Raw genomic sequence first — 72,089 nt, forward strand, 5'->3', positions numbered from 1 at the left:
GTACAACTTGGACGGAGGGATTGCTGAAACAGACACTGATATGACTTCTCATGTCACTGCCAGCTGTCAAGAGAAGTCTTGAGGCTATTAAAGAACTAAAACTGAATAGTTTGTGGCTCTATTTTTGTGGCCAGTACAAGGAATTGAAAAATATGATAACCAAAATATTTTGCAAATTTTGGAGAGGGAGCCGTTCAATGTTTTGTGAAGTGACAGTCATGTATTCCTTAGTGAAAATGCCACATGACAGTAGCACTGAGATTCCTGGTACACTAACAGTACGATTTCCTTCAGGTAAGGCAGCTGCAATGTTTCAAGACTGGAAACTGGCAGATGTTTAGCATTTCTTATTGAGGGCACAGATACCTGCTGTTTCATGTAAGGCATTAGAAAAACTATCAGCATGGCTTGAACTGGAGTTGCTGTAGGATAAATAGTCACAACGGTTGAACTCTCCTGATTTCCTATTGTTTTATTTGACCTAGACTGCATAGCACTATTTTAAAGTGACACACCTCAGCGATTCACAGCAGACTCCCCTTAGTCCAGCATGACTGGTACAACATTTGGTTTGCTAGAAAAAGTGTTTTTCAAAGCCATTATTTTAAATTTCCTAGGATAGTGCACATTAATGTTATTTAAAAGCCAAGGAATGGCACTGCATAAGATCTACTCTAATAGACTAGCAACCACTTTTTATTTTGCTACATAATGGAAATAGGTTTTAGCCTACCAGATAGTATCATTCATCTCTCAAGAATTTGATATATGACCCTCATCAGAGCTGCTCTAGAGAAAACCAATCTCTTAATTCCCATGTAAACTCTAGGAAAAAAGTAGCAAAGAGCTTCCTGAAAAGAAGGTTTCCTGATTTTTATATATATATATATACACTTTTTTTTTAAATGTACACTATTTTACTGTTGCTAAAAGTACTATTTTCCATGTTACACGGCTTATTTCAGTGACCTCCTTGTACTCTAAATTCATAACTTGTACCTCCTTTTTCTTAGAATCTACAAGTTGCAATGTCTGCAATTTGTAGTCCCTGCAAGCATAGGATATCTGTGCTGATTGAAACTCTACAGGATAATGAACTATGATTTCTTCAGGCAGAGTACCAATCCTGATATCTCAATAATCTGTTTCCAAGAGTGATCAAAAGAGGGTGCTTCAGGGAAACTGCAGGCATTACCAAAGCAGGGAAATAATGAGCAGTACATGCATTGGAAAGTTTCTTTGTTTAGTAGTAATCTTATGGCTTGAAGTGAGAGATTTTTATTTTCTTTTCAAATTTATTTTCCTCCTGCCTAATTGTCGTGGTTTAACCCCAGCCAGCAACTAAGCACCACGCAGCCGCTCACTCATTCCCCCCTCCCCGCCCTCAGTAGGATAGGGGAGAGGATCGGAAAAAAAAAAGTAAAACTCGTGGGTTGAGATAAGAACAGTTTAATAGAACAGAAAAGAAGAAACCAATAATGATAATACTAATAAAATGACAATAGAAATAATAAAAGGATTGGAATATATAAGTGATGTACAATGCAATTACTCACCACCCACCGACTGATGCCCAGTGAGTCCCCCGAGCAGCAATCCCCCCCACTCCCCCCAGTTCCTATACTAGACGTGACATCACATGGTATGGAATACCCCGTTGGGCACTTTGGGTCAGTTGCCCTGACTGTGTCCCCTCCCAACTTCTTGTGCCCCTCCAGCATTCTTTCTGGCTGGGCATGAGAAGCTGAAAAATCCTTGACTTTAGACTAAACATTACTCAGCAACAACTGAAAACATCAGTGTTATCAACATTCTTCTCATACCAAACTCAAAAACATAGCACTATACCAGCTACTAGGAAGACAATTAACTCTATCCCAGCTGAAACCAGGACACTAATATAATTGGAATGGTGAGTTCCACAGCTGTTTTTTTGTGATGTGCTATATGTATTCTTTTTAAAAATCGGGTTTCAACTTCTTGACTTTCCTCTCCATTGAATGATGTGCCCCTTTTCTACAAACAAGTAACTACACTGAAAATAGACAATTGGTATTTTTATTCTGTTAAAAATTCTGACATTTCAAAAATGTTATAATTCAGTATTTCATTTTGTACAAGTTGTGTGCCCCCTGCCTCCTTGTCATCTTTGTGAAATCAGAGCAGTTCACTATCTCAGTTCTTAGGAATTTTATGATGCCACTATGCCTGTGTTCCCCTGAATTTTGCAAGGGTAGCTCTCCACAGGCTGGTGTCAGAGAACTGGGAAATTGTAAAAATTTCTTGGATTTGAGGATAAAGTAGGGAGTTCTCCAGATTAGGGGTAGAAAGTCGTAATTGTGCATATTAGAGTGCTCTGGGGAAAACACGCATTCCCAAGCACTCCCAAAGGAAATTTTTTTCCTACAAACCTTTGCCATCAGGACAGTGGTCCTCATGAGGGTATGCTACTGTGTCTTTTTGCCTGCCCCACAGAGGTGATGATTGCACATCACTGTCCCTATGACCATCACCCTCAATGAAGTGTGAATTCTGTTCCTCCTCATCCATTTCCAGCTTTCTTATACATGACATTGCAGTGCCTGCTGCCTGAATAGCTGCAGACCACTGCAAAGGCCCAGTGAAGAGTGAGGGAATGGACAGGCTTACTCACACAGCTGCAGCATACCTCTGAGAGGACACCTTGATGGCCTGCTCCTAACCCCCACAGATCAGGAAGATGGGTTAATAACAGCCTCAGAGTCTCTGCAGTTGCTCTGCCCCTTGTTGATCAGTGATTGTGTCTGGAGATGAGGCAACTTCCAGCTTGAGGGACAACTTTGTCCTCAGGACAGGTGATGACCAGCAATGGATGCTGGAAGACCTTTGGATGTGGAGGGGCACAGTGGAAGCCTGCCAAGAACTAGCACCATGACTTTGTCATTGCTCAGCAGCATTTCAGGAGCGACAGTTCAAGATGGTGGCTATCACCCTGCATAGCTTTATTACACCCAACCTGGCTACTCAGCAGCTCTCCATTTTGAGGAAGCTAAATGCAAATGAAGACAGCAAAAGCTATCATCAAGGTATCTGTAGCCATTCTCCAACCTTATTCTTATGGATAGTGTTAATGGGAAGCATGAATGAGATCATCCAAACCTTTTCTCACTGGGAATGCCTGAACTATTTGGATTCTGCAGATATCATGCACTCCCAGTACAGCACCTAAGCCACAGGAGCAGACCTAAACTGAGGTCTACCACTAAGTTGCTCTTTGGGCTTTGAAGGACTATTGGTGCAGATTCACTGTTGTCTTAGAAGGCCTCTTGGGAAAGACACAGTGTCTGCACCCTATGGTTCACCTTGGATTCAGGTCTGTGTGTGCCTACTCATTGTCTTTATGAAGAGGAGTATGCTAAATGAACAGTGAAGAATGGTATGTTCTCAAGCCATACTTGTGAAATCCTGAGAGACCCAGCTTGGGGGTATTTAAGATTTCCTACCTTTCTATGAGCACAATGCTATTGGATCCAAAGCTCCCAGAGCACCGGAAATTTTGAGTTTCAAATTCTTGGTTGTCCCTAGAGTGGCTTTGCCCTGGAGTTTTGAACTTAAATAATCTCTTGTCCTGTGTCTGAGGAGGCCCATGATACAGATGTGCCACAGAAAGCTGGGTTCCCAGATAGCCTGCTTGGAGGAAATAAGGCATGTTTCAATGGGAGAAAAGTCCTTGACAGGCAGAAACTTTGGCTGTGATTCCTTTGAAATATTTTTTTTAAATGATACATTCCCACAAAATACTTCTGTTTTGACAAATTCACATTTTCTACTGGAACTAGGCAGTTATAAAATTCCCAGCTCTCCCTAAGTTCAATTTAGTGGATGTATTATTCATGGAACCCTAAATAGTACCTCTCAAAGCTGAACTGTCCCAGTCATTTCATCCTCCACATAATCGTTGTTTTCCCAGGCCTCTCTTCATTTTTGTTGTCTGTCTGTAAACTTTCTGCCACATCCTTTTTTGATGAAGTGATGAGCACAGAACAGTAGTTCACAGGAAGCTCTCTCATTGATTTATAGGGTGGCGTTCGCTTTCAATATAATTTTCAACATCACTCTGTTTGCATCCTAACATTGTTTGCTCTTTTGATTGATGCTGTGTATTGCGCAGAGACTGTTATTGAGTTTTTCACAGAACTGAGTGCTTTTTTCCCATCTGTGGTTGCAGGTAATTTAGAGCCCTGTAAAGTACATTAGTAGGTCAGATTATTCTTCCCAATGTCTATCATTATCTTTTCTTTCTGAGCTGTGCGAGGCAGGCAGGCAGTGGTACTGCAATCAGGCTTCCCCCGAAGGAGCACTGTTATAGACGCTCGTGACAAATTGGAGCAGCCAATTTGTATTAAATGACAAGATCGAATTTATTAGCAAGCGATAAGAGAGTAAAACAGCGCTGGGTGGCCGGGGAGACAGTGTTCCGCCAAAGGCTCGCACCGAAAATGGGGAAGAGTCCCTTTATTTATACAGTTTCTAGTTTCTGTCTACGTGAGGGCTGGTATCTTCTGCATTGTGTGTGCGTTTGTGCCGTCAGTTGCTAGGTGGTCGTAATCTGCCTTCAGGTGGCGGCTGGTATCTTCTGCATTGTGTGTGCGTTTGCGCCGTTTGCGCCGTCATTTGTTTGTTAGGTGGAACGTCTTTCGTTAATCATCGGTACTTAACTGGATACTGTGGTTTTAGATAAGCGAGGAATGTCTCTATCCCCGCATGCGATTTCATGAACAAAGTTAACCAGTTCATTACAAGTACAGCTTGAAATTTGGTCTGGGACTCTGTGAGCACACCACACCAGCAGCCATCTGGGAGAGGCACGGAAGTAATGTCTTCCCCACAGAGAGCTGTCCTCTTCGTCGTCAGTGTCCCCCCCCTTGCTCTCACAATTACACACTGCAGCTGCAAGTTACCAGAGGAGCAAATACTAAGGAGAAGCTGACACGTCCTTAGGTTCCCAAAGAATTATGCCTCAGAAGCCTAGGTTTTACTGCAGACTGTATGATGTATGAAGAAATTATTTCCTAGTATTACCTTAAAAATACTGAGGGGCCTGGAGCACAAGTCTTATGAGGAGCAGCTGAGGGATCTGGGGCTGTTTAGTCTGGAGAAGAGGAGGCTGAGGGGAGACCTTATCGCTCTCTACAACTACCTGAAAGGAGGTTGTAGTGAGGTGGGTGTTGGTCTCTTCTGTCAGGTGGCTGGAGATAGGACAAGAGGAAATGGTCTCAAGTTGCAGCAAGGGAGGTTTAGATTGGATATTAGGAAAAATTTCTTTACTGAAAGGGTTGTCAGGCATTGGAACAGGCTGCCCAGGGAAGTGGTTGAGTCACCATCCCCGGAGGTATTCAAAAAGCGCATTGACAAGGCACTTCAGGACATGGTTTAGTGGGCTTGGTTGGCAGTTGGACCCAATGATCTTAAAGGTCTTTTCCAACATAAATGATTCTAAATCATCTGATACATAACTGGTCAGCACTATGGCCTAGAACGAGAACTGGCAAGATAATTTCCTTCATTTTAATTGCTAATCCCAGTCCTATAAAACTGACTGTGGTCTTTGCTTAAATGTTCTGTTTTTAAGGGACCTGAATGCTTCCTGAAAAACTAACCTTGTGGCTGCTGTGGAAATGCTCAATGTTTTGGGCTTTTGTTATTTTTTTTATTGTGCTTTTAATTAGCCTTTCTACCACCTGTCTGCAGACTGTGCTGTGAGTTGAGCACACCAACAAAACAAGACAGGCTGTCTCCTACACACAAATACAAAGAGCAAATAACACACAGGGGAAAAAAATTACAAAATACATTGTAACATGGGAAATTTTTTTTTAAAGTTTTTTACCACAAAAAAAGTTTAATATTAGAGTGGTCAACATGGAAAGACATTTAAATGGATAAATGATCTAGATTTCATGGATGAAGATTTTTGACATCTAGTAGGCAACTGCTGAGAGATCAGTTTAGCCTCTTGGGCTTTTGCAGCATAACAGTTTGCTGCTTGTGAAACAAATAACATGGATTAAACTAGATTAATTTTTCTGGCAGATTAAGCAGCTGTCTTCTGTCAGGTTCCCTGCTTGATCCTTCTTGCCAGTGCTCACTCATAAAAGAAATTTGTCAGCTACTAAAGCATTGAAGTAGGAATGATTCTTTGCATACATTTATAGATCAATAGCAACACAAGTTATATTTCCAATTTACCTTTCAATTACTTCCTGGAGGAGTATTGTCCAGGAGAGAGCCTGCTCATCGTAACTTGCTCAGGCATGTCCTGGAAGTATGATTAAAACCAAATGTCAGAAGAAACTCTTCTTCCTAACAGAGGGGCATTACACATCCTACTGAATATTGCTCTTGCAAAGGGATGTAAATACAGTATAACTGTGTGTTACCTCTGAATAATCTCCTAATATTAACAGTCGACCCACTAAAAAAACCCCAAACCTCCCAGTTTTATGAGCTGCTGTTGAAAATATTTTGATAAAGAAATTAAAATCTAATTATATATATATAAGAGTTTGGTTTGATTAAGAAGTAGAAAATTGTGAAGCATAGGTATGGGAGTGTTAAGTTTGAAATGTAGTCATAGGAACTTAGAAACTTTAGGAACTGTGTTATGTGTGACTATAGGAACCTTAGTATTGTTAAGTTTGAAATAAGCAAACCATAGAAACCTCACCAGGAAGATACTGGCCTTTCTATGTTTTGTTTCAAAAACTAAGGAAACCGTCATGGACACCAGTTTGCTGCTTGGAAACCCCCTTACCCTTCCCATCTCGTAGAGTTAAGTGAAATTGACCAATGATTGTTTTAACATAGGAATATTAATAAGGTGGTATGATTAAAAGACCAATCATTGAAAAGGAATTAACATTTTGTTTGGAAATCTAGTGAATATGTATAACAGGTGTGTATTTAACTGTATTGTTAGACAAGACGGGTGCACACGATAGGTGGAGCGATCCCCCGTGTGCCCAGCGCTGCAATAAAGGAGTGCCTGCTTCTTAACTTCTCATTGCTGTTAAGGAGTTTTATTCCGGATTTCGGCAACAGTTTTGGCGACCCAGATGGGACCTTGCGAGTGAGACTGGACGAGATCGAGTGGTGATCAAACTCCAGCCGGCACCGAGGGATTCTCGGGGGGGAACCATCGCTCTCGACTCACAAAGCTCCTCGCAACGTTCCCTGGAGAAAGGGTAAGGCACATCTTCTTTGGAATTTGTTTGGATAGCCTGCCCATAAGGCGCGGTGAAAGCTTCGCAGGGTTGGGGCTCAGAGGGTACCCGTCTGTGGAGAAGCCTAGGCGTCTGCCCGTAAGTCATAAGCGAAAGCTATTGCTGGGTTGGACATCTGTGTATCTGGGACAATTGTCATTTGTATTTATTTGATATTTGATATTTGGTATTTGGTATTTGATATTTGGTATTTGATACTCGATATTTGATATTTGGCATTTGATATTTGGTTATTAATATTTGGAACTTTGATATTTGATATTTGGTGCATTTGGTATTTGATATATAAGTATAATGGCATTAGCCAAATTATTTAAGAGTAAGAGTATGGGAAATATAACCACTGATGAAAAGATACCGAAAACATCACCATTGGGATGTTTATTGGCACATTGGAGTGAATTACATGATGATTTACGTAAAAGTCAAATGACTGAATATTATAATCATTGGTGACCTTTGTATGTTTTGGAAGATCAGGAAAAATGGCCAACAAATGGAACTTTAAGTTATAATACTATATTACAGTTAATGTTATTTTGTAGGAGAGAGGGTAAATGGAGTGAAGTGCCATATGTGGATCTGTTCTTTTATTTGAGGCAGAGAATGGATTGGCAAAAAGAATGCAAGTTAATTAGTCGAGACAATTTGGTGATGACATTAACTTCAGAAAATAAGAAAGCTAAGAGTTGTTGTTCGGCTTGTGATATTGGAAGGAGGTACATTAGATGTACAGTACCAAAAGAAGATGAAATGGAACTAGAATTGAAAATAGCCCCACCAAGGGAGGAGCAGGATCTCTCTCCCTCACATTCACGGGAAAGGAGTATTGAGTCAGGGAGAATAATTTATTGGATAGTACTGAAAAACAGATGGTATTAAAAACTGGAAAAGCACAAGCAGAGGCAGCACTTATGAATGAAATGCTCTCTGGAACTTTGGAACAGAGTTTTCCTTCGGGAGATCCCCAGTGGGATCCAAATGACCCTGTACACAGGAGAAGGTTAACTCGATATCAAAAATGGGTATTGTATGGAGTAAAGCATGCAATGCCGAAAGCTTTGAATTAAATTATATGAGATAAAGCAAGATAAAAATGAATCTCCCTCTGTGTTTTTGGAAAAATTGAAGGAAACTGCTAGAAAATATACTGATTTGAAATTGGAAACAGAGGCAGAACAACAACAATTGGCTTCGATTTTTATGGGGCAGTCAGCGCCTGATATAAGGCGAAAACTCCAAAAATTGGAGGGAGAGGATTCAAGAAATTTAAATAAAATGTTAGAAACAGCATGGAAAGTCTATAATAATCGAGAGAAGGAAGAAGAGCAAAGAAAAGAAAAAAAAAGATCAGAGACAGTAGATTAATAGCTGTCTTAACAGGGAATGCAGCAAGAGGAAGAGGACGAGCTCGGGGAAGAGGAGGTTTTAGAAACTTTGGTAACCGGGAACCTAATGCACCTCTAGGAATGAATCAGTGTGCATATTGTAAGGAGGATGGACATTGGAAAAAGGATTGCCCTAAATTGCAAACAAGTCAGCAAGAGGCTGCAAAAATGATGACTTTAAATGAATGAAGGAGACCGGAGGGGAACCCAGCTGAACCTCTGGTTACAATTAAGCTGGGAAATGATAAAGTTGAATTTTTAGTTGATATGGGAGCAGTATATTCTGTTTTGAATACTTATAAAGGGAAATTGGGAAATAAAACAGCTAACATAATTGGAGCGACTGGGAAACAGGAAAATAGACCATTCTTTCAACCCCTTGATTTAAAATTTGGAAATAAGGCAATTACACATGAATTTTTGTATGTGCCAGAATGTCTGATACCCTTTTTGGGACGAGATTTGTTATCCAAATTAAATGCACAGATAGCTTTTGAGGGAGGAGAAATTCTTTTAAAAATACCAGAATCAAAGACAGGAAAAATACTGATGATACAGGAGAAGGTTAAGATTCAGGAGATGCCGCAAGAAGTTGATGATGCTGTGATCCCTACAGTTTGGAACACAGAGATACCTGGAGAATCTAAAATGACACAGCCTGTAAAGGAAAAACTTTAACTGCACTTCGGAGTGTGGTTGTTTGGAACAGACCTCTGTCTTTGGAAAATCCAGTACATGATTTCCAACCAGGTGATTATGTCTATGTGAAGACATGGACTTATGAACCTCTTCAGGAACGCTGGAAGGGACCCTTTCAAGTATTGTTAACTACTTTCACCGCTGTCAAGATTGCTGAATCAGATGCATGGATCCACTATACTCGGGTGAAGAAAGCTCCATCATCTTGGAAAGTTATATATAGAGACCCTAGAACCTTAAAACTGACTTTGAAGCATGCCTAATCTTCCATATAATTTTGAAATCTGGGGGAAATGCATTTTGATTTGGAAAATAATATTGGTGGGGGTCTGGTCTGAGATTGTGGCTGAACAACAAGTAACAGTGAACTATGGAGGTATTCTGGGATTGGGATGTAACTTTACTCAGATTCTAGAATCTGATCCTGACAAATTAGAAATTAGTTGGATGAGAGATAAAGGAAAAGGCAAGTATCTAGCAAGACAAATTGAACTGAAGAAAAAGGCAAGAAATAAGAGACAAGCTAAACAACTAATTTACCTCCCAAAGAAAACTCAGGAAGAAAATTTGATGGTAGGATTGATTAAGGGATTTGCTAATTTCCAGAATGTGACACAAATTACTGCCTGCTTACCAATACCAAGGGCAGTTGGTGAATCTGTTCCATGGGGAATTTTGACAATGAATTTGACTAATTTAGAACATAGAAATGTGACTAGCCACTGTGAACAAAGACCAGTAGTTGGATGACAAGAACAAGTGACAATTATCAAGAAACAATAGAAGTCTCCAGGGAGCAGGGCAGATTGTGAAAAATTATTAAATTCTGTTTTTATTAAAGTTGGGAGATTTCATAATGTAGGATATTGTACTTATGATGAACAAGTTAAGAAAAATACAACTCGAATGATCATGGAATGGAAATGTGACAAGGCTAATCAGACAATGTTAGAAAGGACAATTAGTTGAGACTCAGTGTGGTCTATGACTATACTGTCTCAATTCCAATATATGGCTAAAGCTCCTTGGTGTTTTACTTGGGATGGAACCATTTTCACAACTTGGCCATCGGTAAATGACAAAGGGAGTACATTACGAGAAAAGGAAAATTCAGTATCTTGGTGGAAATGTGAGAAAATATATAATTGCAATACTAAAGACATGGCAATCCAAAGAATTCCACCTTTAGCAACAGCTGTGAAGTATGGCTGCTTGTGTAGAGGACTTAAAAATGATCTTCAATTGACTGAAACCTTTAAACCTAAAAGAGGAACAATATTTAGTTACAGAAAAACTACTATTCAGAGTCCAGGACACTTAGTTTAGGCAATGAGTGATGGAACCTGGACAACCCACCTACCTCTTGATGGGAAGGTAAAACAAATCACTTTGAGAATGCCAACATTATACCCAATTTGGAAAAAGTCTCCTTTTAGAGGATCATTAAAAAATTTGAAATTGCAATGGGCAAAAAGGTCAGAAATAGATGATGAATGGAATGAACCCTCCACTGGAGTTAGAATTAGTTAGACCCTAGAATCTCTACTAACCCCTTTGACAATATATAGGAATCGAAACTGGCTGTACCAACTAACAAGACAAGTAGAGAAACTAACAAATGTGACCAGAAAAGGATTTAGAGATCTAAATATACAATTACAGGCCACTTCCAAAATGACTCTACAAAATAGAATGACTTTAGATATGCTTTTATTCAAAGCACACGGAGTGTGTGGATATTTAAAAGACAGAATAGACCATTGTTGTATACACATTCCGAATGTAACTCAGGATGTAGAACATGATTTGGAATTATTGGGAAAAATTGAGAAAGACACTCAAGAGTTACAACAAGATATACAAGAGAGTTAGATAGACAAGATCTTTAAGGGATTAGGTTAAAATCTGAGTTCTTGGATCAAATCATTGATTAGTACAATATTAACCTTGTTGATAATTTTTGTAATGATCATTTTGATTTATTACTTTTTGAAAAGGCAAATTACTCGTAAAACTTCTTTTAATCGCATGATCATCCAAGCTGTTGCAAGACAGCAAGATGGACAAACAATCTCAGAGTTTCCTCCACCATATAGTAAGTGATTAGTAAAATGATAGTGAAAGTATTGAAATGATTTTCAAAACTTTCAAAGGGGGGAATGTTGAAAATATTTTGATAAAGAAATTAAAATCTAATTATATATATATAAGAGTTTGGTTTGATTAAGAAGTAGAAAATTGTGAAGCATAGGTATGGGAGTGTTAAGTTTGAAATGTAGTCATAGGAACTTAGAAACTTTAGGAACTGTGTTATGTGTGACCATAGGAACCTTAGTATTGTTAAGTTTGAAATAAGCAAACCATAGAAACCTCACCAGGAAGATACTGGCCTTTCTATGTTTTGTTTCAAAAACTAAGGAAACCGTCATGGACACCAGTTTGCTGCTTGGAAACCCCCTTACCCTTCCCATCTCGTAGAGTTAAGTGAAATTGACCAATGATTGTTTTAACATAGGAATATTAATAAGGTGGTATGATTAAAAGACCAATCATTGAAAAGGAATTAACATTTTGTTTGGAAATCTAGTGAATATGTATAACAGGTGTGTATTTAACTGTATTGTTAGACAAGACGGGTGCACACGATAGGTGGAGCGATCCCCCGTGTGCCCAGCGCTGCAATAAAGGAGTGCCTGCTTCTTAACTTCTCATTGCTGTTAAGGAGTTTTATTCCGGATTTCGGCAACAGTTTTGGCGACCCAGATGGGACCTTGCGAGTGAGACTGGACGAGATCGAGTGGTGATCAAACTCCAGCCGGCACCGAGGGATTCTCGGGGGGGAACCATCGCTCTCGACTCACAAAGCTCCTCGCAACGTTCCCTGGAGAAAGGGTAAGGCACATCTTCTTTGGAATTTGTTTGGATAGCCTGCCCATAAGGCGCGGTGAAAGCTTCGCAGGGTTGGGGCTCAGAGGGTACCCGTCTGTGGAGAAGCCTAGGCGTCTGCCCGTAAGTCATAAGCGAAAGCTATTGCTGGGTTGGACATCTGTGTATCTGGGACAATTGTCATTTGTATTTATTTGATATTTGATATTTGGTATTTGGTATTTGATATTTGGTATTTGATACTCGATATTTGATATTTGGCATTTGATATTTGGTTATTAATATTTGGAACTTTGATATTTGATATTTGGTGCATTTGGTATTTGATATATAAGTATAATGGCATTAGCCAAATTATTTAAGAGTAAGAGTATGGGAAATATAACCACTGATGAAAAGATACCGAAAACATCACCATTGGGATGTTTATTGGCACATTGGAGTGAATTACATGATGATTTACGTAAAAGTCAAATGACTGAATATTATAATCATTGGTGACCTTTGTATGTTTTGGAAGATCAGGAAAAATGGCCAACAAATGGAACTTTAAGTTATAATACTATATTACAGTTAATGTTATTTTGTAGGAGAGAGGGTAAATGGAGTGAAGTGCCATATGTGGATCTGTTCTTTTATTTGAGGCAGAGAATGGATTGGCAAAAAGAATGCAAGTTAATTAGTCGAGACAATTTGGTGATGACATTAACTTCAGAAAATAAGAAAGCTAAGAGTTGTTGTTCGGCTTGTGATATTGGAAGGAGGTACATTAGATGTACAGTACCAAAAGAAGATGAAATGGAACTAGAATTGAAAATAGCCCCACCAAGGGAGGAGCAGGATCTCTCTCCCTCACATTCACGGGAAAGGAGTATTGAGTCAGGGAGAATAATTTATTGGATAGTACTGAAAAACAGATGGTATTAAAAACTGGAAAAGCACAAGCAGAGGCAGCACTTATGAATGAAATGCTCTCTGGAACTTTGGAACAGAGTTTTCCTTCGGGAGATCCCCAGTGGGATCCAAATGACCCTGTACACAGGAGAAGGTTAACTCGATATCAAAAATGGGTATTGTATGGAGTAAAGCATGCAATGCCGAAAGCTTTGAATTAAATTATATGAGATAAAGCAAGATAAAAATGAATCTCCCTCTGTGTTTTTGGAAAAATTGAAGGAAACTGCTAGAAAATATACTGATTTGAAATTGGAAACAGAGGCAGAACAACAACAATTGGCTTCGATTTTTATGGGGCAGTCAGCGCCTGATATAAGGCGAAAACTCCAAAAATTGGAGGGAGAGGATTCAAGAAATTTAAATAAAATGTTAGAAACAGCATGGAAAGTCTATAATAATCGAGAGAAGGAAGAAGAGCAAAGAAAAGAAAAAAAAAGATCAGAGACAGTAGATTAATAGCTGTCTTAACAGGGAATGCAGCAAGAGGAAGAGGACGAGCTCGGGGAAGAGGAGGTTTTAGAAACTTTGGTAACCGGGAACCTAATGCACCTCTAGGAATGAATCAGTGTGCATATTGTAAGGAGGATGGACATTGGAAAAAGGATTGCCCTAAATTGCAAACAAGTCAGCAAGAGGCTGCAAAAATGATGACTTTAAATGAATGAAGGAGACCGGAGGGGAACCCAGCTGAACCTCTGGTTACAATTAAGCTGGGAAATGATAAAGTTGAATTTTTAGTTGATATGGGAGCAGTATATTCTGTTTTGAATACTTATAAAGGGAAATTGGGAAATAAAACAGCTAACATAATTGGAGCGACTGGGAAACAGGAAAATAGACCATTCTTTCAACCCCTTGATTTAAAATTTGGAAATAAGGCAATTACACATGAATTTTTGTATGTGCCAGAATGTCTGATACCCTTTTTGGGTCGAGATTTGTTATCCAAATTAAATGCACAGATAGCTTTTGAGGGAGGAGAAATTCTTTTAAAAATACCAGAATCAAAGACAGGAAAAATACTGATGATACAGGAGAAGGTTAAGATTCAGGAGATGCCGCAAGAAGTTGATGATGCTGTGATCCCTACAGTTTGGAACACAGAGATACCTGGAGAATCTAAAATGACACAGCCTGTAAAGGAAAAACTTTAACTGCACTTCGGAGTGTGGTTGTTTGGAACAGACCTCTGTCTTTGGAAAATCCAGTACATGATTTCCAACCAGGTGATTATGTCTATGTGAAGACATGGACTTATGAACCTCTTCAGGAACGCTGGAAGGGACCCTTTCAAGTATTGTTAACTACTTTCACCGCTGTCAAGATTGCTGAATCAGATGCATGGATCCACTATACTCGGGTGAAGAAAGCTCCATCATCTTGGAAAGTTATATATAGAGACCCTAGAACCTTAAAACTGACTTTGAAGCATGCCTAATCTTCCATATAATTTTGAAATCTGGGGGAAATGCATTTTGATTTGGAAAATAATATTGGTGGGGGTCTGGTCTGAGATTGTGGCTGAACAACAAGTAACAGTGAACTATGGAGGTATTCTGGGATTGGGATGTAACTTTACTCAGATTCTAGAATCTGATCCTGACAAATTAGAAATTAGTTGGATGAGAGATAAAGGAAAAGGCAAGTATCTAGCAAGACAAATTGAACTGAAGAAAAAGGCAAGAAATAAGAGACAAGCTAAACAACTAATTTACCTCCCAAAGAAAACTCAGGAAGAAAATTTGATGGTAGGATTGATTAAGGGATTTGCTAATTTCCAGAATGTGACACAAATTACTGCCTGCTTACCAATACCAAGGGCAGTTGGTGAATCTGTTCCATGGGGAATTTTGACAATGAATTTGACTAATTTAGAACATAGAAATGTGACTAGCCACTGTGAACAAAGACCAGTAGTTGGATGACAAGAACAAGTGACAATTATCAAGAAACAATAGAAGTCTCCAGGGAGCAGGGCAGATTGTGAAAAATTATTAAATTCTGTTTTTATTAAAGTTGGGAGATTTCATAATGTAGGATATTGTACTTATGATGAACAAGTTAAGAAAAATACAACTCGAATGATCATGGAATGGAAATGTGACAAGGCTAATCAGACAATGTTAGAAAGGACAATTAGTTGAGACTCAGTGTGGTCTATGACTATACTGTCTCAATTCCAATATATGGCTAAAGCTCCTTGGTGTTTTACTTGGGATGGAACCATTTTCACAACTTGGCCATCGGTAAATGACAAAGGGAGTACATTACGAGAAAAGGAAAATTCAGTATCTTGGTGGAAATGTGAGAAAATATATAATTGCAATACTAAAGACATGGCAATCCAAAGAATTCCACCTTTAGCAACAGCTGTGAAGTATGGCTGCTTGTGTAGAGGACTTAAAAATGATCTTCAATTGACTGAAACCTTTAAACCTAAAAGAGGAACAATATTTAGTTACAGAAAAACTACTATTCAGAGTCCAGGACACTTAGTTTAGGCAATGAGTGATGGAACCTGGACAACCCACCTACCTCTTGATGGGAAGGTAAAACAAATCACTTTGAGAATGCCAACATTATACCCAATTTGGAAAAAGTCTCCTTTTAGAGGATCATTAAAAAATTTGAAATTGCAATGGGCAAAAAGGTCAGAAATAGATGATGAATGGAATGAACCCTCCACTGGAGTTAGAATTAGTTAGACCCTAGAATCTCTACTAACCCCTTTGACAATATATAGGAATCGAAACTGGCTGTACCAACTAACAAGACAAGTAGAGAAACTAACAAATGTGACCAGAAAAGGATTTAGAGATCTAAATATACAATTACAGGCCACTTCCAAAATGACTCTACAAAATAGAATGACTTTAGATATGCTTTTATTCAAAGCACACGGAGTGTGTGGATATTTAAAAGACAGAATAGACCATTGTTGTATACACATTCCGAATGTAACTCAGGATGTAGAACATGATTTGGAATTATTGGGAAAAATTGAGAAAGACACTCAAGAGTTACAACAAGATATACAAGAGAGTTAGATAGACAAGATCTTTAAGGGATTAGGTTAAAATCTGAGTTCTTGGATCAAATCATTGATTAGTACAATATTAACCTTGTTGATAATTTTTGTAATGATCATTTTGATTTATTACTTTTTGAAAAGGCAAATTACTCGTAAAACTTCTTTTAATCGCATGATCATCCAAGCTGTTGCAAGACAGCAAGATGGACAAACAATCTCAGAGTTTCCTCCACCATATAGTAAGTGATTAGTAAAATGATAGTGAAAGTATTGAAATGATTTTCAAAACTTTCAAAGGGGGGAATGTTGAAAATATTTTGATAAAGAAATTAAAATCTAATTATATATATATAAGAGTTTGGTTTGATTAAGAAGTAGAAAATTGTGAAGCATAGGTATGGGAGTGTTAAGTTTGAAATGTAGTCATAGGAACTTAGAAACTTTAGGAACTGTGTTATGTGTGACCATAGGAACCTTAGTATTGTTAAGTTTGAAATAAGCAAACCATAGAAACCTCACCAGGAAGATACTGGCCTTTCTATGTTTTGTTTCAAAAACTAAGGAAACCGTCATGGACACCAGTTTGCTGCTTGGAAACCCCCTTACCCTTCCCATCTCGTAGAGTTAAGTGAAATTGACCAATGATTGTTTTAACATAGGAATATTAATAAGGTGGTATGATTAAAAGACCAATCATTGAAAAGGAATTAACATTTTGTTTGGAAATCTAGTGAATATGTATAACAGGTGTGTATTTAACTGTATTGTTAGACAAGACGGGTGCACACGATAGGTGGAGCGATCCCCCGTGTGCCCAGCGCTGCAATAAAGGAGTGCCTGCTTCTTAACTTCTCATTGCTGTTAAGGAGTTTTATTCCGGATTTCGGCAACAGTTTTGGCGACCCAGATGGGACCTTGCGAGTGAGACTGGACGAGATCGAGTGGTGATCAAACTCCAGCCGGCACCGAGGGATTCTCGGGGGGGAACCATCGCTCTCGACTCACAAAGCTCCTCGCAACGTTCCCTGGAGAAAGGGTAAGGCACATCTTCTTTGGAATTTGTTTGGATAGCCTGCCCATAAGGCGCGGTGAAAGCTTCGCAGGGTTGGGGCTCAGAGGGTACCCGTCTGTGGAGAAGCCTAGGCGTCTGCCCGTAAGTCATAAGCGAAAGCTATTGCTGGGTTGGACATCTGTGTATCTGGGACAATTGTCATTTGTATTTATTTGATATTTGATATTTGGTATTTGGTATTTGATATTTGGTATTTGATACTCGATATTTGATATTTGGCATTTGATATTTGGTTATTAATATTTGGAACTTTGATATTTGATATTTGGTGCATTTGGTATTTGATATATAAGTATAATGGCATTAGCCAAATTATTTAAGAGTAAGAGTATGGGAAATATAACCACTGATGAAAAGATACCGAAAACATCACCATTGGGATGTTTATTGGCACATTGGAGTGAATTACATGATGATTTACGTAAAAGTCAAATGACTGAATATTATAATCATTGGTGACCTTTGTATGTTTTGGAAGATCAGGAAAAATGGCCAACAAATGGAACTTTAAGTTATAATACTATATTACAGTTAATGTTATTTTGTAGGAGAGAGGGTAAATGGAGTGAAGTGCCATATGTGGATCTGTTCTTTTATTTGAGGCAGAGAATGGATTGGCAAAAAGAATGCAAGTTAATTAGTCGAGACAATTTGGTGATGACATTAACTTCAGAAAATAAGAAAGCTAAGAGTTGTTGTTCGGCTTGTGATATTGGAAGGAGGTACATTAGATGTACAGTACCAAAAGAAGATGAAATGGAACTAGAATTGAAAATAGCCCCACCAAGGGAGGAGCAGGATCTCTCTCCCTCACATTCACGGGAAAGGAGTATTGAGTCAGGGAGAATAATTTATTGGATAGTACTGAAAAACAGATGGTATTAAAAACTGGAAAAGCACAAGCAGAGGCAGCACTTATGAATGAAATGCTCTCTGGAACTTTGGAACAGAGTTTTCCTTCGGGAGATCCCCAGTGGGATCCAAATGACCCTGTACACAGGAGAAGGTTAACTCGATATCAAAAATGGGTATTGTATGGAGTAAAGCATGCAATGCCGAAAGCTTTGAATTAAATTATATGAGATAAAGCAAGATAAAAATGAATCTCCCTCTGTGTTTTTGGAAAAATTGAAGGAAACTGCTAGAAAATATACTGATTTGAAATTGGAAACAGAGGCAGAACAACAACAATTGGCTTCGATTTTTATGGGGCAGTCAGCGCCTGATATAAGGCGAAAACTCCAAAAATTGGAGGGAGAGGATTCAAGAAATTTAAATAAAATGTTAGAAACAGCATGGAAAGTCTATAATAATCGAGAGAAGGAAGAAGAGCAAAGAAAAGAAAAAAAAAGATCAGAGACAGTAGATTAATAGCTGTCTTAACAGGGAATGCAGCAAGAGGAAGAGGACGAGCTCGGGGAAGAGGAGGTTTTAGAAACTTTGGTAACCGGGAACCTAATGCACCTCTAGGAATGAATCAGTGTGCATATTGTAAGGAGGATGGACATTGGAAAAAGGATTGCCCTAAATTGCAAACAAGTCAGCAAGAGGCTGCAAAAATGATGACTTTAAATGAATGAAGGAGACCGGAGGGGAACCCAGCTGAACCTCTGGTTACAATTAAGCTGGGAAATGATAAAGTTGAATTTTTAGTTGATATGGGAGCAGTATATTCTGTTTTGAATACTTATAAAGGGAAATTGGGAAATAAAACAGCTAACATAATTGGAGCGACTGGGAAACAGGAAAATAGACCATTCTTTCAACCCCTTGATTTAAAATTTGGAAATAAGGCAATTACACATGAATTTTTGTATGTGCCAGAATGTCTGATACCCTTTTTGGGTCGAGATTTGTTATCCAAATTAAATGCACAGATAGCTTTTGAGGGAGGAGAAATTCTTTTAAAAATACCAGAATCAAAGACAGGAAAAATACTGATGATACAGGAGAAGGTTAAGATTCAGGAGATGCCGCAAGAAGTTGATGATGCTGTGATCCCTACAGTTTGGAACACAGAGATACCTGGAGAATCTAAAATGACACAGCCTGTAAAGGAAAAACTTTAACTGCACTTCGGAGTGTGGTTGTTTGGAACAGACCTCTGTCTTTGGAAAATCCAGTACATGATTTCCAACCAGGTGATTATGTCTATGTGAAGACATGGACTTATGAACCTCTTCAGGAACGCTGGAAGGGACCCTTTCAAGTATTGTTAACTACTTTCACCGCTGTCAAGATTGCTGAATCAGATGCATGGATCCACTATACTCGGGTGAAGAAAGCTCCATCATCTTGGAAAGTTATATATAGAGACCCTAGAACCTTAAAACTGACTTTGAAGCATGCCTAATCTTCCATATAATTTTGAAATCTGGGGGAAATGCATTTTGATTTGGAAAATAATATTGGTGGGGGTCTGGTCTGAGATTGTGGCTGAACAACAAGTAACAGTGAACTATGGAGGTATTCTGGGATTGGGATGTAACTTTACTCAGATTCTAGAATCTGATCCTGACAAATTAGAAATTAGTTGGATGAGAGATAAAGGAAAAGGCAAGTATCTAGCAAGACAAATTGAACTGAAGAAAAAGGCAAGAAATAAGAGACAAGCTAAACAACTAATTTACCTCCCAAAGAAAACTCAGGAAGAAAATTTGATGGTAGGATTGATTAAGGGATTTGCTAATTTCCAGAATGTGACACAAATTACTGCCTGCTTACCAATACCAAGGGCAGTTGGTGAATCTGTTCCATGGGGAATTTTGACAATGAATTTGACTAATTTAGAACATAGAAATGTGACTAGCCACTGTGAACAAAGACCAGTAGTTGGATGACAAGAACAAGTGACAATTATCAAGAAACAATAGAAGTCTCCAGGGAGCAGGGCAGATTGTGAAAAATTATTAAATTCTGTTTTTATTAAAGTTGGGAGATTTCATAATGTAGGATATTGTACTTATGATGAACAAGTTAAGAAAAATACAACTCGAATGATCATGGAATGGAAATGTGACAAGGCTAATCAGACAATGTTAGAAAGGACAATTAGTTGAGACTCAGTGTGGTCTATGACTATACTGTCTCAATTCCAATATATGGCTAAAGCTCCTTGGTGTTTTACTTGGGATGGAACCATTTTCACAACTTGGCCATCGGTAAATGACAAAGGGAGTACATTACGAGAAAAGGAAAATTCAGTATCTTGGTGGAAATGTGAGAAAATATATAATTGCAATACTAAAGACATGGCAATCCAAAGAATTCCACCTTTAGCAACAGCTGTGAAGTATGGCTGCTTGTGTAGAGGACTTAAAAATGATCTTCAATTGACTGAAACCTTTAAACCTAAAAGAGGAACAATATTTAGTTACAGAAAAACTACTATTCAGAGTCCAGGACACTTAGTTTAGGCAATGAGTGATGGAACCTGGACAACCCACCTACCTCTTGATGGGAAGGTAAAACAAATCACTTTGAGAATGCCAACATTATACCCAATTTGGAAAAAGTCTCCTTTTAGAGGATCATTAAAAAATTTGAAATTGCAATGGGCAAAAAGGTCAGAAATAGATGATGAATGGAATGAACCCTCCACTGGAGTTAGAATTAGTTAGACCCTAGAATCTCTACTAACCCCTTTGACAATATATAGGAATCGAAACTGGCTGTACCAACTAACAAGACAAGTAGAGAAACTAACAAATGTGACCAGAAAAGGATTTAGAGATCTAAATATACAATTACAGGCCACTTCCAAAATGACTCTACAAAATAGAATGACTTTAGATATGCTTTTATTCAAAGCACACGGAGTGTGTGGATATTTAAAAGACAGAATAGACCATTGTTGTATACACATTCCGAATGTAACTCAGGATGTAGAACATGATTTGGAATTATTGGGAAAAATTGAGAAAGACACTCAAGAGTTACAACAAGATATACAAGAGAGTTAGATAGACAAGATCTTTAAGGGATTAGGTTAAAATCTGAGTTCTTGGATCAAATCATTGATTAGTACAATATTAACCTTGTTGATAATTTTTGTAATGATCATTTTGATTTATTACTTTTTGAAAAGGCAAATTACTCGTAAAACTTCTTTTAATCGCATGATCATCCAAGCTGTTGCAAGACAGCAAGATGGACAAACAATCTCAGAGTTTCCTCCACCATATAGTAAGTGATTAGTAAAATGATAGTGAAAGTATTGAAATGATTTTCAAAACTTTCAAAGGGGGGAATGTTGAAAATATTTTGATAAAGAAATTAAAATCTAATTATATATATATAAGAGTTTGGTTTGATTAAGAAGTAGAAAATTGTGAAGCATAGGTATGGGAGTGTTAAGTTTGAAATGTAGTCATAGGAACTTAGAAACTTTAGGAACTGTGTTATGTGTGACCATAGGAACCTTAGTATTGTTAAGTTTGAAATAAGCAAACCATAGAAACCTCACCAGGAAGATACTGGCCTTTCTATGTTTTGTTTCAAAAACTAAGGAAACCGTCATGGACACCAGTTTGCTGCTTGGAAACCCCCTTACCCTTCCCATCTCGTAGAGTTAAGTGAAATTGACCAATGATTGTTTTAACATAGGAATATTAATAAGGTGGTATGATTAAAAGACCAATCATTGAAAAGGAATTAACATTTTGTTTGGAAATCTAGTGAATATGTATAACAGGTGTGTATTTAACTGTATTGTTAGACAAGACGGGTGCACACGATAGGTGGAGCGATCCCCCGTGTGCCCAGCGCTGCAATAAAGGAGTGCCTGCTTCTTAACTTCTCATTGCTGTTAAGGAGTTTTATTCCGGATTTCGGCAACACTGCTAACACTAAAATCTCAACAAGGCCTCCAGAAATATAAAATTTTGGGTTTTATTTTTCTTTCCCAAGGAACGATCAATATTGAAAATAAGGAGGAATCAAATTAACTTCTCTATGACTCCTGTGCAAACTCCACTCTTCTGATTAATTTATTATCACCACCCTGGCAAACGCAGGGCCTGCAGTCAGGATTGCTGAGGTATAGCTTAGCAGAGTTTAACAGATAAGCTTGCTAATGAAGCATGAGAAGTGGCAGCATCCTGCTCAGCCTCTCTGCTGTGTTGGGGGGGGAGTGCATAAGCATTGCTTATTTTGCAGAGGTTTTTTTGTAGCTGAATGGGATTTAACTGCAGAAGTGTAAGAGTGATTGGGTAAATGGTGCCTTTGCTGTAAGGTGACACTTCTGTTACCGTTAGGTGAGACGGTGCTTTTCTGGTCTCTGGTTTCTTCCTTCTCACCTGCCCACAGGATTTTCACTTACAAATCCAGAACAGCTATACCATTCCTGGGGACATCAGGGAAGGCAGTTGTTTTGGTCCAGGTCTTAAGAGGATAGTTTTCTTTGCAGTGTGAGCTGTAAATTAGACAAAGAGAAAACTCTAGGTAGGGTAAAAGGCTGCAGCAGTTTACAGTCACTCTCTGAGGCACCATCTGGGGCCTGGGGTGTGGAGGTACCCTACAGTACCGTTTAGGCTGATGGGAAAGAAGTTGTCATGGAGACACATGCAATCAAATCAAACAGGTGTTAAAACCAGATTTTATTCTTCAATAAAAGGGTCAGTTAGAACTCCCATAACATTAGTGAACCACAGGCTCAACAATGTAAGGGGAAGTCAGTACTACACAGCCGATTTAAGAACTCTTAAGGCATAGAAATAATGACTCAAAATGGGCATACCACTCACCTAAAAAATGAGGGCTCTCAACCTCGAGGAGTAACCTAGGGCAGTGTCCCGACCCAAGGAGAGAGTCCCCGACTGCAGACCCCCTGCTCCAAGGAGGACTGGCTCAAAATGGCCTCTGGCGAGGCCCCATTTATACCCTCACCGAATCTGGCCATAGATGGTCATAGATGGTCATTGTAGTCCCTGTTGGCCGAGTGTCAACACTTCTGTGTTCCTGACGCGTGTGCCTGCTGACCGTGCTGTGACACCACTGCACGACCTGGGCAGCTCAACTTCCGACCCGCGGCCCCTTGGGTTATCTCTCTCTTCCACAGCCAGAGAAGTTTCAATTTCTGTCTGGGGGGGTGTACCTTCCACAGAAGTGAGGTCTCAGTGTAACCTCTCACCAGCCATGAGGAGTGAGAAGGGATGAAGATTTAGCCTCCTTTCTGGAATAAAAAAAACAAGGTAGCCATGTTAATCGAAGCATAACCAAGATAACCAAAGTGCTAAGTGTGGGCCGGGTAGGTACAAAGCATGAATCACAGAAGTTATTTGGGAGATGTTGGAGGCCAAATAGCTGAGGAAGACTCATCCTGGGGGAAAAAAAATCCACTGGATAACTCAAATGAGGTACTGCCTGACCCTTTGGCAACTTCTGCTTTATGCAGTCCCCAAGCATGAATAGACACACGGGCTGCCAGGTAGATACAGTGAAAATGCATCAGGGAAAGTCCTCAGGAGAAGCTGGATGGGAAGCTGGTCAGACATGAAGGTGGAGGTTTTAGCTTTCTGTCTGTAAGGATTGGGAGCATCCTTCCCTCTTGTTGTGGTTTAACCCCAGCCAGCAAAGCACCACGCAGCCGCTCACTCACTCCCCTCAATACCCAGTGGGATGGGGGAGAAAATCAGGAAAAGAAATAAAACTCATGGGTTAAGATAAGAACGGTTTAATAGAATATAAAAAGAAGAAACTAATAATAATGATAATGATAATAAAGTGACAGCAGTAATGGAAGGATTGGAATATACAAATGATGCCCAGTGCAATTGCTCACCACCTGCCAGTCGATGTCCAGTTAAATCCCTGAGCAGTGATCCCCCCGCCCCCACTCCCCACTTCCTATACTAGATGGGACATCCCATGGTATGGAATACCCTGTTGGCCAGTTTGGGTCTAGTGCCCTGGCTGTGTCCTGTGCCAACTTCTTGTGCCCCTCCAGCTTTCTCACTGGCTGGGCATGAGAAGCTGAAAAATCCTTGACTTTAGTCTAAACACGACTTCGCAACAACTGAAAACATCAGTGTGTTATCAACATTCTTCTCATACTGAACTCAGAAGATAGCACTGTACCAGCTACTAGGAAGACAATTAACTCTATCCCAGCTGAAACCAGGACACCTCTGCATCCTTATTGCATAGTACATTGCAGGTGCTCATTCTAATGGTGACCTCTGTGATTATCAACCCAAATCCAGTCCTGTCTACCTAGTGTGTCGCCTTTTTGCACCCAGGGGTTTATTAACCCATTTAGATTATGTTCCTACTACTCTTGTTAAAATAATATTTGAGACTTGCTGCTTTAATAGAGTTTATGAAACTATAAGTGTTTGGTTAAATAGAGAGGGAGAAAAACATTGAAAATGGATGGAGGGAAAAGTCTAAAATAAGATCAAGAAACAAATACATGAAAATATGTGCATGATTGAGATGTACAAGGCAAGTACTAACAGATGAAGGAGTTGTAAGAGAACAAGTCAACGGGAGGAGGAAAAACAGTGTTATGAATTTTATGCAAATAGGTGCTATTTTATGGCCATTGAGTTTGGACTAGATGCTTACAACTGCAGCTTCTAGCCTACAAGTGGCTTTTATATGTTAGAAAGTTAAAAGTTAGCAAAAGAAAAGGAGGAACAATTTGAGGTTTTTAAAGAGCTTTTTCTGGAAATGCATCCTGAGACTGAGGACTTCTGTGGGTTCTTTGATGCTTAATAATAACTGGGTATTTATTGTGACTTGGGAAGGAGGGGAAGAATTAGGCAAAGGAGGGGGTTTTTTTGTTTGTTTTCCTCTTGTAGTTGGCCACCTACTTTTTCATAGGATTTATGGAAACTTTGATATTTTGTTATACTCTTGTTCTTCTTTTGTTCTACATGTTTCTTGGCATTCAAAAGATTATTTTGCACAAGATGGAAGCAAAAATACAAAGCTTATGTGGCCATTTCTTTTGGGAGCTGGTTTCTTTCTGAAAGAAGATTAAAAACTAGAACAAATCATGAAGTGTAGCTATAAAATAAAACAGAAGGTAACTGTTTATTTACACTTCTGGGTCTTTGAATTAAAACAAATCCTGCTATTATAATTGCTTCATTTGAGCTGCTAAGTAGTGATCAAAGTCCTATTCTTTCTCAGTATCCTCTGCCCTTGATAGTCTGTACTGAAGTAGAGAAGAAAGCGCTATTGTACGTTACCCAGCTTTTCATAAATGTCCGCTGTCACCATTGTGCCAGTACTTAATAAATAAGACATAATTTTCATTTTGCCAAAAGAAAACAGTTCAACAGCAATCAAGACATTTCTTTTGTGGCCAGTCTTCTCTGGCCTTGCCTGATCTTCTCCAGTGAGACTCTGCTATATGTTTTATGAGGTTAAACTCTCAAGTCTTGCAAGGTTCTGCCTCTTGAGGTCTCACAGGCAATCCTTGTAATTATATTACTTTCTGACCAACCTTCGCTCTACAAAAGAATCACTCATGAGCTGAATGCCGTTATATAGCCTCAACTTCAGAGTTTAAGAAGATTAAGACTTTAATTTTCGTTGCATGATATCCACTGAGGGCAAAAGGATGTGCTGGAAATGGAAGTGTTAACATTGGCAAATTATGGGGGGGGGGGGAAGTAGGATGCTTGTATTTGAGCTGTTGTAAAATACAGACTGAGAGAAAATAGAAGTGTAAATCCATCAGAATGAGGAAAATGAAAACTATTTAGTGAGGAGGCAAAGAACACAGTACAGCCTCTTTTAGGGAAATACAGACAGATACAGCACAGGATTTAGTTCATGTTATATCAGGTAGGCACAACCCACATATTCCTGTAAACCAGCAAGTAACTCTACAACAGAGTGATCTTTTTTCACCAAGAAATAGTAGCTGGGGGGGGCTCCACCAGGAACTCCACTGGCAAATGCTGCCTCTTAAATGCATTGATATACTGGACCTCTTAGTTTGCTCTTTTCTCTTTCATTGGTGTCGATGATGTTCTAGTGTGGGCCACAGACTGTGGCTCTTCTGAATAATCAAAGTTAGAACCATCCTGTACTACTGCTGCAATTATGACCAGCATTGATTTTTTTTTCTATCCAGTTGCTTTAGTCTAGTTCTATTTTTATTTCTTCTTCTTCCTCCTAATAAATATCCAGAATTAATCTATGCCAGATGCTACAGTTAATTGCATTCACTTCTTCACTAAAAAGGGTGAACTACAGCATAAGATCTAAATTATACATGTCTATTTATTAACGCTGTGCAATTTTTGCATGAAGGAATGTAGATAAATTCCAAATATTAGGTGCAAATTCAAACAACTGAGGTGTAATGGAATGTGGGAGAGAGAAATGCTTTTGCTTTCTCCTCTTGCAAGCAAAGAAGCAACATATAATTGCATAGCTTTGTAACAAGGTATGTTTTGACAATAAAGAGATTTTTGGCAGCTGAATAAAGTGACAAATGGACTCAACTGTTCAGGTTAAAATAAATGCCCAGGCTTCTGTATTTCCACATCTCACTGCAGGATCATGGGCTTGTTACAACCCCTTCTGTTCCCTCAGCTATTTTAATCCTTTTGGTTACTGACTGTGGTACTGATTGGAGGTGTTCATAGGTTGGGATAGATATACTGCACAGTTTCTGAGTGATTCTTTACTGCATGCTGAGTATGTCTGATGAGTCAGATTTGCTGAGTATGCACAGATCAAAGGTAAATTTAACACTGAACTTACTACCATGTATGATTTATCTGAGGAATACCTGCCTTTTCAGAAGCCTGATATCTTATGCTGTTGGATGTCTGAAAAAAACGCAAGTATCACAAAAACCCAAAGAAAGATATACCCTTGTGTTTTGTTTTACTTGAGATGGAACATAGGATTTTGATGTCTTCTCTGGGATAGCTGATGATAATGCCTTTGACTGATGGACTTTGGGAAAGAGAGGAGGGAGAGGAAAACCAAGAGAAAGAGGCCTTTCCAAATATGTTATCATGGAAATGCAGTTTTGTTTCGTAAACTGAAAGAAGAATGGGAGGAGAGAGTGACAAATACAGCTTTCAAATTAAGGTCATTGTAGCCTACTCTTTGTCTCAATAGCTGTATTTAAATATCTTTGTTTTGGGAGAAGATGACCTCAGAGAAATACTTTTGAAAACTCTCTCTTGCCCTCTCTGGCAAATTCTTGTGGCAGTTGCTTACTGATTGATGTATGCTGTTTCAGTAGCAGTTAGGCTCTCATTTATAAAGATTAGACAAAAATCTGCGTAACTTCCCCCATGGCCAGTAAAATGGATGATTAAAATACAAAAGTGCCAACGTTTTAATGCGTGTGCATGCTAGAAAAGAGGAGTTTGCAAAGTTCTTCAGATTAATCTTAGAAGGAATACAGTGCATAAATTTAGGAGAGGAAATAACATGAGTTGTTTGTAACACCTCCTGGGTTCTGCAGCCTGGTGCTGCAGAAGTCTCAGCTGTAAGGCTTGCAAAGAAGCTGGGTTTTGGGTACCTTCCACTCCAGAAATAGATCCTCTTACTCCTATTGTTTATTTGCATCGTAATACTTGTGAGCAGAATGTAACATGCACAAGTCGTAGTTAATGGTATATGGATATATTCCAGTTGTATCAACACATGCTATTTGAATTCCAAAAATAGCTTTTTTCCCCTCAACCAGAAGTATAATTTTTTAAAAATAAAAAATGCTTAATATGAATAGTCTTGATATGAAAGGATACAAGCATATAACTAAACGGGGTTTAATTAAGTGTGAAGGCAAATACTGAGTATAGCATTGCCACTGCGGATGGATTCATTAGTGAATAAATTATTAGTTTCTGGGGGATTAGCAGCTGTTAGAGATGAGCTGAACAGATCCTTCCTTAAATAATTATAAGGCTGCTGAAAATGATGCACGATTTATGATTTTAGATAGCAGGGCTATGGTGAAGTGGATAAGGTATTTATTCAGGAAGGCAAATGCACAACGGATTTGTTTCTCCCCCTATATTCTTCAAAACTCCCTCCTCTCTCTTCACCTTTTAAACATTCCTAGCCTGCCAGCCTTACTAAAACACTTCTATTTTTTAAATTTTAGTTTTAACAATATTAACCATTTAAGGTGTTAATAACATTTGTTGCCCAAGAAACACTGCAAGTATTTTAGTGGAATTTGTTCTTTCATGTTAAGATAGGAAATCCCTGTTTTAAAATGTCTTTAATTGATAACCACATAAATTGTGTCAAGTGCTTTTTTCAGTTCAGCTCTGGGTTTAGCCTGGCTAACATTATGAACCTCTGTATTTGTGCTTGGGTTCCGAGAGTTGGAATTAACTGTGTTCATGTTACTGACAAACACTCACAGAGTAGTAAATGGAAAGAGGAGGAAATTTCAGGTGCACCGGTTTAAGATGATAGAAATACATGAACGTATGTTCAAGCACAGTCTATAAACATAAAGACATTGGGATTATGTAACTATTAACTTCCATTAAATATAAACTGGCGATCTCCTAGTTAAAAAAAAAGCCAACACACACAAATGGAAAATGATTGTTTAATTAAACTACGCTGACTTTTACTGTGGTTATCATACTGACACTATTTTTGCAGAATGAAGTAGAGGGATGATAGATTTTGTCACTAGTCTCTCCTTCAAGGGATCCTTCACTGTCTCTTAGTATCTCAGTCTTGCCTTAGTTCTTCAGCATCTGTTTGTCTTTTGGTTTTGGTGCAAATCAATGTATATTATAGATTCCTGCTCTTACAGTTTCACAGGAATTTTTTTCATATCTATATTATAGAAGAAATAGCATGCTAGACAATGAACTGTTTAGTTATTTGCAATTTGTTCTCTGCCTTCCACCAATGGGAGAGTAATGGGACTTATATCTGCTTATGTTTAATAAAACCATTGAAGCTTGGACAAGATTTTCTACTCTAATGGGTTTTTTTGTTGTGTTTTTCCTTATGAAAATATTGGTTTCAAGAACTGTACTAGAAGATTTCATGGCATTTATACAGCAATCTAAGGAATTAAGAGTAAAAGTCCTACTTTTTGCATACAGTTAAAAAGACTCTTCATGGATATCCTGCCCCTGCAGGACAACTGTCAGAACTAGGTTTTAAGTAATATTGTCTGATTTAAATGTGTTTCTTATGCTTTTTTTCATAATTAGAAGTGGTAAGCATTGACGCTTCAGTTCAGTTGAAACAATTTGCTTTTCTTTAAGAATACATGGTGAGGTCTTTATTGTTGGGGTTTTTTTCAGTCTCTGGGGTGGGGGAAGGTTGGGTTTTTTTACATTTCAACTTAGTTCTCTAGAGTTTTACTCATTTGCTCTCATGAAATGGTACTTCAGAAGCCTTTAATGTGTTTTTTATAAGATTCAAAAGTAAGTTTACTTTCTAACAGCAACTGCTAGCTCACTTACTTTGAAGTGCTATTAATGATACCTGAACCGTCTATCGTCGATACTGTGACCTTTCTATATGCCTGGTTCTGGATCATTAGAGCTGTGAAAAGCTTTGCTGTTAACTGCAGTGAGCATCAGAAGATCCATGCTACATCATGCTTATAGTATTAATCTCCTTCATAACAAGGTAATATAGGATCAAAACATATTTGAGTCATCTTTTATAAATTTTATAGTTCTCAACAACTTAGCTTGTTTCCACCTCCCACAGTGTTTAAAGCCTTCATGACTTGTGCTGGTCTGGATTTGTAAGGTAATTATTAAAAGCCTTTGATATTTATAAGAGATCTGAAACATTTCTACTAATTAATTATTGATTCCCCAAGTGATTCAATCCTACCAATTTGTAATAAATATTTAAGATTTCCATGGAATAAAGAGGTTTGGTTTGTTGGTTGTTTTGGTTTTTTTAAATTTTGCCTTCATGGTTTTGAAGTGTGAAGCAAGAGGACTTTTAATAAGACTCAACGTGGTTTTATCTATGTGGATTTAAATATGTGCTGTATATATTTGTCTTAGTGTTGATGGCTTGTCCTTGAAACAAATCAGTTCTATTTCCAAAAGTATGCATTAGGCCAGGCTCCAATCCTGCAACAGTTTGCGTGAGTCCCTAATTTCATACACTCAAAATCCTAAACTGTAGGTGAATGGTCTCAGAGAGGATTATGAAGGCTGATGAGGATCTTTATACAGTGTGTTGGAAGAACTAGAACTTCAGAAAGGGAACAATTAAACAGAGCAATCTTGGTTGGAGGCCACCTAGAGCTGGTGGGAAACAGTAAGTACAACATCTAATCTCTCCTCTGTGGAGATCTGGTGCTGAAGTCAGACCGTTCTTCAGCAAAAGATGTGATTCAAAAAGCAGAATCTTATCCTGAAAGTAGTCCCTTAACTTTTTTCAGCACTCTCTGAAAGGACTGGTAAGAGCTAATCACTGAATTTTCAAAGCGTAACTGCTGTAGAAGGAGAAGGTAGTGACAGTGTGGTACTGCCTTCCTCTTAAATTATTTCCTGACAGTTAAAAAAATAAGACGTGGAAAATATGGCTTTTTAAATCTCATCTTTTATTAAATAATTCAGGGTTAACTTAGCTGGAGAGAAAATAAGATATAGCTAGGACACCACCACACTCTGCTGAGAGCTCTCTTTCCACCCACTTTGGGCCACTTTGGGATCTTTTACCAGTCACAGAGCAGCTCTGCAGCAATTGCTTATTGGTGACTGTACACAATAGATAGCTAAGATTAATTAGCTAGGAGGCTAAGTATTAATATACTCACCAGGTCCAATGAAAGGAATGTCTGACAACCCAACAGTTGTCCATCAAGTGGGGAGGTATTAGCCTCTGTTGCTCTTTAGTATAGGCTAATTCTTCATGCTGTTGAGTTGCTGTCTTATTCTTTGCTTTTCTTCCCCCACCCCCACCCTTGAAGCTTCTTACCCTATTATGTTAGTATTTTTACTCTTAAATCACTGAGTTCCTTACTGTCCCATCTCAACAATATTTGCACTTCTGAAAATGCTTTCATATGAAATTTTGTCTAGATCACTTCTAAGTCACTTTTTGAATTAAAAGGTTTGAGACTTGTCATTCGTAGGTTGCTCATTTGCACTTTCAAAGCTTCTTGAGGAAATCAAATATGTCAACAAGGAAGGGGTTTTTGGCCAAAATATGAAATATTTTGCCCTCTTTGATCCTTCCATTGGCTAGGCTGTTATCTTTGTGAGCTGAATGTTCTGGCATGCTCTTTCTGCTTTTGGAAAATAATATACAGGCATATTTTAAACATGGCTGAAAAAATCTTCTTTATTTCAGACATTTAAGGCATTATACAGTGTAATTTTCTTTCATACCACTGTCAAGCACAATCGTGTATTGTCATGGCAGCTATTCACAAAGCTATTCTGGGTCCTCTGCTTACAAGGTCCTTGCCAGCCTGGGCAATATGGTGCTGTTTGTTAGCATTGAGGAACTCTCTTTAAAAATCAAAGCTATATTTTCCTTAAGAGAGACTTAAATTCATGAAGCTAAGCTCAAAAAGGATGTCTAAATCATGTAGTCTTACCTCCTCAGTATAACAGGCTATCAAATTTTGCACTGCTGGCTTACAGCAAACCCAAAGACTTGTTAAAGCTTGAAGTCCTACCTAATCCAGCTCACTAGGTCACTTTTGTTTGAGGCCTTTTACTATGCACAATGAAAACAGGACATACACAGCTTAAGAGCTTTATATCCTTTCATGTCAGTATTTTTCCTCCTGAATCCTTGAGCCACTCACTATCTCAACAACTACACTCTGTTTTTACTTTTATTATCTGGACTGGCTTTAGCTTACTAACTTACTTTCAGCTTAGCAACAATATTCTTAGAAGATCAGAGCCTTGGCCACGTAGCTGTGCTGTATCAGCTGAACCCCTGCGCAGACAGTTGCAGTATCAGTGTCCATGTAGGAGGAACTGATTATGTGAGACATGGTCAACAATCCAAGTAGTGTCTGATGTTGCAGAAACATGACTTCATTTCTCACATAAACTCAAAATTCCTGTTTTAGATGTTTTAAGGTTATTGTGACCTCTTTTAGAAGATGTTTTGAAGAGTCGTGAGGCAATTACAAGATTGTTGAAACACTTCTTAGTCAATAGACTTGCATCCTAAGGTTGTATAACCTGCATCTGAGTTCTTGGACACAGGTGTCTGGTATTTGACTGTATTGTAACAAACATTGTAGCACTGTGATAATTTATTCAATGATTCATGTTCCTGTTTAACAGTAACTTTCTAATTATTTACTGTTCTTTTGTGAGGTTACAATGTGATTTACATCTGTTTCTGGGACAGTATTGAATACATTTGCTGTATAATTATTTGTATATACTCTCTTTTGATCCGTACTTTCCATAAAGACACATGCATAATTAATGTCACAGGTCTGTATTTATTTCCAGAGATAAAGAAAGTATTCATTCCCATAGCTCACTTGGACCTGCAGGGGAATAGCAATTCTTAGACCTAAATAAGCTATTCAGCATTCCCCTTTGGTATTAATATATTTTTCTTCAGAGCCACTACTTGAATGTGTACCAAATGAACATATTTAGCACTAAAATTAACTACATTTAGATAACTCATCTGCTTAAAAAAACCCTGAGAAACACATGCACATAGATATTTGCAACTCTGAATGTAAGCAAAAACAAGGGAAATAATACAATCACTGAGTATAATATTATAATAAAACATCAAAACACATAAAAACCTCAGTCACCAAGGTATTGGCTTCGTATGGACTCATAATTAATTCATAGTCTGCTTCAACTGCGGCTGGGGGAAAAGACATAAACAAGGAATGTGGGGTTATATTGTTTTCCCCTCTGTAACTTGTTTTCCACCAGATTCCAAATGAAATGAAACCAAAGCTGGCACTACACAAAATTTGATTCAGATGAAACTTCATACACTAAAGCCATTAAACATACATTTCCGAAATAAAAAATGAGTTGTCTGCAAGCTGCCTTGACATAGTCTGCAAAGTCTAGTGCATAAAAAAAAACCAGCTCAGTGAATTGTAGAATGCTACAGAAGTAAATAAAAAGAAAACAAACCACCTCTGCCCCCTAGTCCTTTATTCTCTCACAATTTCTGTGTGGATATAATACTCCAGATAAGATAGACAGTTATAAGCCTGAATGCAGAAGCAGAATGATTTTCTGTATCCCCAAGTCATTGCAATACAATTTGAAAAAAATGAGATGTAATCATTTACTATTTAAAAAAGTGTTTACACCATTTCAACTTTTCATCCAGCAAATTAAGAACTAGGACTCTTACCTCTTCCCTGCAGATGTTAACTGTAATCATACTTACTTAGAGGTTAAGTCTCTCTAGCATATCCTAGGTGTCCAAAGTATGGTACTGAGAAAGTAACAATGAGGTTTTTGGATGTCTTCCTGTCTAGGCACTAGTAGTACTTTCTAAGTGGTATCAGAGACCATGTTCAAAGATATAATGCTGTCCTGGTTTCAGCTGGGATAGGCTTAATTGTCTTCCTAGTAGCTGATATAGTGCTATGTTTTTGAGTTTGGTATGAGAAGAATGTTGGTAACACACTGATGTTTTCAGTTGTTGCTAAGGAATGTTTAGTCTAAAGTCAAAGATTTTTCAGCTTCTCATGCCCAGCCAGCAAGAAGGCTGGAGGGGCACAAGAAGTTGGCACAGGACACAGCCAGGGCACCTGACCCAAAGTGCCCAATGGAGTATTCCATACCATGTGACGTCCCATCTAGTATAGGAACGGGGAAGTGGGGGCAGGGATTCGCCGCTCGGGGACTGGCGGGGTGTCGGTCGGCGGGTGGTGAGCAATTGCACTGCGCATCATTTGTACATTCCAATCCTTTCATTATTGCTGTTGTCATTTTATTAGTGTTATCATTATTAGTTTCTTCTTTTTTTCTGTTCTATTAAACCGTTCTTATCTCAACCCACGGGTTTTGCTGCTTTTCCTGATTTTCTCCCCCATCCCACTGGGTGGGGGGGAGTGAGTGAGCGGCTGCGTGGTGCTTAGTTGCTGGCTGGGGTTAAACCATGGCAGTCTATTTTGGCGCCCAATGTGGGGCACGAAGGTTTGAGATAACAACAAGCCTAACCAGAGCTTGTTAAAACGAATTTGTTACAAGCATTCATTACATTGGTCTAATAGTTGCTGGTCACTATGTTGATTTATGTGTTCTTAGAGTTGTTGATCTTGTTATTAAAGTTCTGTTATGTATCAGCTCACTTGCTGTATGTAGCTGCTTATCATCCGTGGGAGGTGGATTAAGGTTTTCGCTTTGATATGTTGTGTAATACTGGCTTGTGGTATGATAAAGTTATCAGTTGTGGTATTAATCCAGTATTTGCACTCAGCATAGTCATCACCTCTATACTTCGGGAGCCATCTGTGGGAGACAATTACACCATTTACCTTTCCTCTTTGGAAAGCCAATCTGTGGATGGGGTACCTTTCTTCCCCTTTCTCTTCTCTTTCAGTCCAATGGCGTTTGACAATTTTGAAAAATTTGAATACCCTTGGGATGTTGAGACCAGCACTGTCCTAGTCCTACTGCTAGGAACTATCATGGTCCTGAATGTGGTTCAAGTCTTGTTTAAGGTTAAACAACTGTTTAAGAAAATCACCCAGAGATCTGTCCTGAGGCTGGATAATTATGAATGGCAGGGTGTGTGGGGTAGTATGAGCAAGTACCTAGAACAGCGGGCACCTCTAATGTTTTGGAAATTCACCCCTGAACAAATGCAGACTCCGGAAGAGCTAGTAAAATATTTGTAAAAGGTATGCTGTCACCCTGGCAACTCCAGAGAGATACAAATTGCTGCAACGTGCTGGGGCCTGGCCCATGCCTATCAAGCCCTGTTCAACACCACTCAGTACCCTCAAGGGGAAGAGAAGGTCTCTGGATCTAACAACAAGATGACAGGCACTGTGGCTACCCAAACGCTGGTGACAGGCACTGCAGTCCCTCCAGTCCCAGCAACAAGCACTGTGGCTACCCAAACCCCGGTGACAGGCACTGTGGCTACCCAAGCTCCGGCGACGGGCACTGCAGCTACACAAACCCTGGCAATGGGCACTGCAATTGAACCAGTGGACCAACCCGCACCAGTATCAGTTGCCCCCATACACAAGAAGAAATATACAAAAAAATCAGTTTGCTTAGCAACGGACGAAGATGAACCATGGTCATCATGGGAACAGGAGAAAGAGGCAGACCCAGAGGTAATCACCCGATCCCTATCCCTGAGTGAGCTGCGGGGTATGCAAAAAGATTTTGGCTGTCACATAGGTGAGCACATTATCACCCGGCTGCTCCGGTGCTGGGACAATGGGGCTAGTAGCCTGGAATTAGAAGGTAGGGAAGCCAAGCAGCTGGGATCGCTTGCCAGGGAAGGTGGCATTGACAAGGCAATTGGAAGAGGGACACAAGCCATCAGCCTCTGGAGGCAACTCCTGTCAAGCATGAAGGAAAGGTGCCCTTTTAAGGAAGATGTTATATGTCAATCAAGCAAGCGGACCACCATGGAGAGAGGTATCCAATACCTCAGTGAATTAGCCGTGCTAGAGACGATTTATTGTGACTCAGACAACGCAGAATCACCTAAAGATCCAGATGAAGTCCAATGCACACGACCCATACGGCAGAAGTTTGTACGGAGTGCACCATCGTCCTGTGCCAACTCACTGGCGATAATGACCTGGAAAGACAAAGAGGCACCGACAGTGGATGAAATGGCTCGCCTACTCCACCAATATGAAGAAAATCTTTCCTCCTCCCTGCAAGCCTGCATTTCAGCTGTGGAGAAGCTGTCCTGGGATTTCCAGCAATTCAAAGAAGATATGTGCCCACCTGTAAGGACCAATGTCTCAGCTATTAGGAGTGAGCGTTCCTCTGCCCAAAAGAGACAATTTAGAAGGTACACACCATGAGGTGCTCTGTGGTTTTACCTATCTGACCACAGAGAGGACATGAGGAAATGGGATGGAAAACCTACCTTGGTCCTAGATGAACGGGTGCGTGAGTTGCGAGGAAAAACCACCACAGGAAAAATGCCCAGGAAAAATGCCACTCCAGTTTCCAAACAGAGTAGAAGGGCTGATCTTACTTCTGATCCTCTTGAAGGGACTTTTGAGTCAACTTCACAAGAAGTGGGCAATGGACAATCTGACCAGGATTAAAGGGGCCCTGCCTCCAGCCAGGTGGAAGAAAGGGATAACCGGGTCTATTGGACCGTGTGGATTTGATGGCCTGGCACGTTAGACCCACAGGAGTATAAGGCTTTAGTAGACAGCGGTGCACAGTGTACTCTAATGCCATCAAGCTATAAAGGGGCAGAACCCATCTGTATTTCTGGTGTGACAGGGGGATCCCAAGAGTTAACTGTGTTGGAGGCTGAAGTGAGTCTCACTGGGAATGAATGGCAGAAACACCCCATTGTGACTGGTCCAGAGGCTCCGTGCATCCTTGGCATAGACTATCTCAGGAGAGGTTATTTTAAGGACCCAAAGGGGTATCGATGGGCTTTTGGTATAGCTGCCTTGGAGACGGAGGGAATTGAACAGCTGTTTACCTTATCTGGTCTCTCTCAAGACCCTTTGACTGGGGGGTTGCTGAAGGTTGGAGAACAAGTGCCAATTGCTACCACGACGGTGCACCGGCAGCAATACCGCACCAACTGAGACTCCCTGGTTCCTATCCACAAGTTGATTTGTCAACTGGAGACCCAAGGAGTGATCAGCAAAACTCGCTCACCCTTTAATAGTCTCATATGGCCAGTTGAAAAGTCTAATGGGGAGTGGAGACTAACAATTGACTATCGTGGCCTGAATGAAGTTACGCCACCGCTGAGTGCTGCCGTTCCGCATATGCTAGAACTTCAATATGAACTAGAATCAAAGGCAGCCAAGTGGTACGCCACAATTGACATTGCTAATGCGTTTTTCTCAATCCCTCTGGCAGCAGACTGCTGGCCACAATTTGCTTTCACTTGGAGAGGCATGCAGTACACTTGGAATCGACTGCCCCAGGGGTGGAAACACAGCCCCACCATTTGCTACGGACTGATCCAGACTGCACTGGGAAAGGGTGAAGCTCCGGAACACCTGCAGTACATTGATGACATCATCATATGGGACGACACAGCAGAAGAAATCTTCGAGAAAGGGAAGAAAATAATCCAAATTCTTCTGAAAGCCTGTTTTGCCATAAAAGAAAGTAAGGTCAAGGGATCTGCACAGGAGATCCAGTTTTTAGGAAAAAATGGCAAGATGGGCGTCATCAGATCCCAATGGACGTGATCAACAAAATAGCAGCTATGTCTTCACCAACTAATAAAAAGGAAACACAGGCTTTCTTAGGTGTTGTGGGTTTTTGGAGAATACATATTCCAAATTACAGTCTGATTGTAAGCCCTCTCTATCAAGTTACCTGGAAGAACAATGATTTCAGATGGGCCACTGAGCAACAAGCCTTTGAACAAATTAAACAGGAGATTGTTCACGCAGTAGCCCTTGGACCAGTCCGGGCAGGACAAGATGTTAGAAACGTGCTCTATACAGCAGCTGGAGAGAATGGTCCTACCTGGACCCTCTGGCAGAAAACACCAGGGGAGACCCAAGGCCGACCCCTGGGGTTTTGGAGTCGAGGATATCGAGGATCCGAGGCTCGCTATGCTCCAACTGAAAAAGAGATATTGGCAGCATATGAAGGAGTTCGAGCTACCTCAGAAGTGGTTGGTACTGACACACAGCTCCTCTTAGCACCCCAACTGCCGGTGCTGGGCTGGATGTTCAGAGGGAGGGTCTCCATGCAACGGATGCCACATGGAGTAAGTGGGTTGCACTGATCACACAACGGGCTTACGTAGGAAACCCCAGCTGCCCCGGAATTTTGGAAGTGATCACGGACTGGCCAGAAGGCAAAGATTTTGGAATGTCACCAGAGGAGGAGGTGACGCGTGCTGAAGAGGCCCCACTGCATAATAAACTGTCAGAAAATGAGAGGCAATATGCCCTGTTCACTGATGGGTCCTGTTGCATTGTGGGAAAACATCGGAGGTGGAAGGCTGCTGTATGGAGTCATATATGATAAGTCGCAGAAAGCGCTGAAGGAGAAGGTGAATCGAGTCAGTTTGCAGAGGTGAAAGCCATCCAGCTAGTGTTAGATATTGCTGAAAGAGAAACGTGGCCAGTGTGCTATCTCTGTACTGACTCATGGATGGTGGCAAATGCCATGTGGAGGTGGTTACAGCAATGGAAGAGAGCAACTGGCAGCGCAGAGGTAAACCCATTTGGGCTGCTGCACTGTGGCAAGATATCGCGTCCCGGCTAGAGAATCTGGTTGTAAAAGTACGTCATGTAGATGCTCACATACCCAAGAGTTGGGCCATTGAACAACATCAAAACAACCAGCAGGTGGATCAGGCTGCCAAGATTGAAGTGTCTCAGGTGGATCTGGACTGGCAACATAAGGGTGAGCTATTTATGGGTCGGTGGGGCCATGACACCTCAGGCCATCAGGGAAGAGATGCAACATATAGATGGGCTCACGACTGAGGGGTGGACTTAACCATGGATACTATTGCACAAGTTATCCATGAATGTGAAACATGTGCTGCAATTAAGCAAGCCAAGTGGTTGAAGCCCCTCTGGTATGGAAGGTTATGGCTGAAATATGAATATGAGGAAGTCTGGCATGTTGACTATATCACACTCCCACAAACTCACCAAGGCAAGCGCCATGTGCTTACAATGGTGGAAGCAACCACTGGATGGCTGGAAACATATCCTGTGTCCCATGCCACCACCCAGTACACTATCCTGGGCCTTGAAAAGCAGGCCTTGTTGTGACACAGCACCCCAGAAAGAATTGAGTCAGACAACGGGACTCATTTCTGAAACAACCTCATAGACACCTGGGCCAAAGAGCATGGCATTGAGTGGGTGTTATCATATCCCCTATCATGCACCAGCCGCTGACTCCAGCATGCAACAAGCCAACAGTGCACACCATCCTCCTGCTGCGTCCAATGTCACCTGCTCATCACACCGTACTGAAGCCCGATCCTGCTCTTCTGACGGAGAGGACTTTGCAGCATCCCTCCTGCCCAGAAAGACTGGTATGACAGATGGAGCCCAAAGTCAGGGGCTAAATGAACTAACAAACATTTTATAAACACGGCCCATAAACTAAGGGAATGATACCTGTGTGTGTGTATACTTATATCTATATATATCTATATATATCTCAAAGGACGGAAAAGGTCATGGTGATTGACTAGGATGTAACAGAAAGTATGGGAACTGAACATGACGTCAATGGTGTAGAATGAGGGGTGGATACTGTCCTGGTTTCAGCTGGGACAGAGTTAATTGTCTTCCTAGTAGCTGGTATACTGCTATGTTTTGGGTTCAGTAGGAGAAGAATGTTGATAACACTGATGTTTTCATTTGTTGCTAAGTAATGTTGTCATGGTTTAAGCCCAGCCAGTAACAAAGCACCACGAAGCTGCTCACTCACTCCTCACACCCCCCTGGCCCTAGTGGAATGAGGAGAAAATATAAAGAAAAGTTCGTGGGTTGAGACAAGGACAGGGAGGGATCACTCCCCACTTACGGTCACGGGCAAAAGACAGGCTCAGCTTGGGGAAGAAACAAAATCAATTTAATTTACTACCAATCAAAACAAAACAAGGATATCAGAAGTAAAACCAAACCTTAGAACACCTTCCCCCACCCCTCCCTCCTTCCCAGCTCAACTCCACTCCCGGTTCTCTCTCCCTCCTCCCCCTGGCAGTGCAGGGGGACGGGGAATGGGGGCTGGGGTCGGTTCCTCACACCTTGTCTCTGCCGCTCCTTCCTCCTCAGGGGACTCCTCACTCCTCCCCTGCTCCACTGTGGGGTCCCTCCCACAGGAGACAGTCCTTCACGAACTTCTCCAATGTGGGTCCCTTCTGCGGGCTGCAGTTCTTCACGAACTGCTCCAGCGTGGGTCCTTTCCATGGGCTGCAGTCCTTCAGTCCCAGCCTGCTCCAGCATGGGCTTTCCCATGGAGTCCCGGCCATCTTGGGGGCATCCATCCCCCTGCTCCGGCGTGGGCTCCTCTCTCCCCAGGCTGCAGGTGGGCATCTGCTCCCCCGCTCCCCTCCATGGGCTGGGGGGGACAGCCTGCCACCTCACCGCGGGCTGCGGGGGCATCCCCTCCTCTGGCACACCTCCTCCCCTCCTTCTTCACTGACCTCAGTATCTGCACAGGGGTTTCCCTCACATCCCACTGCCCTCCTCCGCTGCGGGTTTCCCCCCTTAAATTTGTTCTCCCAGAGGTGCTACCGCCATCACTGACGGGCTCGGCCTGGGCCAGCGGCGGGTCCGTCTTGGGGCCGGGGGAGCTTCGAGCAGCTTCTCCCAGGAGCCGGCCCTGCGGCCCCTCCCCTGCTACCAAAACCCCACCACACAAACCCCAAACAAATGTTCAGACTAAGGGAAGGATTTTTCAGGTTCTCATGCCCAGCCAGCAAGAAGGCTGGAGGGGCACAAGAAGTTGGGAGCGGACACAGTCAGGACAGCTGACCCAAACTGGCCAAAGGGGTATTCCATACCATGTGACATCATGCCCAGTATTTAAACTGGGGGGGTGGGGCTGGGGGAATCACTGCTTGGGAACCAACAGGGCGTTGGTAGGTGGGTGGTGAGCAATTGCATTGTGCATCACTTGTATATTCTAACCCTTTTATTATTATTATTGTCATTTTATTATTGTTATTATTATTATAATTATTAGTTTCTTCTTTTCTGTTCTAGTAAACTGTTCTTATCTCAACCCCAAGTTTTACTTTTTTTCCGATTCTCTCCCCCATCCCACTGCAGGGGAGTGAGTGAGCAGCTGCATGGTGCTTAGCTGCTGGCTGGGGTTAAACCATGACAAATGCATGAGAATTTATAGAAAGTGAACTTTGATTTCACAGAAGTATTTTCCCTCAAAATTCTTTTTAATAAAAATTATATTAATTCTGCCAAATAACAGAATTGATATTGAATGATCAGTTGCAACTCACCAATGTAGCAGAAGGAACAGTGATAAATAATTGCAGTGAACTCCTTTTAGGTTCAAAAAACCAAATACACCAAGTATATATAGATCAATATATTTGCATAGATGGTATTAGTAGCCAAAGGAGGTAGCTGCTTGATAAATAATTCAGAATAGAGTTTTATTTCTTTGTTAACTAGGCTGACTGGACATATTAAATCCAGACAAATACAGAGGACTGAACTGTTCATTTTGGACAACATACTGATTTCTAGCATATCTGCGAAATGCAATAATTTAGGGTAAAATGGATCAGAAAAGTGGTTTTCTTACAAAATGAAAGAATTTTCTGTGTTCTTCTGAAGTACAGGAACCTAACTGGGAAATGTCCCTAAACAATCTCTTTTAAATGGCAGTAAAACAGAGAGGAATTTAATGCTTCTCAGTGGACATACTGGCTGAAACAGGGAGAGACAGGGAGGTTTTAAATATCAAAATTAATCCTAATCTCTTGAGCAGCAGTAAAGATATTCCTAAAGCTCTTGGCAGAAAGCACAAAGGGGAAGAAAACGCCAAAAGTCAAGTGCTGTTTTTGTTGATGTAGTCTGTTTCAAGAAACAGACTACAATGAATTCCTCCAGACTAGCAGGGGGGAGAGAGGGAGCAGAAAAACTCTCCCTTAAGTGTCCATTGCAGCTGGGTTATTCAGGCTGTGGCATGTTTCATGCTGAGGAGGAAGCATGGGGCAGTTCATATCTTGTTCTCCTGCCATCCATGGGCATTCTTTCCAAACTTGTACACCAGCCTTCTGTCCACTCGTTCCAAAATGCCAGTTTTATAATAGTAACTGGGGGGTGGGGGGAGAGAAAAGAAACAATGGAGAAAGTAGTAGTAGAATTCACATTAGAGGAGTTTTTTATATGGACTTCATGGCAGCAGAACAGTACATGAGGCATTGTGTTCTTTACAGTCAGAATGCTCCTCTCTTTCTGTTAAATTGCTCTTGAGACTTTGAAGAGCTTTAAACTTTCCCACATGCCTTGGAGTATGCCTTCCACTCTTTGAAAGGTACAAGAATTACAAAGAAATGTGTTCTTTGGTTTGTTGTATTTTTTCCTTAAGGTTACCACAGTTCAGAAGAAACCATCAGTGTTACTGCTACAGCAAAAAGAGTCACTTTGTGGGGGTCATTTGGCAAACATAGTCTAAAATTCTCAACTGAGGTAAAGTGTGATAGCTTTGTTTTCATCAATAGAGTTACAATTCTGTACCAGTTTACACTTAGCCCTATGATATTGTTTAGAAGCAAAGGAGACTGGGTGTTATCTCATGACCTATAGAAAAACCATGAAGAAAATAACCAGACATTCTGCCACCCAGCCACTCCCCTCCTCCCCCACACACCTGAGTTTTCAGAATAGTTATGAAATATGAATGCTGAGGTAGAAATCAACTGAAATGAGGGGTCCTGCTGCCTGTTAACTCACCGGAGAGCTCTGCTCAGTTTTTCATATGTCATTCTGTCATTTTTCTTCTTTTGTCCCCACATCTTTGCCAGAGCTTCTGATTTAACAACCCGAAAAATGCCTTGTCCCCTGTCTTCCCATTCCAGGATGCCACCATTTTTTTCAGGAGAAAGGAGCAGATCTCTTACAAATTCCCACAAATGAGAATTCTGCAGGTCTTGAATGGGAAGAAGACAGCTATTTAGTGCATGTTTTCTTACTTGTGCCAAAGTACTAAGGCAGAATTATATTTACCGTATATTTTGTTATTGGATTGTCAACCTCACAAACCAATTGCACTTATTTCAATTTAACTTTCAAAATTTTAGTGCATTGCCTCTCTCTAACTGGCTTCAAATTACTTGCTCCAGAAAAAAATTAATCAGGGTCATCAAACACCTGTGATGCTAGAACCTGGGGTTTTTTTACTCCAGAAACTAGTGAATGTTACTGTCTTGCAAAGTTTATGTCATTCATAGCTTCTGTTCCACTGATCATCCATGACTTCAACAAGTATTTAACTTGACGTTTTAAAAGCAATTTTTAAGTTCAAAGTGGTTTAAGTGAAAGATTGTAACAGGCGTTGGTTTGCCTGAAAATGAGACAATAATATGAGAAGTTGCAAAGCCTATTTCCCAGCATTGCTAGACTCTTCTCTGTTATTTCAACTCAGTTCAAAAATTTGTTTGAGGATTAGAAGTGGTATAAATAGTGCGATTCTACTAAAAAAAGCCAGTAGAGCTGTTATATGCAGCTATTGCCTTAACTTCAGATTAGTTACTAGCTAATCGAGGTGCTGGAGGTTAAAGGAATGTTCAATCCCAGTGTTGACCGCAAGCATTTAAAAGTCCTGAGAGCAACATAAGAATAATGACAATTATAAAAATACCTGAGGTTTCTTATTTGTTTTTCTGCATTTAGAGCCTTTAGGTTATTTTCAGCTTATGTTTTTCCAGTAGCTTTGCCACTAAGATAGTTAGAAGCACTTAAAAAGGTAAGCAGAAAAGGAAATGTGTCTTTAAGAAAAATGCCAAGTACCTCAAGTCTCATGATAAAATCATGAGAGCTGGCAGTACTTAAAAGCTAAACCTCAGTGAAATTTTGTTTGTGGTATCATTAAAGTTTCTATTGATAACCACATGGAGCTGAAGAATTAGAGCAACACAGCCTGTGTAATCTTAACTCCAGTTTTGAGTTTCTGATATGTACTTACTTGTTCTACCATGACTGTGACATTCTTGGCCATTGATGCTACCTGCCCTCACGCATGCCTTATCACAGGCTGGGACTGAACTGCAGAGTAACGTGAGAAGTGAAGAAGGAACTCCTGAGTCTGGTGGCAACTTGGTCAAAAGGTCACCTATTCAAATGCCATGCAACATTAAGTCAAAGCGGGAGTGTGAGCTACTAACTTTATCTCTTTAATAAAAGCTCTAGCACAAAGGTAAACTCAAGTGAATAATTAACATGCAGTTGTATGGATTGCATCACAACAAAACAGGAAATTTGCTCTGTTCAAAATACTTGGATTTTGTAGACATGTGGAATTCGGCACATGGTGTGCATGGATGAAATGTACCCCTTTGTGACGTGCAGCCTGAAGGTTTCTTGGCTTAGTGCTGTGCAGTGCTTCTAAAAAGGCAAAACTGCCTCAGCAGACAACATGCTTGCACAAGTGACCAACACTTCAACAGTGTCTGTCTCAATATTGTAGTGGTGCAGAGAGCAATTAGAAGAGGATAATGAATGACTGCAACTGGAAGGATTATCAAAGTCTGCTAATAACACTTGTATGCAATCATAGAATCATAGAATAGTTTGGGTCAGAAGGGACCTCTAACGGTCATCTAGTCCAACCCCCCTGCAATAAGCAGGGACATTTTCAACTAGATCAGGTTGCTCAGAGCCCTGTCCAACCTGACCTTGAACGTTTCCAGGGATGGGGCATCTACCACCTCTCTGGGCAACCTCTTCTAGTGTTTCACCAATCTAGTGGCTACAAAAAACTATATCTGCTTGGTACACAGCTAGTGAGAAGCGTGATCAGTGAAATCCTGCGAAAGTGATTACAAAGTGAACACCCACAAATCCATTTCACTGGATAAACAGTAGTAGGCTAAAAATAACAAAATAGGGGAACTTTTGTGAAGATGGACTGCAGTTCTATAATCTTATATCTAATTCTGTTTATGTTTCTAAGAGCTGACCTCCGAGAGTTTATTTTGCTGCATGTGAAACCATAATATTCACAAAAAGATGGAAGCAAGATGTCTATGTACATGGAGGGCTATCTGAAGGGCTTATGCTTTCAGTTATGAAGGTTTCATAGCATATTCAGCGTCTGCTGCTGGCCCAAAAGAGCATCAGCTAGAATTGGTAAAATGGTATTCTGGAATATGTTTTTTTCTGACTTTTCTTTTCACTGGAGTCTTTCATGTCAATGAGTTTGTTCAGTATTCTTTTATTGGCTGAAGGGTTTGACCAAGGGAGTATCCCACATTGCCTAAATGCTAATGTGGAATGCAGGTAAATCCAGCCAGAAGCACTAATAACCCAGAGCTCATTGAGAGTTATTAGATTATTAGGGCTGGTTGATGGTCAGAACTGAGTGATTACAGAATATTCTGATTGTGCTTAGACATAGTCAGACACCTGGTATTTTGCTAACTTTACCAATTTGCCTCCTCAGCAGATAAATAGCAAGCTTGGCTGTGTTTAGGATCAACAGGATCTGTATTTCTGACTGTGTGTTAGTCCACCAGCTGTACCATCTCCCACAAAAATTCAAAGTATTCTCATGGAGAGAGAATGCCCTTTTGGACTCTATGCACAAAAGAAGAGCTTTGCTCTACTCAGTGCCTGGCTTGCAGCCTCAGTGAATGTACAAATGCTCCTGGGATCCTGCTTCCTTTCAAAATACCAATTCAGAAATGTTGGGATGTCTGCTAATCTTTACTTCTCTGCATACTGCAGGTATTTGAGGAAAAACATTAGAGAAGAAGTAAATGGCCTGGACTTTTTTCATTTTTAGAAATCTCTTGAACTGCTAAATATTGCTAATCTTTGAATACAGTGTGTTTTCCATTGAACGGAGCTTATTAGGTACAAACAAGTTTACTTACAGTCCTTGTTGGATAGCTTTGTTTCTTCTGCATCAGTAAAAAAGGAAATGCCTAAAAGGGAAAAATATAACCCAATGTTCAGTTCTTTTCTTCACAAGAATAACTTCTGAACTGAAATTTAAAGCTAAGTCCTGGCCTTTTGTGTCATTGCTTGTGAATATAGCTCAGAACAGAAGTTGTAGAAAATGCAGACTATAAAACTATTAAATAATTTTTCAACTTTGCTGCTGCTAAAATGATTTGTCCCTCCCACTACTCTGACTACATCTGTGGGGGTTTTTTTAAACTTTGGGGTTTTTTTCTTACCCTTTGCATCATGTCTGTATGTCTCTATTCACATGATTTATGTGTACTAAGTTTCCTTTCCCTCTGGTCCGTTTGCATTTGGTTTTTGCTGTCATCTATATCACAGTTTCTCTCCCTTTCTTTACACTTACATTAGTCCTTTCTCATTCAGCCCCTAGTCCCTTTAAAACTAGACCTGCAGTCTTCCCTCCCTCCTTCCCCTAATGAAAAAACATGTCTACTGCTGGAAATCAGGTCTTCACAGGGCTCATACTTACCTGCTTTAGTAGCACATTATCAGCTTTTAAAGCAGTCATTACATTCACAACACATATATAAATGCATTGCACATACAAATCTGCATTCAAGGAACTTAAATCACGTTGTGAGTCTGGCATGCAAAACTGGGAAAAGCTAGAATTAAGCCTGCTTGGGCAGCCATAGTTTGATCCATTGCTTAAATATGTTGTGGCAAGGTCTTGCATTACTGGACCACATACTGCTTTTTCTCACAGGCTTTATGCAATTCTTAAAGGTAGATATGCATGATCTGTTTTATTTCATTTATCCCCAATTCAGTCTCTGCACTGACTATAAGAAGTTAATTTTCTTGATGAGGTTTTCTTCCCAGCTCTGTATTCTTTAGTTCCCTTAATAACATCCTTATCTCCTGCATTTAATAATCTCCTCCTGAATGGCCTGACATGATACATGAACACTGGGTGGAAGACAGAGATGGCTGTCGGTCCCACAGGAGAGCAGTGCCAACTTAAAACACAGGGTTGCTTTGTTCCTCGGCAGCCTCTAGTCTTGCTCACCTCTCACAGTCTAAGTCACCGCAAAACCCTACTTCATTTTGATAAGGCTTATCCACATGTTTTCTTATGTACCGCCTCGTCTCCCGTCTTCCCTGCCTCTCAATGCTCCTGTTCCTTTCAGCTTCAGCCTGCCGCACCCCACCATGTTCGCTGTGTGCCCAGGTCACCCTCCGCTGCTGCCTTCTCCCTTTCTGGTCCTTGTACCTTGCCAGCTGCAATCCCCACTGGGCAGCTGAGAGGGGGGTAGCAGACCAGCGAAGGATGGCTAAGCTCCAGCACATTGTGACCCAGCAGATGCTCACCATCGGGAGCTGCTGGCAGTGTCAGCTCCCACAGGGCCCTCCAGGACTTGCATGCCTAAGCCTTTCATCTTTTTCCAGCAGCCCTATGGCTCTAGTTTGGTCAAATACCCCCCTAAGCCAGAGAAGTCTTGAGCCATTGAGGGCTCCAAGCAGCTCCTCAGTTTCTCATTGCTAGGGCATAGGGAAATGACCTGAATTTCCCTGCTTAGTGGAAACTCTTTTGCTCATATCATCATCATGGACCCTGGTAGAATTACCCTAGCTTGGCGTACACACTAGTTAATCTTTGGGAAGTAGTGAGTATAGAGAAAGGGTATCTGCAGCAGAGATCGCACTTTTATTTCACCTAGACAAAACTGTCAATAACTTAGTCTTTGAATCTAAATTAATTTAGGCAGTAATAAATCTTCCCAGACAAGGTTGAAAATAGTAGATTAAAATAGTTTCTATTTGAGAGCATTGTTAAGCATGCTACTAATGAGGTGGATTATTAGTGCATACTGCACTGATAATAACCCCACCAAACAAAACTTCTTGCTTACTTTTTAAGAAGCAGAGCAACCTTCACTACTTTGAGTTACAGGAATAACAATGTATTCTGTCTTTCTATATCCAGTCAGGATGTAAAGCTCTCTCAGATCATGCAGGTTGACCAGTTTCAGTAGACAGGCCAAGGAGAGAGAAGTGCTGGGGGTCTGTTCGGAGATTTGAGTGGATTGCAGAGACGAGCCTGGTCTGCATGTGATTGTGAGGCCCAAAGTCGCATTGAGCTTGTCTTCTGCCTGCCATACTTCTGTGTACTCCTCAACACGGCATCTAAGCAGCCTTGGTATTTTGCCTTTCTTCAGTGCTCAAGGCTGTGGATCCCACATTTTCTGTTAGCATGAAATTCGCACAAAAAACGCAACTCTTTTTGTTTTGTGTTTGATTTCTGGAACACTAACCGTGCATCCTGATATTCTGTAAGATGAAATACAAGTATTCTCCATAAATGCCTGCAGCCTCTAGGAACTCTTCCTGGGTCATGTTGCACAACTGTAAGCCGTTGATATTAAAGCGGGAAAAGGAAATGCAGTTGGCATCTAGCTTGTACTGGTCACAGCAAAACTGCAACCATTCACAGACGTTGTGCTTACTCCAGTATTCCGGGTGGATGGACATCCAGAAAGAATAAGAATCTGCAACATATTTGATAAGAAAGAGGAACATTGCAATGTAGAACTCATGGTGCACTTCATTTTAATAAGCATATTTCAAGCAAAACTAATCCCTCTTCCTTCTTCTGTAGTCTTCCTTCCTTATTCCTCTAGAACACATCAAGCCCTGCCTTTTGAATTTTTCTGTCTCCTATTGTCATAGCCTTTTGTATTTCAGGTACTCATATTAATTGTGTGAGACAATTCAAGAGAAAGTTCATCCATGCTGCCGTGGTTCAACCCCGGCCAGCAACTAAGCACCACGCAGCCGCTCACTCACTCCCCTCAGTGGGATGGGGGAGAGAATCGGAAAAAAAGTAAATCTCGTGGGCTGAGATAAGAACAGTTTAATAGAACAGGAAGGAAGAAACTAATAATTATAATAATAACAATAATAAAATGACAATAATAATAATAAAAGGATTGGAATATACAAGTGATGCACAATGCAATTGCTCACCACCCACCCACCGATGCCCCGTTGGTTCCCAAGCAGCGATTCCCCCCAGCCCCCCCCCCCCAGTTCCTATACTAGATGTGACATCACATGGTATGGAATACCCCATTGGCCACTTTGGGTCAGCTGTCCTGGCTGTGTCCCCTCCCAACTTCTTGTGCCCCTCCAGCCTTCTTGCTGGCTGGGCATGAGAACCTGAAAAATCCTTCACTTAGTCTGAACACTACTTAACAACAATTAAAAACATCAGTGTGTTATTAACATTCTTCTCAAGCTGAACCCCAAACTTAGCACTATATCAGCTAGTAGGAAGACAATTAACTCTATCCCAGGCAAAACCAGGACACATGGGGAAAAAAAAAAAAAGGAAAATGCACCTCTTAAAACGGCAATTCAAAAAAATTTAAAAAGGTCAGAATACAGAATTTGTGAGAACTTAGCATTCTGCAACAAAAAGGAGTGATGCATTCCTAGACTGAAATAACCTCGGGCCTCAGATGTGAAAGTACTCTCATTCAAAGACACCTAGCTATACTCTGTGGTAGATGGGTAAATACCATGAATTTATTATTATTTTTCTTATAATTCCAGCAAGTTCTTTCACTCCTTTCATCTAAAATAATGTTAATGTTGTCAGAGGGAATACTTTTTTGTTAGATTAGAAACTGAAAAATGTATTTCTCTTAACACATTTATCACTAGAGAAGCATTTCTGACAGATAAAACAAAGAGTGGAAGAGCTTCTAAGTAAACCTGCCAAGCAGTTGTAACCTAAAACTACTTTGCCAATTAAATGCCCAATTTTTTAACAGGCTTCTCTCCTCAGCAATGCAGTTACCAGGAAAATGTGTAGAAATATGTATATATTTGCAGTAAAAATTTCTTTTTTTTTCCTAGAAAAACATATTTTAGCTATTACTGATGTAAAATCTAGGCCTGGTATGATAAACCTATATGCTGCAGCTAACAAGCATAATCTGTGACTCAAACACTTTTTCTCTAGAATCGAAACACAGGCTCCTATTATTGAAGCTAGTTTGGCTTATATTGATGAGCACGCACTTTAAAAAGCTCTGCTTTTTCTTTCTGTGAGCTAGACTGCTACACGCATGCGAAGGTCTAATCTTGCAGTCTTCTTCTGTTGGATGTCTGTGCATATGCAGCTACCTTTTTTGGGGCGATTGGAAGATTTATAGGCAATGGCAAGAATATGTCCTTTCTGTATCCATTCAGTTACACTTAGGGAAAACAGAATTCTAGTCTGCATCTTGGAACTATTATTTTTGTTCATTCATTACTCATTTTCCTTCTATTGTATTAAACCTTTAAAAGATGACTAGTAATTTCTTTCAAGTGAGATTCTTAAGCAGTTACAGGAATCCCCACCTTGAGAGATTATTGCTTTAGGAGCTTTAAGGATTCTAAATTGATTTTGAATATATTATCTGTAATATTTATTATATCACTGGAGTGGCACAGATACAGAACAGTAAAGAGCAATAGAAAGGCAATCAAACATAAATGAGAGTAGTGTAAAGAAATCAGAAAAGCCTTAGTTTATTTTTGCATCTCACAGCATCTTACAGACTTATATTTCACAGTTTATTACTCCAGTCATCCATTACTTATTATTTCATTTTCAAATGAATCCTGAGCATTTGATTTTAGGCATTGCTTATATGAAATTGTAATTCAAAATAGGTTATAATAGCACTGCAAGCCAAGTGAATTGTGTCTGTCGTTTGTCTAGACAGGAAGTTCAGACTGCAAAATGATGCAAATAGGCTGGATGAGTTTCCATAGTAAAATTAATTCAAAGGGTTTGAAATTGTGACAGAATAACTGAAATATGGATCTTGCATCCTACATGGCTTCTCTAAAGTAATTAATACTTCTAATTATAAGTCCTAAAAGTTTACAGAGGAATTTGTGGTTGCTTTCATGAATCATTCCCATGCTGTAAATATCTTAATATGTATGCACATACAGAATTAATGTAATACTGAATGTTGTGTTTGAAATCCTGAGATGTTACTGTGACATCCTAGCAAAGCCATGAGGTGTTCAGAAGCTCTGGGTCTGGCTTTTGGGACCCATACCTTGAGGATATTTGAATCTCAGATTTTATTCATCTCCTTATTTAAAAGGAAAATCAGATGAGCTTGACATTCGATCAGCTTTATGAGCCCTCCAGACTGCACACACCTGGCTATGTCAAAGTCTGAAGGCTTCCTTGGGGGAGAATGGGATTGCTGGGAGCACCAGGCTCACAAGGCTTCTGCCAGGAAGGAAAAAAAAAGCTTTAAAATTAGTCTTGAGCTCTACAGGAATCCCAACTTCAGAGGCTGCTTAAGAAAAGCAGAAGGCTGCATCGATCCCTTTCTGAACCAGGCAAACTTTTTTTTTTAATCCTCTGCCAACAGCCTCCAGCCCCCCTTAGGAAAACTGGAACATCACCACGTCCTCAGCTAGATGGATTTATTGGCAGAGGGGCCTTCATCCACAGGGTGTGAATCCAGCCCTGTGCTGCTGCAGCAAGCCAGCCCAGACCCTTTCACTGTATCTGTGTGCAATACACAGCCGAGTGACAAGGTCATGGCTTTGTTTTTCTAACTACAAGAGTGTCGGAGTGCTCATTTTTTTTCTATCTTAAGGCAACATGAAAGAAAAGCAGAACTATTTATTCTGCCATTCCACAGGTACAGTGAATAACCTTGAAATATTTTGGCCATTGGGCTTGAAACTTTGACTTGATTGTGACAAATATCAGCTTTGCTGGCAATATTTATATTGTCATATAAATGGCACAGCATGTTTCTTTCATGGAGCAGCACTCATCTGGTCCAGTTTCCTTGTTTGCTTTTGCTTTGGAGCTCAGATTATTTTATTTTTTTTTTTAATATTCCAGGCCCCCCTGAAGCACTGTTGTATATCATGAGCATTTAAAAGGTGTTGACACCGAGACCTCACCTTTTATTTCTCATATCAAAGTTAAGCATTCAGGGAGCTTTCCCATCTTCTAAATGATGGACATGACCGAGGTATTGTGCCACTGGGGAAGAAAGGATGGGCCAAAGACAAAGGCTCTATGAAAGATGTTCAGGTTTTCTTTTAAAGAAAAAGAAAGGGGCAGGTAGAATTTCATACCACCATACAAAAACATAAGGGCAAAACCTATGCAATAAGATAAGGTAGGGGCCGGTAGATCGCCCAGTGGCAGGAACATGCTAGAACTGTGCCTAAAACTACATCTTGAGGACGGGGAGGAGGATACCTGGCAGGATGATGGTGGGTAGCTGGGGGTAGAGAAGAAAGCACAGAATTCAGACCTTGCCCTTTCCACCATTTTAAGGTGATTTCCACTGGCTGTTCAGCTGCATTGACTATCTTATTGTACTGCTCCTTAATCCTGGGTATTTAAACCTTTTATGTGCTGGGCAGTGTCCAGCCCTCAGGGAATGGCATTTGTTGGCACAATCTTCCCAGACTGCACAGGTTGTTTCAGTCAATAACTAGACTTGATTCATGTCCCTTAGCTAAGGTGATGTTGCTGAAATGAGTCTCCTGCCTTGTGGGGAATGTGGTTTTATCAGTGGTGGCAGCAAAGCTGTGGAAGGCAGTAAGTCTCAAGTAGGTTCAGGAACACAGGCCAAATAAAAGATAGCTGTCCAGATTTTCCTGGGATGCACTGATTTCTGCATGGCACATGCAGGCAAGTTAATATAGTATGTGTGCTTACAATGGGGGGAAATACTGCTATCAGCCATAACAAAACTGGATGGTCTGTTTAGATGTAGCCCAGTTTTAATATAGTCCAGGCGGATCATTCCTAGGTAATATAGCCCACCTTTTTGTCAGTTGGAAAAGACAGATTTCATTTAGGCATAATGTTTTAATTTTTGGAGCTAGAATTTCCATGTATTTTCTGTATTATTTTCCCTTTTTCACCCAGTATTGGAAAACAAATAGAAGACATGAAAATGACACAATGTTTTTAGTGTCACAGATTTTAAATTCCTCCACTTTGTATTATTAAAAAAAAAAAAAAGCCTCCAAATATAAATCATGTTATATTCTGATTGCCAGAAAATAAAAACATTTACATGACCAATGTGGGAACCGTAAAGGCAAACTAACCCTATAGTTTGCATAGCAACATGGAGATGGTTGCACTGTCCCAGACTGAAGTCCCTCTAAGCCAGGGTCCTGCCTCTGGTTGGGTTTGCTGGAAAAAATACACACTTTTGGAGAAAATATTGTAGAAACTTACTTTGGGCTCATACATAATAACACTAGTACTCTTTCTAGCACAGGAGCTGAGCCCAGCGATAGCTTGTAAATGAGTAGTCTTCATCTGTTTCTTTCTAGGCAGTCTTGCCATCCCTTTTTCATCTGTTTAACCTTGAGCTTCTACTTTGTTCCTAGCAAGTACGAAACAGGTTTTCAAAAGACATAGGGATCACAATCCTTAAGCCTATTACTGTCACCAGAAGAAAGTGTAGGTTTAATGTTATTACGCTGATCTACATTCTTCTCTGGCTTCAGAGAAAAGTACTTTTCTGTTCAAGGGCTGCTTGTGCAATGCTGGTGGCACTGCAGTAGTGGTTTTGTTTGTGTGTGCTAGACATGGTAAATGTATTCCTTGGCTACTGTGGAAGAAATGATAAGAGAACTCACAGGTTGGTTTAAATTTGATTTAGAAGAGAAATTATTGTAGCCATAAAGGACTCCCGGAAAGCCTAAAAGCATCAAAAATTGAGCAATAGAAAACACATGGAAGAAGAAACATAGCTCCTACCCTGGTCAGAAAAGGCTAATTATTTCCTCAGCTCAGCTTTGCTTAGCAAGAGGCAGTCTGACCTGATTGTTGGACAAAGTTGTGTGTCTTAAGAGCTGAGGGACCTTTGCACTTAGCTACAAGTGGAGTTCAGTTTAACATAATTGCTGGGGTAAAGATGCTGCACCACTGTTCACCTGGATGAATTCAGAGCTGAGCAGCTATAGAGTCACAGACCTTATATTGTTAACAAGTAACAGACTGCAGTAAAGCTATAAATTGTGAAAATGCCTCAGATGGGTTGTTTTGCCTTTGGCAAATGCTGATCTGCTGATATCAGAAGTTCCCTTGGGATTATTTCAATTTCAGTGTTGTGGTCTTTGCGTTTGGGGTTTTTTTGTTGTTGTTGTTTAAAAAAGTGGAAGGATATTGAATAAGAGGCAAATCTATAATAAAAATCAAGGCAAAAGAAGAATTATTCTGACTGATCCAAAATTAACTTTAAATTGAATCACATCATATATTTACAAATGCATATTTAAATTTTAAAACAGAATACTTGCTGTGATTTCAAATGAAATTTAGGATTGTGTTGTAAGTTGGAAGGAAAACTAATATTAAAACAATATGATTATAAAAAAAAAAAAATTTCAATTCCTGCAGGGCTTTAAATACAGCCATTTAGTTGAAGCAAGAAGATTTATATTCTACCTCATATGTCAAACTTAGCAATATAGAAACAAAATGCTACGTCCTCAGTGGTCATGGAATAGCACCATCAGAAGCCGCGTAGAAAGTTCTGTTCTTTATTACTCAAACTGTGCCTTGGCAGGAAAGTTTTTTCTGTAAGACCAGGAGTGTTCTCATGTAAAAGGACAAAAATAGCTTTAGAAGAGAAAAATGTTGCACAAACCCATAATTTTTTCCCAGTTCTCACCAAAAGTTTGGCTCAGTAATGAGTGGCTTGTACCACGTTTCTTTTCAGAGCCTGTTGAATGATTCAGCCTGAGTGCAGAGAAGACTATCAAGACTGTTTAGTAATTTAAACCAGCTGTTGAGAAGGGAGATTTCTAAGAAGTAACACTTACTTAAGTTTCCAAACAGGGACCTGGCCAGACACCAGGACATTTTGAATGAATTCCTTCAGAGTTGGGATCCCAACATAAGGTGCATGGCCTGGTGAAGGGTAGGGTTTCCGTATACACAGTTTGAGGATTGCATGCTTAACGTTGGCAAACTCTGCAATGGGGGACTCCTGCATTATTATGGATTCATTTCTACAGCCATACAGTTCTCTGGTGGCTTTCAGAATCCTAGTTTTTGCCAGCTTAGTGTGTATTTATCTGGTCACTGCTATTCCTTACAAAGTTGCAGAGCATTTGAGGAACTGTAAATCTCCCAAATTAAATTACTCTTCCATTATATAGCTGAAGTGCTGTGTTGTGAGAATGTTTTCAGCTACAAATGCTGGATTTCAAGCAGATGGGGTAAACAAAAGGAGTCAAGAATCTGAGGCCACAGTTGTGCTGCCCCTCTTAATGAACCATGCTGTCCTTTGGAAGTTCCTGCTTGCATTAGGTGTATCATCTTTTCAAATGAGGGGAAAGCATCAGTTAAACACAATGCATAACAGAACTAAAGCTGCTACTTGTTACTACTCTTCCTGTGCACCTTTACCTTGCATGGCTGGTGATATGCTTGAAAAGGTCAGTAAGACTAGAAAATAGAATGCATATAATAGAAGGCTCAGCAGCAGGTTCAGAATCCATAGCCTGTTTGCTGCATGATTAGTCTTGAATGAGTTAAATTCAAATCACCCTTAGATTTTTGACATTGTATGTTTTTTTCTATTGGAGTCTATCTACATACCTTTCTGATGATCACAGGTGGCATAGTCATCTTTGGTTGTACCAGATAACTCTGTCCAAGACATCAGGGGATCACAAACCATTGTGTTTGACAGAAACATGCTCTGAGTTACCGACTCCAGCATCACCTTAAGATATTAATACATTAGCTGAAGATGAAAAGATAATATTAAGCACCAAAGTTATAAGGCTACAGTCATTATTCCCTTGCTGTGTTTGTATAGATCTATGAGGTACCATCACCCACCATCACCTAAACTTCAGCTGAAGCTAATGATGATCTTCTGAAAACTGCAAATAGCTGTGTATACTGAGGAAATGTGAAGGATTCAGAAGTTTTCATGGATAGATTGCACAATTGAAAGAAAACTCTGATCTTAGTCTAAATAAAGCAACAATGAGGTATGGAACATGGAACATGGAAACATTTGGGATGCTCCTGAAATCCTTTGATATACTGGAATTCATATATAGGGTAAGGTAATATTTCAAGAACATCACATTTCCACCTAATCATACCATTATGAATGGAACATATCAGAATATAAACTATTAATCATTTTAGTCAATATGGTCACAAAGTCTATTCTCTATGCATTTCTGCCAAAGAATTTAGTGTAGAATACCTCATAGATGTACATATGTGTGTAATTGTGCTTTTAGATGAACACCATATATTCAGTGAGCAATATAGAATTTTACAGAATTCGTACAAAGTGATCCATATGAATCTACCAGGTCCTGTCTCAGATATAAGAGGATCACCAGAATTTAAGTTTGTGATGGTCCCAATCTGATTTTTTTATTCTTCTGACTGAGCGGCCCACACAGAGAAAGGTTCCCTATGTCGTAACTACTTACAAACAACTTAGAAAGTCAAAACAGTGGCATTTTTATCAGTTCCGAGTTGCTGCAGAATGTAATCCAAATCTAAGTAAGTACAAAATACTTATCTAATTTTCTTTCTGTATTTGCTTTAATGCTTAATTCCAGTACTTTAATGAGATGATGCTGGCTTACTATGCACAGAATTCTGAAGTTCACAGGGCCAGGTAGAAAGAGGTCAACGATTTTTACTACAGTGCAAGTGTATTGACCCAATTATCTCTGGAAAAACAACAAATTAGAGACCTACTCACGCTTACAATCTATGCAAAAGAAAATAATTGTTTACCACAAAGGAAAAAAAATTGTGGCTCTGTTGAAATCAATGGGAATTCTTTCAACAGAAGAATTTCACCACTCATTAGTCACCAAGGGGTGGCAGGACAGAGACATGCAGAAGAGCTGGACAGAATGTCACGGGAGAACTACAAGTCACTGACAACTCACTTCTATAATGACCGGACATTGCCAGAGATGTACCTACACCTGTACATTAGATGATTCTAGTTAGCACCTCTGAAAAAGGTAGAGACCTCCAGGACATGTGTGGTGACAATGATCTTCCCAGCCATACCCTCTGCAGCCAGCATATTCCTGTTCCTCTAACAGTCATCTCCCCAGTGCAAGGAGCAGCCCACTGTGAGTAAACCCTTGTACCAACTCAGCAGGCAGAAATAAACTTCTGAAAGTTAATTGTCATCTTGGAAAGAATAGAATATCTCTGCAGATCATTGGAGAGATGTTTTAAGAATGATTGCAAAGATAACCTCTTCAGAGTATCTCCCCCACTCTCTACACCTGCCACCCCATATGTAAGATTTCCCACAGATAAATGTCTGGAATAAAATCCCAGTCCTACTCAAGACAGAGAGAATTTTCCCATCAAATTTATTAAGCACAGAATTTCACAGTTTATTTCTACTGGCTGTCAGGAGATAATAATTTCTGTCTATCTGACAGTTTCACAAGATTAAGAGCTACTTCTTACTAGAAAACAAAATGAAAAAAGGTGAGAGAAAGGTGAGTTCACATTCTCTTTGCAGTACAAAAAATTTCTATTGACTTTTTTTTTAGGCTAGTGCTTTTAGTGAAAAAAAAAAACAACAACAAAAAAACCCCCACGAAACATTTCTAAATACTCATGGCTTAGATAAAAGAACATGTTACCTTGCAAGATTATAATCCTTCCTCCACCAGGGTAAGATTTAGCTAAAAAAGTAAGAAGTTATTAGTATTTGCATCTTTGCTATCCAAATGGTAATGACAGATTAGTAGATTTAGTGCCTTGCTTGTGAATTTTCATAGTTTTTTGAATGTGGAAAGCAGATTTGCTCAAGGGGAAATGATACCTGGGAAGATGGATGAACTGTTACAAGCAAAGAGGGGTGTGAAATAAAGCCGAAGCCATTGGATTTGGAAAAATTCAGAACTAGGCACATGCTTGAGTTTGTATTTTATTATGAGGAAAACTTATTTCTCCAAGCTGGGAAACTAATTTTGTGAAGTGGAATGGCAGCCTCACCCCCTGCTGAGGACTAGACCCAGTCTTGCAGATGTGGGGCAAAGCTGCCAGCTTCAAATCCTACCAACAGGCTTGACCACATGTTGTGACAGGCAGGAAAAGCCATTTGGGAAGGAAAAAAAATCCTGGTTTACCCATATGCAGTTTATACTGCTGCTCCCATATAGAGCTATACATGTTCAAGAAAATAATGTTAATTATTAATATCATTAGCAAAGATAATCTCTTTTCAAATATTTTATGCAAACAGGATATTGATTTGGGTCACATTGAATAGTATTTCACTATTAGCTGGTGCTGCTTATGTACACACATACATATCTGCTTAAATACACTTTGGGGACATAGAAAGGGGAAGAGGCAGACAGTTTTTTTTAAACAACTGGAGACCTTTACAGCTCTTGGTTTTACTCCAGTTGGTGCTGGGTTTGAAGAAGCTATTAATTAGCTGTCACATTACAAACAATCTCTTTTGATTTAGTGAGACAGGCCTAGACTGTTAATTTATTAAAAAGTATTTTTTGAGGCTCATGCTTGTCTCTGCCATTAATTCATTAAACCAAAGTCAATTGTTTATCACTGAGAAAACTGGTGATGCACAAATGAGAATGGCAGACAGTACCTCAGTTGAATGCCTGATAAAATCATCACAGCAAAACCCCTTTGACAGCCTACAGCTCTTTTAAAAACAATTACTTCAATAAAGAAATGGAGCTTACTTGTAGGTAGGTGATTACTCCTGATGCAGCAGTTAAGTCCAGAAGGAGGTCTTGGGAGCAAGGGGGAGCAGGAGGCTTTAACAGCGGCACAGCCCAGCACGTTGGAAATAAAGCCACTTGCAGGACTGTGATACGTGGAACACCTTACAGACAGGTTCGTTTGGTTTTTCAAGTTCTTATACACACCCCTTTTGATGACAGTGATAATATATAGTACAACATAGCCCAGGGATTGGGGAGAAACATTCTCAAGTGCAGAAAATTTACCTTTATCCAGTATTGTTTTTTCCCCTCTTTCTCTAAAAAGTGTTGATTTACCTAAGTGTGACTCTTGGACCACCTTAAGCAAACCTAGTATGCGTAAGCACTTGAACTAAGGAGACTCTCACTCTTTCTTTCATGATCTTAGCATGTAAGAAGGGCTATCGCATTTTGTTCAGAGCTCTCAAAACCTAGGAAGTGGCATTCTCACCATTTGCACCTGGCAAAGACCAGGATGCAGAAGAATGCCTGGCTTAAAGTCATGCAGCAAACCACCGTGGGTGTTAGAGAAAGGACAGCGTTCACCTGATGTCAGGCAACATCCCTGTCTGGCCAAGTACAATGCCTCTGAGACCCACAAAAACCTCCTGGGTTCTAGCCCAGGTGCAGCTGCTTTTAGGTCTGAAATGACTGTAAAGTGATTTGAATGTTCATGGATAGGATGCTTGGTATTATTAGATGCAACAGATCAGAGGCACTGGCAGTAGAGAGAATGAGTTGGAGAATGAAATGAGTACCTCTAACATAAAATGATGTTTCTTTCTAATATAACTTAGGAGAAGCTTTGGTCAGCCTATATCAAAATATTTTCGTGCCCCAGAGGTCCATGTTAATCAGTAGTCTCTTGAGGACACCTGCATAAACAGAAAGAGTTAAAAATTTAGACACATATGGCACCTCAATTGTCCTGAGACATACTATTTCTAATACTGAAAATACCTCATCTTTAATATAGTTTAGGTGGGCTTTGTACTAAGATCTTCCTGTCTTCAAAAATTTGGCAACCAGAATTGTCATTCGGGATGGGGGCCACGGGGGGAGGGAGGACCAATTCAATGTGACAAATAACAGAGGCAGAAGCTTACAGGATCCCTTTGGTTTAGTCATCTTCTTTTCTTTATGCTCTTGGTTCAAGTAAAAGCGTTTATTTGCTCCATTACTGTGGTGTCAGAGTGCCTCATGACCTTCACTGTGCTGGTCTCATGTGGATCTCACGCTAGTGGTGCTGCACAGTGTGACGGTAGGGAGAAGTGACTCTGATGTAAGGTAATGCTGTTGCATGGTGTGAATACAAGGAGAACTGACTCTGGGGGAGTGCCACATTTTATCTCCCCACTGCAATACAGGCCCTGGCAAGACACACTGCTAATAAGGCTGGTAGAGGGCCACCCAGGTGCAGTGTCCCAGGCTAGCCATTTCAGAGCAGCATGTTATACCAGGAGACGTACCTTGAGTTACACAAGATGATGTCTGACAAACCCAATTGAGGCTTTGTCTGCGGGCTCCCATGTGGCAAAGTCTTAGCCCTAGATGACCCCTCCTTCCTTCTCCCCACTGCGCTCTCCTTGCTCTCCTTTAACTAACTAAATTCTCTCGCCCTTGTTTCTTTTTTTTATTTCCTTGTCTGCTTACCTTTCCTCTATTTCTCTCTCCACATTTCTTTCAAAATGGCAGAATGATGGAGTTTGCTTTTACCAATGGGGAAAATCCATTTATGCTGTGGCAGCTCTGTTGTAAGCAGATCTTTTCAGAAACCCGGTCTGCCACTTGTGAGGCCAAACAAATGAGTTTGTGCAATAGCTTATGGCTTTGTCCAAAGCAACAGTCTGATTTCCTGCAGTGTGGCTTTTGCATTGATAAAGCAGCATACAAACTGTGAGATCACCCAGACAGGAGATTCTTGGTAACCTTGTAAACATCAATAACTGTTTAAGTAAGGAGTAGCAGTTACTGTACTGCACAGAAGGGATCTCAAAGGCTGTGTAAGCACAATGTGATAGGTATAGCCCTAAGAAATAAGCCCAAAAAAAAAGATCTCCTCTGCATTCTCTGCCACTCATTGAAGATACTTAAAGAAAATTCTCACTTCTCAAGGATGTGGAAAAAGACTTCTCTTTTGATGCAGTCTTGTAGACATGCTTCTGCACTTGTGAATTCACAAGGCAGCACCAGTCCATGCTGTGTACTTTATCTTGCACAGAAGTGCTTGAGCGTTGGTGCTCAGCTCATGAACAAAGACTTGCAGGTTTAAGTAAGATTGACTGAGCTCTGGAGAGTAGCAGGAAGAAGTTATTATTGGATTAGCACATGAACACCGTCTTTCACAGTGTTTAATAAAAGTGCCTTTCACAGAGCTTTGCAGACTGATTGGAGAAGTATTGCTGATGAGTGCAAATGGACACTAAAGATCTCCACAGTGAGATGTCTCTGATTCAAGTGCATCTCAGCTTTCAACTGGCTAAAATGAACTTTGTTCACAGTCTATTAAACTGGGTTCATCTGATTTTTCCTCAGTTTATGGCCCATTATTATTTTTTATCTCTGATGTGGTTTAAGCCCAGCCAGTAACTAAGCATCATGCAGCCGCTCACTCACTCCCCCCCACCCCCTTGGCCCCGGTGGGATGAGGAGAAAATATAAAGGCAGGCTCGTGGGTGGAGATAAGGACAGGGAGGGATCACTCCCCACTTATGGTCACGGGCAGAAGACAGGCTCAACTTGGGGAAGGAACAAAATCAATTTAATTTGCTACCAGTCAAACCAAACCAAGGCTACTGGGAAGTAAACCCCAACCCAAGAGCAGCTTCCCCCCCTCCCTCCCGCCTCAGCCCCACTCCCGGTTCTGGGGACGGGGGCTGGGGTCGGTTCCTCACCCCTTGTCTCTGCCGCTCCTTCCTCCTCAGGGGGAGGAGGACTCAATCCTCCCCTGCTCTGGCGAGGGGTCCGTCCCGCGGGAGACGGTCCTCCATGAACTTCTCCAACGTGGGTCCTTTCGGCAGGCTGCAGTTCCTCACAAACTTCCCTGGTGTGGGACCTTTCCACAGGCTTCAGCTCTTCCCGAACTTCCCTGGTGTGGGACCTTTCCGTGGGCCAATCTTCAGTCACAAACTGCCTCAGCGCGGGCTTTCCCACGGAGTCACGGCCATCTTGGGGGGCCTCCGCTCCACCGCTCACCATCATGGGCTGGGGGGGACAGCCTGCCACCTCACCGCGGGCTGCGGGGACATCCCCTCCTCCAGCACACCTCCTCCCCTCCTTCTTCACCGACCTCGGTATCTGCACAGGGGTTCCTCTCACATTCCAATCCCACTACTCACTACCAGTTCCCCTTCTTAAATATGTTATCCCAGAGGCGCTACCACTGTCACTGACGGGCTCGGCCTGGGCCAGCGGCGGGTCTGACTTGGAGCCAGAGAACCTTTGAGCAGCTTCTCACAGGAGCCACCTCTGCGGCCCCTCCCCTGCTACCAAAAAAACCGCCACACGCCACCACAAAAAACCCCCATAACAATCTCTCACAATCCTCAGAGTGACTCCAAAGAGACTTTGACTTATATTATATGGTCTGGAAAGTGTGGTGGTGATAATACCATAAATACTAATCTAGTCTTTTCTTTCAGCTAGAGCAGCAGAAATTTAACTCTGTTTCCTCCACTCACTCTGAACTGACCAACACAAAAAACCACAGGGTCAACTGTCCTGTCATAATGGAGTATGTGATGAACACACTTCAGTGTAGCACGATCAAACTGTGTGCATCTTGGGCAATACATCTTCCAAGCTCTGCAGTCCAACCCAGTAAGCTCTGAATTGCCTGTAGCAAAGAGCCAGTGTTTTCCATTCAAAGCACCAGTCAAAATATCAGTAAAACCATCAAGTACCAGTGAACTACCAAATATCAGTGAAAAAGCCCTTATCAGTGAGCTGTCCTCAGCATATCTGAGATCATAAAGACCTGATGTTTTCTTTCATCCTTGAACAAAATTAATTTGAGTGTCTCTCAAAAGGGGGAAAGTTCTAATAGCCTTTTAAAGGATAGGCAGCATTAAGGTTATGTGACAATATAACAGACAGTACACTAGAAAAACAACCCCACAACACTTCCCTAAAATGAAAGATAGAGATTAAGTCCATATTTATAGTTAATACACAGAATGGATGAGATTTCTTGGAACAAGTTGCAGGACTCTTTTCAAGGGACAATACTTGCAGTATTTGCTAATCTAGTTTTTTCTTTTAGCCACAGCAGCAGAAAACCTGATTAATTGTGTTTCCTTCATTCAGAACTGACCAGCACCAAACAACTCAAGGTCAATTCTCCTATCATAGCAGAGGATGTGATGAACACACTGTATCACGTCTTTATCCCTGCACATGTAGATCCTCTAAACAAGAATCATGCCACTTTCCCCAGAATAGCAGAAGTTTCTGGGAGATCTGTCTGGAAAAAGACATCCTACTTAACCAAATGATGGACTGACTGAATTAGTTAACCCTTTTTCTCTTTCACAGAAATGTCCCCTACAAATTCTGACATACTTCTGAAGAACTGTATAAGAAACAAAAATCTGAAGGTATAGTGACATGCATGAAATATATTAAATATTCCATGTCTCCCTCGTTGAGTGTGCATCACCCCATGGGTCACCATCAGGAATCTCACCCTGACATTTGCAGTGAGGATAAGTAACAATGCTCCAAAAATCTAGGTGGTTAAGTAGACAGAAATATTACTGTGATATTACTCTGATGTGATTTTGGTTTGGATTTCTCAGGCACCTGGGCTGGCACAGATGTTCACAGACATGACTGTCTGTGAACTTGTTCCATGGCAGCTGTCATGGTTTAACCCCAGCCAGCAACTAAGCACCATGCAGCCACTCACTCACTCCCCCCCACCCAGTGGGATGGGGGAGAAAATCGGGAAAAGAAGTAAAACTCATGGGTTGAGATAAGAATGGTTTAATAGAACAGAAAAGAAGAAAGTAATAATGATAATGATAACACTACTAAAATGACAACAGCAATAATAAAAGGATTGGAATGTACAAATTATGTGCAGTGCAATTGCTCACCACCCGCCAACCGACACCCCGCCAGTCCCCGAGCGGCGAATCCCTGCCCCCACTTCCCCGTTCCCATACTAGATGGGACGTCACATGGTATGGAATACCCCGTTGGCCAGTTTGGGTCAGGTGCCCTGGCTGTGTCCTGTGCCAACTTCTTGTGCCCCTCCAGCTTTCTCACTGGCTGGGCATGAGAAGCTGAAAAATCCTTGACATTAGTCTAAACACTACTGAGCAACAACTGAAAACATCAGTGTTATCAACATTCTTCGCATACTGAACTCAAAACATAGCACTGTACCAGCTACTAGGAAGACAGTTAACTCTATCCCAGCTGAAACCAGGACAGCAGCCAGTGAAGAGAGCAATTCAGAGCAAGAATCAGAGCCTCTCCCAGGCTCTTATCCAGCAAGTGAGAGCGTGGGCGAGGATGGCATGAACCTTGGGGCCACAGATGAAACTGTCCTGTACAAAAGAGAGTAACTTGCACAGATTCTTTGCACAGCTCCCTAAGGAGCTAAACCCCATGGATCTGACCAATGGAGAAACCAGAATTTCAGATGTTTCTCACATTCCTGCATGTCTAAAAAGCCTCTATGTCCTCCTGCAATGATCTGCTGATTAGTGATCCTGGCAGTAATTCACTGTGCCTACCTTCTGCAGCACTGCAACCTAAATGAAATCAGACCATACTTAGACATGCCTAAACTATCACACTTCTGATGGCATACTGGTGCTCAGCATTTACCAGCAGTATGAATAGTTAGATATCCAGGCTTTTGCTGAGTTTTATAGCATCTACTCCTACAAGTTTTCTCAGTCTCCTGAAAAGGTACAGATTTTCCATGTTTTTTTCTGTGTAATCCCATGTAGAGACAGAGCTACTGACTAGAGACAGAAGAGCCCATAAGTGATAACACAATTAGTAACATGTTTAAACAAGGCTGCAGCATACCACAAGTTCCCGACGTCTCTTCTGACATATCATTCCCTTGTATCCTAGAGATCCTCTCCACCAGACAGGGTGGGGTTGGAGAATGATGGAAGCACTGACAATCTCCTTGGCATTATGTGGGATGATCACTGTATATTAAAGATTCACATGCTGCACATTTTCTGCTCTGAAAACTTTTTGTGAGAAGCCATTGTTGAATGTTTTTAATATTAGAATTAAAACTGGCAGCAGAAAGAAATATTGAGAAAAAACAAAGCCTGACTAGAGCCTTGGTGGTGAAGAGTAGGCAGCGCTTGATCTTTTTGAATTTATCTGGCAACAGCTGCTTGCATTTGCAGCTGGAGATGGGCCAGAAGGGAAACATTGGTTCTCCAGCCAGCCCAGCAGCATGGCTTTGACTTCTCTATAGAAAAGGCTGCTTTGCTGGATTCACTTTGGTGCAGAAAAGGCTTTGTGCACTTTTTAACTCAAGCAATGGGATTTACTACATTAGAGGATAACTTGCTGCTTTCTCTCTTGCCTTCTGCTTGACAGAAAGGAAGCGGGGCCATAGACTTCCCACAGGCATTGGTCTCTTAGCCTGCAATCCAGTTCATCTGGATGGTGAAATGGTTCTACTCTTAGCCCCTCACTCTTCTTCTAACTAACAAGCCACCTCCCAGTTTTAGATGCTATGAGTGGGCAGCCGCTCCAACAAACAACAGTATGTGGTTGTATCCCTGCTAAGGAATGTCAGGTGGAGTGAGAGCCATTTTTCTCAAGTCGACAGAAATGAGGGTCAAAACGCTTTACACAACCTTCTGTTATTTTTTTTTTAAAGGGAAGAAATATCAAGGGTGTGTCTTTGACCTTTGAAGTATGATGGGAATTCCCTTACAGACCAAGCTCAGAGGGGTTAGGAAACAGTAGTGTGGAACAATCTGAGACAGCTTAAGGATTAGAAAACAGTAGGAGAGATCAATTTAATGCTATAAAAATTACCACACTTTAAAAATACCTTTCATCTGTTAATTAACAAGGCCCATAAAAACGGCAAAATAAAAGTGCTTATGTCTCTCAGAAGTCTATATGGCCAATATTCACATAGAGGTCTACACAGGAGATGTCTAGACTTACCTGAAAGTAAGGATCTCAAGTAAAATCAAGTAAAAGCAAGGATTTGAAGGCAAATGATCTCAAATTTATTCTGACCTGGGAAGCATCGTCTATATGCATTTAGTTCTATTCATCATTTGGTGTCCCCTGAAAGTTTTTTCAACTTTCTGTTTCAAAACTGTGGGACAACAAGGAAGGTTGGTTTAAAGACATGCGTACACACAGCGGGTTTCTTGGTTTAACGAATCTGTCTGTGTCTTGGGACAATACATTTAATCATTTTTAAGTTGAGGCGAATTTTCCTTTCCTACTCACAGGAGCCTAGAAGGCCTTCATTCGTGAAAATGGTGCTTCAGGTAAGTCTGAATAAATCTATACCTTTCTTCAAACCTTGTAGATTCTGTAGCTTTGTAAGCTTGAGTCCCGTTTATTTAAGTGCCTTAACCGTAGGGCTGTAAAAGCAATCCTCCTCATGCTTTGGCTCAGAGAATTATTGTAGCTTAATGAATTAATCCATGCAGTGTGAAATCCCCTTAATTAGACTAATTAAAAGAATACCACCCCACAGCATGGCTATCTCATAAGCAATAAAAGATGTGGGGTCTTTAGGCAGAGGGAGAATTTGAATGTCAAATCCTGCATCCAGCGCCCTGGACTGAAAAGCAGTTTGCCCTGTGACAGACTTGGCTGAAGCCCTCTCTGCTAGGCAAGTTTTGGAGACATTGGTGGGTTTCGATGCTTCCAGCATGGTGGGTGAGGAAGGGCGACTCTGTGGGTCCTAGTGAGGCTAGGCAGTGTGCTTCAAACCTGACATTTTGGTGGCTGGAAAATATAGCTAGCAGAAATGAGGATTTTGGATATCTTTTGAGTAAAATCTGGGAGTCTGACTCTTCTATTTTGGGCAGCATGACAACTATGTGATTTTATGGTAGTCAGTCTGTGAAATTTCTGAGTGGAAGGTGCTACGTGATCAAATAATTATTAGTTTTTACAGGCAAGTACAGGGAAACACTGTATACTATCTACCCTGGCACAAAGCAGAGCCTGGTGCAGATCACATCTCTTATCCTGAATCTACCAAGCCAGAACAAAGCAGAGGGAAGGGCAGTAAATACCTTCCTGGGAAGGGGAAGCCCTGCAGAAAGCACACAGCCAATTGTGTAAGTTGGGAAAAAAATTCCCCTCTTGACTCTCAAGTCATCAGCTGAAGTCATGAGCCATGAGGTTCAAAAACATTTATTGCTGTCTGTCTTTGCATAACTGCAGTGGATAATCATCTTGCTGTGGTTGTTGAAGCCCAGCTGCCCCATTTGCCTCAGCAATGACCTGCAGCAGCAGATTCCACAGGCAGCCCTGCTGCGGAAAATGTTTCCTTTTAGGGATCACTGTTGGTCATCCTCGTTCTTAAGACAGATCTTCAAGAATGCAATGTCCTTTTAACACAGCAGCAAGGAAATGGAACCTTTTCCTCTCCTCTATGTTTTCAGTCTAGTTTTGTATGACTCTTTGCTGAAGTCAGCTCTAAGAGAGCTCCTGTGGATCAAGCCCTAACCTGCCACTATTGCCTCCAAGCACAGCAATTCAAACCAGAGCTGCACTCCTTCCTCTCCTTGCTGTTGAGGAAGACCTCCTTTCCCAGCAAAAATAGCAAAGGAAGGGGAGGAACCATGAAGGAGGAAAAAGCAGGACAAAAAGAAGTTAAAGCTTCCAGCTGCAGCATCAGAAGCTGAGTAAAGGGAATAAAATAGGGCCTGGGACAAACATTTCTGCTGCTGTATTTGGAAGCCAGACAAACCTTGCTCAGCTGCAGCATGTGGGACATGGAGGGACCTGGCCTCGTCTCTCTTACTGGTTCCTGACGACCGGTCCAGGGCCAGGCCTGAGCACAGACTGACAGCCTTGCTGAGGGCGCAGCATGGCAGTGGGATCCCATCCCAGCCGGAGGACTGCCAGAGCAGGTTGTGCTCCACACATAGCCTCTGGGTGCAGGGCTGCAGCCAGGGCATCAGAGCCACTGGCAGGATGGGCACAGGTCTTTCTGTCATACCCAGCAAATACACAAATAAACAGCCACCAACTTCACTGAGCTACTCTGGGGCTCGGGAGGGCAGGCAGTAAGAGAGGGCAGCTTTGCTGCTCCCCTAGAAGATTAGTAGAGCAAGGCCCCAGTAACTCACAGCTTATGCTGGTGTGAGAGCACCATGTGCCTACTGCTCAGTGATGTGGTTTGAGCTCCGTGTCCTCACTGCACTTGCTGTTTGTGCAAGGCAGTTGTGGTTCTGTAGTGAACCACAAGGCCAAGCTTTTGGTGAAATGGGTGAAACATGAAATCTGGCCCTTTGCTAGCACTGTATAAATGCTTACCTATATTAACAGTTCTAATTAGTATCTATTAAAATGTAAGGGTCATCTAACCCACAGGGACTGATGACATTTGCTCGGACATTGATCCTTCAGCATCAGATCCTTTGCTTTCTGTGACTACTTTGTCCGTTAGCTCAGGAGCATTCAGGCCCGGTGACAAAACCTGCAAAGCTAAAATCAGCTACTATGGATGTGATCAACCTCATGCAGTGTTCATGTCCATCCTCCCCCGCTCTCCCCCCTTGCCACCCACCCCTATCAGGAGAAGCAGTTGGAAAAGCTGTAACAAAACTCCCAGCTACACCATCACTCAGAGCCTTGGGTTTAAACAAAAGGTCAATGTAGTTCTTGAGTGAGAAACTTTAGATTAAAATATAAACAAATGAGTGAGAAAAGGTGCCAAGCTTGGAGGGATTAAGGGATTCAATGAAAGATGAAACTTCAGAAAGTGTTTGAGCCTGTTTCTTAATCCTTGAAACTCAAAGGCACAGAAAAGTAATCTCTTAATCGCTATGCACCTGTGCATGCTTTTGCTACTGCCTGCAAAGGCAGCTCATATATGTTTTAGTGACCAGAAAGGTGGACATCTCTCAACCATAGAGCTGTACACACGTCCAATTAAATAAACTCTTCCCTCTGTGTCCATGTATGACAAACACAAATTCTCTCTTACAAGCACAGTCTCTCTTATGCTTTTTTCTTGATACTAATCTAACCTCATGAGGAGATTTTTGCGACCTGAGGCACAAGAACGAGAGAGTGGAAAACTCATGACAGCCTTAGTTGGAAAACTTGATTATGAGAATCATTAAATCCTGAAAGACCCCATCCTCTCCTGGAGACTTGCAAATGAATGGCACTAATCAAGTAACTAGTTGGATTTCTACAAAATTTTTGTCACCTTCAGTGGTACAGCATAGAGGGGCAAAATGTTCACTAATCCTGATTGAAATTCAGCTGGAGGATACAGAGAGGAAAAGAGCAATGGTTCTTCTGCCCAAATTAGGCTTTCTAGACGGTGGGTCAAATAGGTAGGACTCTCTCCATTGGAGGACATTCTTCTCTCTAAACCAGTATAGCATTAATATTGCACACTAGTTTCTTGGCAAAAAGTGTTGCTTCAAAAGTCCCTTCAAACATGGTCTAGAAGTTCAGTGGGCTACGTAGGTCCTTTGGGACACAGTGAAGAGCAGCTAGAAGTACAGCCCAGGGACCACAGACAGCAGCTAGCAACAAGGACGCCTGTGCTTGACTTCTTGTCTTGCTATGCATTTCTTTAGAGAAATGCACACATTTGACCTTTTGCTTCACTTTAATCCTGAAAACAGGGGTAGCACTAATTAGTGTTGTATAGAAGCACAGTGGGTGTCCATCACTATTTCGAAAGGTCACTTAAGCCTGTTTTAGTATTTTGTTATGTTGAATTTCTCCTTTAAATGACCTTGTAATCTATTGGCGCAGCAGCCAGCTGAAACTAACCCTTAACTAGACGGCTTCCAGAAAAAAATGAAAATTTCTGTGTCTGCTGTTTCTCAGGAACATTGGGCAGAACAGAAAGCTTAATGCTGCCAATGCTGTTGGCTCAAACAATGCTTTTGACACTTCAGGAATTAAGCAAGAAGGATTAGCAGATAAATGGCACATTGTTGTGCATGAAGAACAAGCCTTAACCCTTCACACATCCCAAAAGAATATGTACATGATCTGGGTGGACACTGAAGAGGCACTGGGGACAGGGCATTTGGCTTTCCTTTTGTCATTACAAAGGATTCACATTTGAACTAAGAATCCCAGGGAACTTGGTGGAAAAACTGTAAATGTTAGGGCAGATGAGTGATGGAGGAAGGACTGAAGGAGTGGACATGCTGCAAAGTTTTGTGTGCATGACAAGAAATGGATCAGAGGAAGAGTTAACGTGCTGAGTTTACATGCTGCAATTCACAATGGGGAGGTGGGAAAGTGGCTTTCAGGCCACTACTGCAAACAGGGAAACATCCTGGAAAGATTATCACTGTGGTGCTCTCAGGATTTTGCAAAAGCAGCAATGGAGCCAGTCCTTGCATTAGCTCAGGAGTTCCTCATTAATTCCTCATTAATAAGGCACATCAGCATTGTAAGCGGAGCCTGGGAACTATGTTTCTGGTCAAAGAGGAGAGTAAGAGGACAAGCAAAGGAGCAGGGTCTATGGAGGATAGGTATAGAAGCATATGAGTGTAGAAATGAGGAGACAGAGGAAAAAGTGATAGCACACACAGCAAGACTTACCTAGAAATCCTGGGAATCACTGACCCAGTCCATTCTTCTGTTTTGAGGCAGAATCAGCATCTAAATAACACCTGAGAATTTTTTGTCCAACCTCTTCTTAAAAAACACCAGTGTAGAAGGTCCCTCAGCTTCCCTAAATAGCCCATTACCATATTGTTTCAGACAGCATGGATCCAGACTGGAAGGTGGCCAGAACACCAGAAACACCTTCACACCTGCAAAAAGTGTTGTTCAAACTTTAACTACTATAAACAATACAAGTTTTTCATTCACACGAAAAAAGAGAGCAATGCAGCATCCTCTGTTGTCATGCTCTGGTACTGGGACAGAACTGTTCCACTTGCGGTGTCAATGCCTGCCAACAGCAATCACACTTTTGGCCGTCTCATGTCCAATTAGTCATCATATTTGACCTGGCCTTGTGTCAGAGCTCTGAAAGGATCAGAATGCAAGACTATATGACTACAGCTCCGCAAAAATTTGATGGAAGATGAATTGAAAGCTAGGCTAAGATAAATTATTGTTGCTAAAAGGAAAGTTAAATATCACCATCGTACTCTTGAGGATTAAGCTACAGTGATTTACAGCTACATGAACATGCTTTAGCATTTAATATGCTTTAGCATATACGGATCAACTTCAACACTTAACTAATTTATGTTCACTTTCCTGAATAGAGAAATGACACTCAAAGTTCAGCCAGGAAGCCAAGGAACTGAACTGGGAGCTAACAAGTATAATGTTGGTTTCTGCAACCATTGCTATGGTTTTTTTTTTATATGGACCTCAGCTAGGATTACGACATGCTATACACCTCCTAGTACCACTCATCAATTTTCCATTATGCTGGTTTACATATCTCTCCCAAACCGACTTTTAGTGAAGAAGTTTAGAAGGCATGTCCTTACTGCACATCCAATTCCTTTTACAACATTGAAATACTGTCAAGTCTTAACATGCTCAGGCTGTACCAAGGTCAAGTCAGATAGATAGTAGTCAGTTGTCATGCTTTGAGAACATTTGCTTGTAATATGTCTCTCTATATTTCTGTGAGGGATGAGCTGCAAGCCATGGGAGAGCAGGGGCAGGGAGCAATGTGGAACTGGTGTCCTGCATGTGTGCTAAACACCTAGAAAATGAAGAAAGTGTCTTTGTTCACTTTTGCTCTTGGGGTTTGCAAAGGTGTTTTCAATTTTTCCTTAGGGATATCTCAGAATCTGCATTAGAACAGCATGAGCTGTCCCATAGATTAGACACAGCTTACAAGAGTAGGATACAGTTCTTATCACACAGTGCTTTTGCAATGACCAACAATGTAAGCTTTATAGCCACAAGGACCACTGATCCTTCTTGCTTCATTTTTTAGTCAGTAGTTCACATTATTCTTTGTGCTATCTCTTTTTTTCATGTGAACATTACCTTTTTGAAAGGAATCTCTAGCATCTTATGGTTTTTTAATAGGCATTTCAGTTTTCGAACAGGAACAGTCCCTTTATTTGTATATTGTGCC

General features: G+C 40.7%; 1 protein-coding gene across 3 annotated transcripts; it reads right to left on the bottom strand.

Moving 5' to 3' along the window:
- Nucleotides 1-41,925: 41,925 nt before the first annotated feature.
- Nucleotides 41,926-58,901, bottom strand: ELF5 (E74 like ETS transcription factor 5). 3 transcript variants are annotated; one of them, XM_052783747.1, is made up of 8 exons: nucleotides 58,793-58,901; nucleotides 57,719-57,760; nucleotides 55,668-55,794; nucleotides 48,313-48,546; nucleotides 45,964-46,014; nucleotides 44,055-44,201; nucleotides 42,824-43,019; nucleotides 41,926-42,183 (listed from the first exon to the last, which is right to left on the bottom strand). In XM_052783747.1, the coding sequence occupies exons 3-8, from the start codon at nucleotides 55,789-55,791 to the stop codon at nucleotides 42,087-42,089; spliced, it is 849 nt and encodes a 282-aa protein (XP_052639707.1). In that variant the 5' UTR covers nucleotides 55,792-55,794; nucleotides 57,719-57,760; nucleotides 58,793-58,901; the 3' UTR covers nucleotides 41,926-42,086. The 3 variants fall into 3 exon arrangements, with proteins under 3 accessions (XP_052639707.1, XP_052639706.1, XP_052639709.1); XM_052783746.1 differs by lacking the exon at nucleotides 57,719-57,760 and having other exon boundaries at nucleotides 58,793-58,889; XM_052783749.1 differs by lacking the exons at nucleotides 44,055-44,201; nucleotides 57,719-57,760 and having other exon boundaries at nucleotides 58,793-58,889.
- Nucleotides 58,902-72,089: the final 13,188 nt, after the last annotated feature.

The sequence above is a fragment of the Harpia harpyja genome, chromosome 3 (genome assembly GCF_026419915.1).
Source record: "Harpia harpyja isolate bHarHar1 chromosome 3, bHarHar1 primary haplotype, whole genome shotgun sequence".
Classification (NCBI taxonomy): Eukaryota; Metazoa; Chordata; class Aves; order Accipitriformes; family Accipitridae; genus Harpia; species Harpia harpyja.

Coding starts and splice junctions, on each gene's coding strand:
- ELF5 (XM_052783747.1), bottom strand. CDS start 55,791: ATGCTGGAGTCGGTAACTCAGAGCATGTTTCTGTCAAACACAATGGTT. Junction 48,547..55,667: donor CACCTGTGATCATCAGAAAG/GTATGTAGATAG, acceptor AATATGTTGCAG/ATTCTTATTCTTTCTGGATG. Junction 43,020..44,054: donor TCACAGTCATGGTAGAACAA/GTAAGTACATAT, acceptor TTCCCATTCAAG/ACCTGCAGAATTCTCATTTG.